A 72,089-nucleotide genomic window follows, 5' to 3' on the forward strand; every position below is an offset into this window, starting at 1 on the left:
TTCCTAGTTAATGTTTGCAAGCTGAAGCATACATGTGTCACAAATCCTGACAGTAAATAATTAAAGTATTTAAATAAACGTGTGTCTGTATGGTAGTTTTGTGGTTGTACAGATTTGTAGAGCAAGATCTTATACTGATCTATAATTATAACTGCCACTGACTAGCATGATCCTTACTGAGTCAGATTAATTTACACATTAAGCAGCCATCTGTAGAAATTTTCCTAGTACCTTGTTTGCAATGCCAGGGCCCACATGGGGATTCAGAAACTCACTTGGCCTCTAGGGATTTTTTTTAGCACTGCTATTGGATATATTTGCTGGGAACAAATTATTCTAGACACTGACACTTTGTACCCTTTGTCACAGTTTTATATTACGATCAGCAGAGGCTTTTTACTATTTTGCATATATAATGACATAGCAATTGGTAAGCTAAGAACATTATTATATAGAGAGAGATTTTTTAAGTCCTTGACTCTGTGTTAAATATTTTAGCAATGCTTATGAACCAGAACAGATTTGCCATCATCTGCAGTCATAAAAGATAAAAATCCAACATATTTTGGCTACAGTGAGAAACATATTGCAAGCCTGCTGATGCTAACTCTCTCAAAAAAAAGGATAACAACTGCAACGTACTGTGTAAGACTCTTCTTATGCACCAGTCTTCTGTAAGTAAGGACAACTTGTGTACTATAAAGGGGAGATAACAAAACCCACTTTACCTGATACAGAAGTAAATTGTAAGAACTGAGTATAAATATTTTTTTTACACCGAGTTTGCCAAGATGAAGAGTGTGTTTTTCAGTTATCTTGAATTAAATGGGTGAACAACAGAGCATCTGGGAGTTAGAAAATGAAGGTTATAGTCCCCATTTCTGTCACAGCCTGCCCTGTAACAGGGAGCAAGTCACTTCATTGCTCTGCTCTGTTTTTTCCTTTCTCTGCTTTTGTCTGTTTTACCTGTTCAGTCTATCAGTCTTTTCAGAGAGTAAAGAGCCTTCCAGTTCTGCTAAAGGGCCTAGCACCATGGGGCTTTAATCCACACGGGGGCTCTGAGCATTATTGTAATACTAGTAAAAATAACTGTAATGAAACAGCAAAAGCACAATCACTTGCCAAAGTCAGTCGCAAAAATGGTCTCTCTAATACGTAGAGAGTGCTCTAGTATGTAATAAAATATTCATGATACTGAGGCCAAGAAAGTCATGGATATTCATGGAATGAATCCAACAATAATATATTAAGTCATTTTCCATCTTAGAACAGAGCTTTTAAACAGAGGTAGAATGATTTAGGGTAAATCTATAATATTTAAGAGGTTCTAACTCAATGCAGAATAGAATTCAGTATGCCCACTTTCTGACACAACACTATATGAGAAATGGTAGCAGAAGTCCATGCAAGCTAAATAAATATGATTAACAAATACACCGGAAGAAATCAAGCTAATTTGTACACACACACACACACACACACACACAAAAGGGTGAAGTTTATTGTACAGCTTAATGCCAGTGAATAATTGGCTAGATCTTGCTAGTACTGCTCCAAAATACAGCTAATAGGAAACCCAAGAATGGTAAGAGAGATCCCAACTACTACATCAGAGGATCAGATTAAACCAGCCAGCATCTTGTTCCCAGCCACTGGAAGTCATACACAGATTTTTAGGAAAAGGATATTAAAAACAGGCCAAATGTACCTCACCACAGCGGAGCTTTCTACGTTGCAGTTCAGTGGTTCTGAGGCACTCTGCGCTGGAGTTCACATCTTAGCCAACATGTTTAATAGCAACCAGTAGGCATTTTTTTCAGAATTATTCAAATCTCTTTCTGAATGAATTTTACTCTTGCTGTTTACAACAGATTTTGTCAATGAGCTCCACAATGGCAAGTTGTGTGAAAAAGTGCTCTTTTTTGCTTTCTTATGTTTGTTTGAAATCTATTGTCTGATCATTTCATTAGAACCCTATAATTCTTGCCATGTTAGAAATACTGAGTAATATTATTTCCTGCTCATTTTCTCTCCATATATGTTTGTATGGGCATTGCTGTCACTTTTTCTAGAATGGAAATATGAAACTGATTTTTATTTAATATTCTGTTATACAGAGGCTATCCCATCTCCCCAGTAATTCTTTTCTCCTTCACCACACCAAACCCTTTTCCTTTCCCTCATGTTCTTTTCTCAGATAACATGACCAGAACTGCACATGGTATTTGAGAGGAGTGCTACAAACTCCTAAAATGGCATAATCTCATTTTCTGTTTTGTAGTCTATAATTTTCCACTAATTTCTAACATTATGTTTTTCTTTCAAATTTATGATGAGCACAGCTATAAAATTTGTGGAGGACTGTCCATAGTGACTCCTCAGTGATCTTTTTCCCAAGTGCTAATAGCCTGTTTAGAGCTGTCCACTTCAGACTGTTTTATTCCTATATGTGCTACTTTACATTTATTGGCATTGAATTTCATCACATTTATCAGTTGTTCAGTGAGTATTTTGTTATCCTGTGCTCTGGTGGCACTCAGTTTTCAATGTAAATTTTCTGAATGATACTGAATTATCAGAAAAACTTTTACATCGATATTCACCCACTTTCCCAGATCATATAGGAATATGCTGAATAACTCATGTTCCAGCATAGGCCCCGTGGGGATCTCCCTAGGAATGTCTCTCTATTATGAAAATTACTCCTGCACCTCGTCTCTCCACTTTGAACCTGCATTATTATAAAAACATTTCTTCTTATTCTGTAACAGCTTAGTTTCTTTAGAAGACTTTGGTGAGAGAACTATTATGAAGAGAATGACCAGGCCATTCTTACTCTTACCGACTCTCAGCTAATTCATAGAAGTATGAAGCAGGACTAGATCTACTAACTTTGTGTTTATCATGCTTTCAAGCAACAAAAACCAGACATGACTGATAAATCTGTAGTTGTACTTGTCACATCTGGAGCCCTCTCTAGATGCTGATGACGTTTGATATTTTGCATTTCTGTGACACCAGCATTGATTTAAGGCACAGGCTGGACACTGTTATTAAGCAGCTATTTCATGTTTGTACTCCTTTAAAACTCATGGGGAACACCTGGAAACTTGTTATCATTTGTTTTAATGAGTTATTCTTAAATCTCTTATGATGCTTCAATTTGAGGCAGCTCTTCAGGCTCAGTATCTCTTTACTATCCTTCCCACTTTCTGGCCCCATTTCCTTGGTCTCCCTTTGTACCTCAGTCATGTATCAGTGCTGTTAAACGTTCCATAAGTATTTTTTGTACGAATACTATTTACATTAAAATTTACCTTGTGTTCTTTATTACTTTCCCTATTTGGCCATGACTTCCATTTTTGATTTCCAAGAAATTTCCACTAAGAAGAAACTCCTTTACTGCTTAACCAAATTGATTTTATCATGTTGTCCTTCAGTCTTTTTTTTCTTTCCTTTCAGTGTTATATATGTTACCCTCAGCCACTTTACGTTTGATGCTGAAAAATATGAAATAAAGTTGGTGAACAGAAGAGGCCTCTTTCATTGTAACTTTTGCTGAGGATTATGGCCTGAGAGTACTATGAAACCTTCAGAAGTCTACTTCATATTCATAAAATGATACTACAGAGGTATTTATCAGAGAATGTGGAGGTGGCTAGTGGCACTGTAGTCCTTGTTTTGCATAGTCTGGGGGGCAGCATACTTTCTGTTCCCTGCAATGCTGAAGAGGCTTCCCTCCCCTCTCAGCATTGTGGCTGCAACCAAACGGTATTTTCTTTTTTGCTTAGACTAATCCTACTCATAAATCTCAGCATGATCTTTCTGAAAATTTCCATATAAGTTTGAACAGGATATTTGCGAGAATTCCCATCAGGCCTTACAGGAGCATATAATCCAGGGGGGTGCTACAATTTCATGCTTTTCTGGCAGTATTCAATTTGTTCCAAGGCAGTTAGCCACCTTACTCTTCTTTTTGCAAAAGGTAATAACTGTTCATGTTAAATGTGATGCTAATTTAGAAATAGACCAGGACTAGGACTAAACAAAGAAACTAAGGGTAATAGTTACAGTTTAGTAAGTGTAAAAATGATGATTATGAAAGTATATCTGCTTTAAAAATCAACTTCTTATTGAATATCTCCTTTGGAAATAATTTTTTAAAAGGTTTTCTCATTAAATATCATATGACACTCCTCTTCCAACAAAAACTTGGGGCTGGGCATGGGAAATGATAAATAGACATCAGATAAAAAATATGGTATGAAAGAAATTCTGTCCGTGATTACAAGAACAAACGGCTCACAGAGGAGAGCTGTATTTGAATTCACAGATGATTTGAGACAAAAAATTGTAGATGATTTAACAATCCTTATTAGAGCATTCTCTTCTGCCCAAGTTCATGAGTTAAGATATATAAAGGAAGGAGTAAAAAGTGACATATTTTTATGAGAAGGGCTGCAAGGCTAGGACTAAATTGTTACTTTGAGCAGGGAGTGTAGCACACTTTAACATCATGGTCTGAGGAAACAGGTTTCTTAACCATAAGGGTAGTAGCCCAGGTTTATGCAGTTTCAAATGATTTAGGGCAGGGGTTGAACATTCTTTTGCGATGTCTTGATGAATTGATTTGACACACAAAGCTGTACTTACTGCCATTACAAACTGACAATTACCATCACATTTACAGCACAATTTCCAAAAATTCTACGCTAATTCCAAGTACAGGAATAAGACAACTCCTGGGTATTCCTACTATTTGATAGTGCTGTTCTGCACTGCTAGTCTGCTTTTCCCTCTATGAGGATTTGAAAATATTCACGTATGTGCAGAAATCATGTACTTGTACACTTGAACAAAATAACGCTAATAAAAATGTGCACAGTAACATGAAAAGCTTAACAGTTGCCTGGAGAGTTAAAGAACACATTTCCAAATGTACATTACCCTTTGCTTCAGCTGTTTTCCTAAAATACAACTTGTACAGGTTGTAGAGGAACCATAACTTGCAAGACCTTCTTATAGGGTATGGAATAACTACTTACACAGTTCACAGTCCAAAGCTATCAATGTTTTAGTCTCGGATTTCTCAGAAGAAATAAGTTGTGACAGGATCAAGAAACTGAACTAGGAACTAAAAACAGGGCTTAAGTAAGCTGTTCATCCACAATTTCAGCCCCCAAAGCCTGTACTCCAACCTACCTCAGCTAAGAAATACCCAAAGTTTTGTATGTGCCTAGGGCATTGCCTCAAAGAATGCCTTCTAGATCAAACTACGTTACTTCAGGAATCACTGTCAGAGTTCAGTGCTTCACTCTTAGGTAGGCTAGAACTCAAGAGAGGCAAACCCGAAGGCATCTAGAAAATTTGCAGGACAAACGCAAAGTATTAGAGAGTTACAGGACTACATAGCTATTTTGCTGAAGTTCTTGCATTGCTATTTTGGATTTACATGTCCAAAACCCTGATTTTGGTGAGAATCTCCTTTTTTTCTTTTCAATTTGATCTAAAGGCAGTCTCTGGTTGCCAAAATCCACGTCCTTGAAAACTCAAAATCAGCTTTTCACAAGTATGACCTGAAACAGTTACTTAAACACTCATCAGTAGAGTTTTTAGTGTTATCTATGGTAAGTTTGGCCAAGAACAAGGAAATATTGCAGATACTGGTGAGTTACCCTCTGTCTGGAGGAAAATTAGCAAGATTTTAAAGGCCACTTCTGTGCTTCTTTGCCTGACAAATAATGCTGTGTGATAATATTTGAAACTATGGTTTCAGGATTATTAACCACCTCATATAGCAATAACCCTTACTTTTATTGGAAAGTTAAAATATAGGGAATGTTTGAAGACTAAAACTGAAAAAAGGTGGTCCTAATCTAGGTAAATTGGGAGGACAAGCTGAAATTTTAAAATCTATACAATCCGTAAACCAGATGGCTCAGAGGGGAATTTAATTGCAATACATAAAATCTAATAAGCTGCAGACACAGTCAATCCAGGTTACTATTTTTCCCCTAAAACAGATATTGCAGCAAGAGGGCATACTGTAAATTGAAATTACAGAAGAACTCTAAGACACAGGGAAGCAATTTTTTTCTTAACTAAAAAATATTCTGAAGGACAAATGTACAGAAAAAAACAGTCTTCCAGAAACAATCAAATGTTTTTATACAGGAAAGCTGGGATAGAAAAATATGCTTTAATTTGTCACCTGTTTTGCATTAAATCCAAATTTTTAGGCTAATTTTTTTTTCATATTGTGCATACATGTAAACAGAGAAGTTCATTTGTATGACAGTTTGAAATATGATAAATAATTGCAGTAAAAAAGAGAAAATATGAAAGATTGTGTGAGGGAGAGGATATTTATTTATTTTCTGGAATAAAAATTTTCTGAGGAAAACTGAGAGTATGGCTACATGGAAATGTGGAGACAGACACAAGCTTACTCAGTCTGTGCTCCAAGCTAGCTGGAAACATGCCAGACTTGGTCCAGTGCTCTATAGCCATATTAGAGAAATACTATATCTGAGGTTAAAAGTTCTGCTGAGAGATCTGTCTGCATCCATCTTTGCAGACATACCCTAAATGGAAAAAAAAAAATCTGTTTGCATATACTCTGTAAAAAATTCCTTCGAACTTGGCAGCTAAACTCTCCAAGGATTCCTGTGCATTGAACAAGCTCTATTCTGGGGCTGAGCAGGGTACGTTGCAATTTTTTTTGCTGCGGTGGGACGGGCCCTGGCCAAGAGACCCTGCCCTGCCGCCACGGGGAGCCCCGGCGCTACCGGCCACAGGGAGCCACCGGCCTCACGGTGTCCTGGCAGTTCTGTGCATCTAAAGGTTTTGAATGTAAAACTCTGCATATTGACCCTATAAAAGGTAGTATCATTCTTCACTGGGGAATTTCAATTTTCTTTTGGAAAGAGAATCCTAGCGTTGTTACAGTCCTCACAACTCTCTCGTTAATCCAAGCTGAAACTTTTCAGCACTTTCAGTTATGTCTGATACACACTGCCAGTTAAGCATGTATCCAAGATCGTACTTGCCCATGAGCCATCTTGTAAATCCTTCAGCCATTTCTAAGTAGTGACCTCAGCTGAGTCCAGAGCTTCCACTAAAAACAGCATAGATACTGTGAGCTTAAACTTGTAACCAGGCTACAGCCAGCAATATGGTGAAGTGCACAGCTCATGGGTTGTAGCACTTAAATCTGCTTTTGGTTTGCACTGTATGAGAAACATATAATGCAGATAAATGCCTCAGTTGCCTCTATTCTGCTCTATTAATGTAATTTCTAGGTACCATAATCATTACCCTGAAAAAAAAAGAAAAAGAAAAAAAAAGAAAGCACAAAAGCACACTAGCATGAGGGACGCAAGCCCTTTGTAGCATTATCCATCCACTACTGTTTATGAAGATCAGGTTCCTTTGAAGTCACAAACTTATTTCAAGAAGAGTAGTTGAGGTCAGATGGCTCTGTTCTTCTTCAAAACTCTATAGGAAGAAAGTGTTTTCTCAGTCCTTTAACTGATGGAAATTTATTGTTATCATTTACTAAATAGAAATTTAAAAGAATTTTCCATCTAATTATTTGTCTTAAATGTCTCATTGACTTCTTCTGCCTGAGGAATAACATGCATGGAAAAACACTTAAGAAGCACCTGGAAGAAAAGAGCAAAGACCTGAACTTTTACTCATATGGCTCAGGAAAAAGGGATTGAAAAACACTATTTCAAAGTCCATTAGTGGACACCCAAAGCAAATAAAAAAGGACTATTCAAGAAATAGTCTGGCATAATAAAACAAATATTTTTATGATAGTTCCTGGGGAGTTCCAAGCTAAAACAAGGGCACATCTAAGGTTCAAAGGTATTCAGATGAATCCTGTCAGACCTTTGGAGAAACAGAATCTTTTTTCTCGCCCTTTCTATTGAAAATAACAAGTGTCAAATCACCACTCTTTATCAGCGATAGAGAATTTGGGTTTTTGAATCCAAATGCACAGATGTCTAATTTTTGACTTTGATGACTATCCTTACTGTCTAATAGTGGGATGGATCTTAGAAAGTACAGATCTCGGCTCTTTGGCTTGTACACACCAGAGTTGTGATCTGCGTATGGACACACACAACAGTCCCAAGGTAGCTAGCCTAGATTCCTCTACCTGTTTTCCTGTTAGCTGCTCATAGGCCTTCAGGGGCACCTAGCCAGTGGGAAACATTAGATTAAGGAAGTTTTGTGGAATTGAGGCCATCTGAATCTGGGCCAATGTCTCATCACTACTGTATCTATGTAGAAGTGCCTCTCAGGAAATTCATTAGACCTATTCATTTTAGTCAGCTCTTTTTGTCATTTATGTGCACTAGTTCATTCCCAAATTTGCCCATAATATGTAACAGTGACAAAGGCAACATGGTGAATCACAGCAATATAGCACAGCTCAAGTCTTCAGAACAAATCCCCCATATTTGTAAAAAAAACAAGACAGTATGTTCTGTGAAGCCGGTAAAGCCAGTAAGGTGGTTCTGTTTATAGCAGCATGGATAATCAATGCAAACACATCTTTTCCTTCAAGGTTGCTCAAAGTAATTAGTAACAGGGATACAGGGAATTAGAAAGCAAACTGAAAAATAGTGGGTATCAGCTACAAACCACTCAAACATAAGGACAGCAGGGTGCAGAAAATTCTTGGCTACAGGATACTTTCCTCATGGGGGATTTTAGCTGCTCATAAATCTGTTGGGAAACAGAAACATCCAAGCATGCTGTGTCAAAGAGAAAATTTCATAATCTGTAAAAAAAGGCAAAACTGCCCTAGATCTACTTCTCACTGAGAGGATGGAACTGCCTGAGGATATGAAAATAGAGGAATATCCTGGAGCCATGGATCATGAGCTATTTGAATTTAGTATAGCAAAGGATGGATCTATGTCAGAGTACAAGACAAATGAGAAAACTTATATTAAGACATCTAAGCTAAATTCTTGGCCATTTCAAAGTCAATATTAATGTTGTCATTTTCTTCAGGGGGTCTGGTATTTCATTTTTGATTAATAAATTGCATGGAAGATGACTGAGGAAGGATGTTAAGATCTTCCTGTTTTCTGCTGCTCTGAAACAAAGAACTAAGAAGCAGCTAATGCTGCTTCCCCAGAAAAGAGCCTGAAATTTGGTAAAATAAATACAAAATTCACTGAAATTGGAAGATAACCAAAGAAAGGTAGTTTATAGCTAGCACTATGTCACTATGTTCTACTGCGTCACTGTAGAACAAAAGTTGTAAAAGAAAAGAATAAAAAAGCAATGTTTATGGGCTAAGAGAACACAGAAGATTTTAACTGTTCCTAAAATTCCTAATGAGAAAGAAGGTCCTTTCATTAAAAAGGAAGATATTAATAACAATTCAGAATTATAAAGATGATGAACTACTTTTTTAAAATATGCCTTTAACAATAATAAAAATGAAAGGGAATGGAAGACAGTAAAGATAAATGCGAACAATTAACGAAGAGGACTTTGTATGAATTGACTATTACTAAAGAGCAGATAAGACAATGTTTCACAGATTTGATCACAGCTGATTCAGGCCGCCTTAATGTTATTGTCCTGTGATGTTAAGAGCTTCTACAAACATGTTTTGTACCATTGACAAATATTTGTTGAAAAGCTACTAGGAGAAGGGAGGAAGTTTGTCTACAAGAAAATCGCAGGAAGCCTAGCAATTACTTTCCACTTATATTAATCACTAAGTCCCTGTCCTGTAAGTTGTGGCTCAGTTTAGGTATCCAGAGGCACATATATGTCTTTCTGAGAATCAAACCTACTAAAAGAATAGAACAAATAATAAATAAACCTCTGATCCAGGCAGGAACAGTTAAGAGAATGTCTGTAAAGAATCAAATTTGCCGAAACACTTTATGTAAATTAGAATTGCTAGGTACCTGAATGTGTTAAATTTAGGATCAAATAGAGGATCAAGAGAATCGCACTTTGGAAAAAAAAAAAAACAAATTCACAAAGGGGTGTAATCACTTCCTGGAAACTGAAACTTCCTGCAGAATCCTTAATAAAGTTCAGTAAGAAACCAAGATTTCCTCTTTTACGTGATGATGGTGATGGAAGCTTCTTTCTCTGCTGTCTTTATATCTGTAGATAGATTTGGTTCCAGCATTTTAACAACAGGAACTGCTGCTTGCCTTGTTTTCTGACAGGCTCTCTCTTCTTATCACTTTAGGCATTAACAGTCAGGAATCTGTTAATCTGCAGAGCATGATTTAGCTTGATTAACATTAACAATGTATCACTTCTTCACTGGTTAACTTACTGAGAGGGAAATTTAATGAACTCTTTACTTGGCTTTGTTATCCACCTTTTGTCTCAGTTTAAAATGTAACCAAGAGCATGCAAAATGCTCTGCTGCTTTTATGAATGAGGAGGTTCCTAAACTCCGTGTGATCAGATACCACTGTCACAAAAGCTGCCTTGAACTGAAAAGGCAGGGACAGCAGCAGCTCCCAACCCCACGAAAAGCCACCATGGGCACCAAAGAGGATATTTCCCACCCCTAGCTCATCCCCTTCCCCAGAGGCCGAAGCGCGCTGTGGCTGCGTGCCCGCTGTACGCAGACGTGGGGAGAGACGGGTATCTGTGTGGATGGCATGTACTATGGAAACACCTATTCCCTCGCTCTTTCAGTGAACTGCATCCCCCCACCCCAGCGCCTTCCGGTACCGCTGCCACCTGTGTGTGCGCTTTCATTTGGGAACCCCTGCTCTAATTTCACTGCAGGGGGAGCAGAGAACCCCTTCAGCCTGAATCTTTGTGAATACTGTATTCTGAAAACACAGCAAACAGTTCTGACAAATTCATTGTCCACTTCAAACCAAGTTCATCCAATCCCAATAGTAATTACACGTAGGAAGGAAAGTCAAGCTGTACCTGTATTAACCTGGGCTAATCTTGCCATACGGTTCTCACAGAAACAAAAATGCTCAGTGTGCTGTTTTATACTCAGATGTGCACGAGAATTGCTGATAAATAACACTGGGACTCAAGCAAAGCTTCTCCAGAAATAATCTACAATACGACAAAATGAAGGCTACCAAGTCATTGAGATATTAAATATGAAAGACCTTTCCGATTTACTTACAGCCTTCAGTATAACGAATTTATTAGCACTCCCTATCTTTATGGTAAATGGTGCATAAATGATGGCAAAGGTGTACAAGAGAACTATATGAAGACTCTCGCAGAGTGAATAAATTGGTTGAGTGCCAGCTTTTCTAAGGGTGAATGGTTCCACTGACTTGTTTAGGGTACATCATGCAATGATGGATGTAAAATTACAACATTTTAGAATGCCAGCAGTTCAAGGGAAGAATCCAAATTTATGAGGGACAACATTCTTATTCTAATAAACCAAACGCGTGGTTTCAGGCTCTGCCTGCAGAAGAGAATCATTTTTCTATTCCAAGGCAGGAGAGATGGAACAAAGCACCTTGTATGCACAACAAGAGCTCGATTTTACTGTACACAGCTGAAGCTCAGCAAGACCAGACAAAGACTTATTTTTTGTTTTGTTTTCATGGCTGTGCCTGTGTATTTTTAAGGCAATCATTTCCATGTGAAATAATGTCATTTTGTAATGAGACCAATGTTCCAGTGAGCTTTCTGTAAAATTCCCAGCTTATTTTGCACCATAGTCCATTGCCATTTCCACAGGGCTTTTGTAATATACATAGGGAAAATGTCAATTCAGATTCAAAGAGAGAGAATACCTTTTTGATGAAGCATCCTGTATATCATGTACTAGCTGGAGGTGTTCTCTGCTGCTTGACAGGGAACAATGATATGACAAGCGGGGACAGAAGGAGCTTTTAACCAGCTTAATGTGCATAGAGTTGGCACTCACCGAAAAGTCATTTGCCTGTTTGCTATTTTTTAACTATGTCTCTTTCCTTTGACTTGTCATTACTCCTGTAATATACAATTTTGTCTTCTGTTTATAATTTTCTGCTGCAGTGGTTCCAAAGGTTCAAAATAATCTCTTTCTTTCTTACTAGGAATAAGATAAGGGAATGTGTATCTTAATAGTTTGCTTATTTTTAAACATAAATGAGGTCCCATTTAGTATACCTTTTTTCCTATTGCTGTAAAACCCTTACGTGTGTATTACAGTGCTTCTGCTTTATACTTCTTGTACTGCCTAGGAGTGATTTGGGCCAAAAGCATTTTTCATACAAGAAAATGGTCAAGGTTTGCTGTAAATTACATTCTGTTGGGCACTGTTCTGTGGACAAGAAAAGTCAACAAGTCGTTGCCCTTCTGGGAAAGAGAATTAGTCTATTAAATCATGGCAACACAGAATTCTACTTTGAGCTAAATAAGATATTTTGAGCTGTAATCAGACACATTACATGACATTAAAGATAAAATTTAAGCATCTGCAGAATTTCTACCATTCTTGCATGCAGTTTATTTTTCAAGTTAAGCTTTCAAATATTGAAAGTTCACATTCAGTGCCTTGATCAAAAATGATAAATGAACTACTGAATTAGAAGAAGATGCTGCTATTATTTTAACCAGTAAACTAACTCAGGGTTAATCTGGGTGTTATTTAGCCTATTGAAAGTGTTTTGAGTGAACATATGGTTTCTATTGTGAAATCAAGGCACAGTTTTAACTATGAATATAGATAATTACCCTTTGGACTTTAAACATTTATATGTGTCACGTTATGTTGGAGCATTTTTCATGGTCAATAGGTTGAAAGGTTATAGAGTCGAAAATGTAAATTGAGTGTGTTTGAGTAAAACTATTCACTGTAATGATAGTACAATTCACTACTGCTCTCTCTTGGAAAGAGCTAGTAATAACACTCACTGAGCATGAGCAATATAACAGGCTATTTACTTAAATACAGATTGTTATGGTAAAAGATTTTAATATGAGAATTGCAGGAATTCAACCATAGTATATTTAGCTACAGAATCCCCGGTTACCGGAGCTTAATTTGATATATATGCACAGTATATCTGGGGGTCTAATTATAAAGCTAACAATAAAACCTCTACATAAACTGTGTATGTGTGTGCATGCATGTGTGCCCTCGCGCTGGGAGCGTTGCTCTATCCCCACCAGTACATTCTGCTCTTGATTTAGGCTTGAAAGTGTGTTTAGCCTTACTTCCCGCGTGTAGCCCTTGGCAACGTCCCCTTCCAAGGAGCCAGACATTGTGTCTGTACCGAGGATGGCTGAAGGACCCAGCGAGTATGTGCGGAGGGTACTAATGCTCTCGCGGAGCCTGGGCTGCCGCAGCCGCCCACGCCGGCCGTCAGCCGGGGAGCGACCTGCGAGGCCTCGATCGCCCGCGGCGGTGGCTCTAGCGGGCTCTTAATAACGGTGGCGTCGGTGTCTCCTGCCTGGAGACTTACTGCCGTCGCGGAGGAAGTGACCTGCTGAACTACTGGGAGTAAAATACATTGCTCCCGCTTGTGTTGCTCTATACTTTATGGCCGTTTCTGTGTCAGGAGAAATACAGGTACAGGTGTGATCCTAATCCTCCTTCTTCCTGGGCATAAGCAAATTCATCATAAAGTCTGTAGCAGGCAAATGCACACCCATGACTTTTTTTTTTTAACTAGCGGTTGATGAAAGGGCTAAGTGGACCTAAATGCAGTTTGTGGTGAGAGAACGCTGAAGGCAACAGATCATGTCTGGTTCCCTGGCCTGAGAAGGCACATTTTCACCCTGCCTGCCCTACTCAAAGTATTCAGAGTGAGGTGAGCAGCTTCCCACATCGTGCTGTTGGGTGACTGAGATGCTGAGCACTAGGGATATATTTCCCAGCTATGCACTTCACGAACTCAAGCACATTTTTTCAGGGCTAGCGTGCATTTCTCTGAACAGTGTTCCCCAGCATAGATGTATCCTAATGTGAACTGTGTATTTTGAGTTAACGAATGACCGTGTTATCTCTGTTGAACTTCCAGCCATTCATAACCTGAGAAATAGATGATCCAAACCAGCTTTAATCAAAATAATAACAATAATTATTATTATATCTTTTTCAAGTATTTAATACATATTAGCAGGCACAGCATAAGCTATTAGAGCACAAACAGTTGCTACAAGAAAACCAACCACCTCAAAAACAAATAAAATGTTTATTTTTGTGATTAATAGTCTATATATGTTAGTTTTCCTTAGTTATATTTTAAATATATATTTTGCATTTTAAATATAGATTTCGCATGAGAATACAGTTTTTGTCAACACACACTGAGGAAGAATAAAATCCCTTTTTCCCTACCCACACATGTGCTTTTTATAACGGGAGACATTTTAATTACAACAAACCTCTATTCCTGCTATTTCCCTTTTTGCAGAAACACAACAAAAATGTATTTTTAGTCATTTCTAGCACTGTGCATATTCAAAACATCCTTTGATTACTCTTTACACCACTGAGCCTCATCCAAACTGCTTCACTTATTTATTCCTTTCCATGGCAATCTGATTTTTAGCATTTTTGTTTTCTAACTTCTGAAGAGTTACTTCCTCCCTCCCTCTGTTTCCACTGGGGTCATCATCCTCTGTTACTGCCTGTCTGGGAACCATACTATGAGGCTATTTCCAATATCTAATAACTGTTCCTCAGTAATAACAATTAACAAAAATTCACTGCTCCATGAAGAATTCCAAATACTCAAATTTGGGGGGTTTGTCCTGAATCAGGATCACACTGAACTATGAAACTTTTTTTATAGCTTTCTAAAGCTTGGGAGAATTTTTATTTGTAAATCTGATACTTTGTTTCAGGATTTTCACTTAAATATGTAATTTCATTTCAGGTCAGCTCAATCTTAAACTGTATGGCCCTATAGTAGTTGTTGCTTTGGTGTCTAACAGACTTCTTAGCTAGACTTCAACTTGCGGTACGCCCCAGCTACTGAGTGACCACACATCCTCCAGTGGATCATGCTATTTAAGAGAGGAACTCCCAAAAAAGAGATGTGCAGTTTATGCATCTGAAATGTTTTGTATCCGTTCAAGAAGCAAAAGGGTTTTTTTTCAGATGAACTGAAATGAAACACTATATTTTCTTTCAGTTTTCATGATAGATAATTTGAATTTCATTGGCCAAATTGAACAGCATCAGCATCACAGAAATGACATTTGCTGTTAAAAATCTTAAGGTAAAAAATTACTGAACAGCTTTCCCAGCTATTATTACTAATGCTCTTTACTATTTGTGCTGCAGTAATATTAAGAGGCACAAGTTATGACTGAGGCGCTATTTTGTTAGGCAATGTAAAAATATACAGTAGGAGATCCTTCCCAGAAGACTTTACAACATATGTAGAGAAGATAAAGATTGAAACAGGGGAGCAGAAGAAAGTGAAGACTGCAGCAGACCGATGGCAGAACCAGAAATAGGAAACAAATCTTCTTAAAAAAACAGATTTTTCTTTTCAAACCTCACTTTGTTATTCCCTCGAAATCAGTCATTTTTGCCTCTCTTTAAAAATACATTGTTTATTCTCTGTGTCTCTCTTATTCTTTTCTGTATCCCTTCTTTTCCTCATTTCCTGTCTCCCTCCCTTCCTCTCCGTTATTTATTCTGAAAACCTCTTTCCTTGAACTTTCAGTTGTATCATCTCATTTAATCTGTTCTGCTTAGGTTTTTGTATCAGCCCTTGGACCAGTACATAGACCTCCTCTCTAAGGAAGTCTGTCTTTGTTACTCAACTCCTATAAAAAGTTTTCAGTTTTGCCTAGTGTTTTTATCTTTATTGTTTGTGTTCAGATAGGACTTTCAGATACCTTGATTAGAGATGTGCAAACTCTTCGGGGAAAAAAATAAAAAATAAAATAAAATAAAAAAGAAGAAGAAGAAGATCCCCAAGGACTTTATAAGCCAGTAGTGGAGAGAACAAATTTCCATGCTTTTCTTCTAAATGGTAGAGGGAAGAAAGGAGCCACCAGCATTCTCCAGCACTTGCTCATTCCCACCAACTGGCTTTGGAGGTGAGCCTGGAAGGAGGTGACAATTGCATTGTGTGTCAGCATTTTGAATGGGTTTTCTGATGAATACCTCATTTACATAAAAACAACCATTGCATTGAAATATCCTTTCAAATACACAGGAAAACTTTTTTGCTTGTGAATCTTTGAGGTATTTAAGTGACTACCGAAATTTAAATCATGTCAGAATAGAAAGTCTCCTAGGAGTTGGCTTTGATCTGCCTGGTGTTGTTACGTTTGTGTCTCTCTGTAAGCAGCCACATGCTGCAGCTGACAAAATACTAAAAATGGGGCCGCTTCATGTTTTCAGTCTTCCCCCAAAAGATCCGTTTTTTTACCGTGCTAATATTCATTCCTATTCCTCTACTAATAAGCTTATCTTGCTGATAGTTTGACTAAGCTCATGTTGCATTCAAAACCCAAAGTTTCCTAATTAAAGTCCAATTCCCGTATTCCTCCTCAGATATTCATTGCTTCTGCACACTGTGAAGAGAGATATTTTTAGAAAATATGGGCCACTTAATTCCCGTTAAGTTTTCTATAACAGATGGTATAGTTATTTGATTTATGCATTCACCTTCACATGGCCCTGCTGACTGCCAGGTTTTTTTAAACCTCTGAAATTCTTTTTTGTTATGCACTGAAACTTCACCCTTTCCACTGCATGAAATATTAGTTTTACTTAGAAAATCTAACTGCGTGCAATTTTCATGTTACTGAAATCGTGCACGGTCTGGTGATTAATTGTATTGTCTTGATCACAGTCTCAGCCTGATGTTCAGGGCTCATTACAGCAGGAAGAACTCAGCAGAACAGGAACCTTAACCAGGTGTGGCTTATTAAAGTGGCAGCACCCAATTTAAAGACTTTAAAGGATTTGTATCAAAATTGATGCTTTTAGCTACTTTCCCCTCCCAGGATCGTAGAGATGTAATATAAAAAGGACAATGTAGCTTGCTCACAAAAATCACTCACATCCATCATGAGAAAAAGTAGCTCAGATCTGTTCCTCCCTTGAGTGGGAAGAGTTGCAATATACCTACAGTACAGTACATTCATACCAACCATCTTCAAAACTTTTCTTAGCTTGACATAGATTACAGTTCCTAAAGCACAATTTGCATTATTTACTGAATCAGGTATTTCTCATCTCTCAGGAAAATATTTTTCTTTCCCCTGAAGATGCCTTACAGTATTGGTACAAATACCAATGAGAGATATATCTTGTAGGAAGCTATCAACAGCATTCATTTTGAACTCAGCCCAGACTTTAAATTTACATTCCATATTTTATACAAACTAGTCTGGTATGGGGACAAACAGCATACAAAAAAATCAAAAACTTTTCAATATCAAGTGAACCTACCTTCATTCCTCTGTCAGTGCTGGGTTCCTCACAGCTGATGCTAATACGCTGGTGGTAAGCTGTCAGGTGGCCAGCAAGGCTCATTATCTATGAGAGAAGCAATAGAGTTTGCTACTTGTGCTAATTTTAGGGAGCTTTTAGAAGAGAGAAGACTGAAGTGGGAGTGTTTTCTTATTGATAGTCTTTAAACTTTGGGTGAGTCATACAACTTGAGTGTATTTTTCATTGTTATCATTGTGAGGAACTACAGTCTGATACATCTCTATCTCATAAATGTGAGCGCAAGTTTACACCTTTTCACAGCTTTAGAAAACAAAGTCAAGGTGAGGGGAATAACCTTGAAATTGTATTTTGCTGTCATTTTTATCTCTGCTCTGCTGGAGTTAGGTGAAACTGTCAAATACAGCTATGCATTGATTGGTTATAGTGCATGAAGAAGTTGCTCCTTACAGGTCACTGCTTTGTTATGCTTCCCTGAGAGAAGACCTGAGAAATACTTTCTTATCATTAAAAATGGGATGGGGTGTACTGTAAATCTTCCCAAAAGAGACTTCTGTGGTGTTGTCTGTGAGTGTAAAGATTTGATTTGGGGATTTGACATCCATTTTCTCATAGTATGTGCCTCTGAAGTGCCTCCAAGCAAAAAACAGTATGGGAACTCCAACACCTTAAGGTAAATATTGGCTAGTTGAAGATAACTAGTGACCAGTATGAATCTAGTACTTTTCATCAAGAAAACAAGCCAAATGTCTTTGAAAAAATGGAGAAACTTAATCCTAATAAACTCAGAACTCTAGGCAGGTGCGTACTCTCCTCTTTTTCATTCTCCCAAATGAAAAACAGACAAGGAAATGGGACTACCCTGTTCCATGCCCTCAGCAAGGGTAATCTGAAATACTTTCAGTAGTTATTAAAAAGGAGGAAGATGATAGTGCGAAGTAATTAATGGCAAGAGAGCCACTGGAAACATAGCTTATCATTTCAATGACCCTTTATATTTTCTTTTGTAAGCATTTTATTTAAGTTCTCCTTAATACTTAGAAATCATGGATGGAATGGTATGTAATTGTTGAAGGAGGTTCTTTCTTCAGATCATGTGTATGACAAGTACTTTGATCCATTAATTAAATACAGCTGATCCAGAAGTTTGGTATGGTGAGATTTATCTGGGAAGGAATAAGCCAATGAGTGGACAATCAGCCTTGCCAGAAGTTGATGTTAAGGGAAGCTCAGATAGAGATGAGGGAGAAACTTGCTCCTTTCAGCAGGGTCTGACAGGGGGCTGGTGTGAGAGGCAATTCCAAGGCAGCAAAGGGTGAGTGTCTCTCCTGCTAGGCTTTAAATAAAGGAGAACATACTTGAATGCTTATCCAGATTCACTGGAAGTAGAGCCTGAGGAATTAGGGAGCCAGTCTTGGTGTAATACTACAAATAAAATAGATCCCAGAGGAAAAGCAGCATTGTTTTGAAGTGCAAGAGTATTATCTCAGTAGATGAGAGGGGAAACATAGGGGGAACACTGGCAAGAGAGTCCCTAGATATGGTGAGCTGCCCCAAGGGGCAGCACAGGCACTGCACCGTGTGGATGAATTATACTGTTGGATTCCCAGAGAGCAGTTCCACGTTACACTAATGTTACCTGCCCCACTCCCAAGCCTATCATTCCTTTTTCTTGTATGGGCTCTTGCTTTTACTGCCTCTTAGTGACTGAATACCTAAAGATTGTGACTGGTGTTGTGGTATATGTTTCTTTAAGAAGGTGCTCTGTAGAGATATCTTAGAATTAGCATGGGTATCATGAGACATAGAGGTTGCCATGGTAAGTACACAATTTTTTAATTGAATAGCAGACTAATAGGCACATAAAACCTCCATAACTTGTTGGCCCGTAAATTACCTCTCCTGGGGCTGTAGGCAATTAAACATACTTCTTTTCTGAAATATTTTCCAAGTTTTTTTCTCTGATTTTGTTTAGATGGAAGCCACTCATTTCTTTCTTTTTTCCCCCCTCAGCGATGCTACTTGGCTTTCTTTTGTCCCCTTTAGCTAACTTTCTCTCTTCCTTTCCTCCCCCTCTCCTCCTTCTTCCTCTTCTGCCCTTCTCTTGAATGTCATACACTTGACAGAGCAGGCTAGTCAAGAGGGCATCCAGCTGTAAAAAGGGTCTGGATTTTTTTTAAGTAATTGTATAACTTTTTTTTAGTTTTGTTATTTATGGAATTCTCTAGGCTCATAATAGCATGAGGCTTTTGCAACGTTACCCTCCTATTCAGACAAATCAAAATTGCTATTAAATAACAAAAATGTATGTTAAAATCAAGTATATGCCTTAATCAAATATACTGTGATCTAGGTAAATGTTCTGATAATAGTCTTTATGCAGCTCCTCTAAGGCCATGTGTTCTGTACAGAACCAAAGTTTATGCCATTTTGTATCTTTAGAAGCCAGAATAATTCTGGTGTAAACTTGGGTTATTTCTTTTGCTTCATTGGACCTATTCTGATTTGAACTGGCCTGGCCCTTTGATATTACTCTCTTTCCTGACAGTACATTTCTAATTGGGCATGGCTTTTTGCATTTTACAATGATGTAATGACCACATCATTTGTCTATGCACATTATGTTTCAAAAGTGGACATCTTCTCACTGAAGAGATGAGACAATGAATTACAAGCTGAGGCACTGCTGTCTCATTCCAGCGTTTAAAGTGGTTTTTTTCCCCCTCCTCTCTCTGGTTGCACAGTTGTTATACAGAAGCAAACAGAGGGAAGGTTATTTGTACTTGCTCATACCTCAGCTATTTTTAGAACCCATATTGACAAATTTTCAAGTAGACATTGTATTTCGTAAAGAACACTGCCCTGAAATCACTGTGGCTTGAACAATAAGAAAATTCAAGACTACAGGAGGCCAGCACAACAGGATATCCATAAGTAACAACGCCTACTTATCAACAAGGGGTGAGCTTAACAGTCTTGTTCCTGGCTGTGACAAACAGCGAGAGGAATTCTTAGTGAGCTGGAGAGCAGAGAATAAATGCACAAGATAACTCTGAGAAAAGATCAGGCACAGCTGACTTGGTGTCTGTTCCTTTGCAAAAAATCAAGAGCAATTTAAAACAATAATGACTGATAGTTTTCCACAGCCATCCTGACTTTTATCCTATTGCAGTGCAGAGTTCAGTCACCTTTGTTTTTTTGCTTTGATTTTGGTGTTCATTTTTTATGTTCATTTTTTTTATGATGAAAGTGGTCCTGTCTTGAAGGAACAGATGAATAGAGGGATTTTTGAGTAGTTCAAAGGCGCCTTTAACGGCTTGGAATAAAAGGAAATTATTGTACAGATCAAGGGATTACAAAGCAATGTTTTTACAGATTTAAAATAAAATATAAACAGCTGTTGAGAGATGTATGGCACAGAAACAGTTGTTGCCAATTCATTAATAATACCAACACAAATCCACTCTGTTTGTTATGTTTTTAACCCATGTTTGTCAGCAGGGACAACAGTCATAATCTGAACTTGTAAAATAATGAATGTATACCAGACAGGTTCAGTGCAGAGACTTGAGAATACCAGCATGACTAGTGTTTGCCATCTGTGTCTGTGTAATCAATATTTTCTCTCGGTGTAATGAGAAATAGCTCATTTATATCTTTGCCCCTTTGGCCCAAACAATTAGTATTTGTAGTCTTGTAGGCTTGCCTGCATTAGAAGGGGAATTGCGAATGCAGTCAGTAACATGTATTAGTGCAACCCTTTTCTATTTAGAAAGAATTTACACAAAGTCTGCTTCCTTGAATGCAACAGCAATAAACACATTGCCAGGCCTCTCTTGGGCATGGAAAGCTTTGAGATGGAGCTCTGTTTCTCTGCTCTCTCTCAGGACTATTCGCTCGATTTCTGTCTCTGACACTTTCTCTTCCGTGTGCATTCAGCCCACCCTTTCGGCTAAGGAATCCTTCTTGCCACCTACTCAGCACCTGCAGCCTGTTGCCTGGGGTGGTCACCTCAGCTGCCTCCTTGCCCCATGAAGGCAGTGAGGTGCTCCTCCCGGCCCTCTGAAAGAGGGCTGTTTAACAATCCCGGGGTGTAACCACATCTGCGTTGTTCAGTGGGAAGTTTGATAGCTTTTAATAAGACTTTACCGTAGCACAGTTTCTTTGATGTAGTCTAACCAATATACTAGAAATATTGCTTTCTAATGGAACAATAACGGACAACAGTGATGGTAACCAGGCTTGTTCTTGGAGCCATATGCCAAACACAAACTTGAGACAAGTGGGTGTAATCCCTCCTAGTCTCTTGCTAAGGGTGCCATAATTGCATAAAGACTTCTAGCTAAGTGGAAGTTCCTATAGGGCTTTGAATATAGGCCACAACACTTTGATGTTGTTTACCACTTCACTACAGGCCCTAATCTCACAGCTGTGTAACAGTGCTTTCCTATAGAAAACACTTAATTTCTGTATGGTTATAGTAGTTTTCAGGCTATAAACTGCAGGAATTAGGCTCTCAAATAGATGTGATTTTTTTTTTTTCTTCCCCTGAAGATCTTGCTATCTCTCTGTACCTGTAAGGCATATAACAAATTGATAAGAAGCTACAGAGAATGGTAGGTACAATAGATAACAGTGCACTCTGGAATGAGTATTTTCTCTTTGGAAAAAGCTTTCTATAATTGAATGGACTTGTATGAAGCTTTCTATAGAATTTCTGAACTGTCTGTCCCTATATACTAGAAAATTATAGTTTTCACTTTTGGATAATCATTTTTGAAATATTTTCTGGCTTTTACTGGCTTAAGTTTGAATCTACTGAAATCATACAGGTCTCTAGATCTTAGTAGGAGCACAATTAAGCTGATGTTAATTGTGCTTCCCACTCACTTTCTAGGATTCCAATATATATGCTCATAAACTGTCTAAAACTCCCCCAAATGTCCATTCCTGTGTTCTTTAAAATGGGCACTTACCAGATAAAAAGATATTTAAGGAAGGGATACTAGAACACAAGACAGACACATAGTGGTTTTATGGACTTTTTTTTTTTAAATGTCTTGTCAATATTAAGCCTATCTCCTTGTGGGAGCCTGACTCTGGGTTTTGAACACTTGACGTTGGGTATAGTCAGCATGTGCTCAGATCTCTTCGTTGCTGGCAGCAACCAGCACAAAGACAGTACAGTCTACTCTATTTCCAGCAGGTTTACATGCTGGAGATGAAAGTTATTTCCCCATATGCCTCTGAGGGCATTACACTGGCCCTTGAAAGGCTTTGGTTTAATGTCACTTGCATGGTGCATCATCCTGCCTCCTTCCCGCGCTCCACTGTCAGGACTCCTCGAGATGTAGAGCCTTTATTGTAGGCGATTACACAAGGCTGTTTGCTTTGGATGCTCCTTCTCTATCCACTGCTGTTCGTCAGCTTTCAGATTAGAGGTAAAACTTAGGCATCATTACAGTTACTGCTTTTGTCCTGGCCAAAATAAGGCTATTTACACTTTTTTCCTCCCTGTCTTTCAACTTAACTTTTTTTTCATGCTTTCCAGTCATAACGGTTTTCTTTTAAATATGCAGAGCCTTATCCTGATGCCTTTACTTGTGCTGAATTGGACCTAAATCAAATAGTTTCAATTACTAAATTTTTATCCAGAACAAGAATCTTGTTCCTATCACCTCTTGAGACAGATATATTAAATGGAAATTGGATATATTCCAGATGAGCTTTTGTTCAGAATGGGCAATAAGGTGGTACATGTGAGTATGGATGTGCATATGTGAGCATATGGAGTGAACTGCAGGGTACCATCAGCAAAACTCTTAAGTCAGTGCTGAACTTCCCAAAGAGACATAAGGAGGAACATCTTTCATTTTTCCAAAATACTCCAGGCCTGATATAGCTGCTACTCATACTCTTAATAGTTTCTTTCTGTGAGTAATTCTGTTCTCCCTAGTGAGAGGAGGACAGTAAATAGATCTTGAGAGCTTCGTCAAAATTCCCTTTCTATCACCACTCAGCACTTCACTTGGCTTAAATAAGCCAAATTAATGTGCCACAGGAGACTTGAAAAGCAGCTTCCCCCTGCCCCCAGGTGTTTCTTCACTATAAAATAATTTAGCCATGTTTTATCAGCAACATTAATAGTAAATGCTTACTCGGGAATTCTTCCTGGGAACATGCATTTAGTACATCTACTAGGGTGCAATTATGACTCTGATGGAAACGTAAGTTTTCACTGATAAGATATCTGAGAAAGCTGGAATGCTGCTTTTGCTTTTATGGTGGCCTAAACACTATCTATTAAAATAAGATGAATTTACAGTAAACTTCTGCTTGGACATGTGCTTAGTAGTTGCTCTCATTTTCAAGATTGATGTATTAAAATGCTTCTTTTCTTCCCATATTTTACCTAAAGCTTATTAAATGGAGCTGATTTATGGAAATCACAGAACACTTGCCTGCAGAAACCTAGATCCCTTTAAAAGGGTTTTTGGCGATACCAAAATAGTCTCTCCAAACTCCCCCTCTTTTGAAGCCTAAGGTATTTCTTTTATGGCATAATGACTGCTACTGGAGCCAGAGTTATGTGATTGCTTCTTTTCTGCCAGAAGTGGATGTTAGTAACCTACTGTTTCAGCCAGTGAGTAACAGCAGGACGGTTCTGAATAGTGTAGACATTTCTGGCTTTCCACGATGATGTTAGGACAGACTCAGATTAGTTTTATTTGGCTTGTATCTATAAGCTTTTCTTTGTACGTTGAACTTCTACTCCTGTTTCAGATACCAAAACATAACCATCAAAACAAAAACCTAATAATGTATGTGTGCTCTCAATCTGGGGGGGTATTTTCCCAGGTCCAATATTTACATGTTGCATTTTGGATGTTAAATTTCTCCAGGTAATTTTTGTACATTTCTTTTAAAAATTGTGAAATGTCCTTTGGTAAAACTATGTAACAAAGACATGTTTGTGTCATCTGGTACACTTAGCCCGATTCATTCTGAGGTGTGTGAATGAAAGTTCCTGCTCCTGAATGCAGGAAATCTTAACGCTGGATTTAAGATGGTGTTAGTGAGGATAATTTGGGGAGGGATTTTCCCTGGTAAGCCTGGCCCACTGTATGATTTCTGTGGAGTCTGATCTCTTCTGAGTCCAGACATGCCACTGTGCCAGGATTGCTACAGCAGAAGCCAAAGCCATCAATCTTTAGTATAGATGGGCAGTTTTGTGTGTCTCCATCACAGGAAGATCATGATGACAGAAAATGCTCTTTGGGTGGTATAAAACTTGATGTATGACTGATTCTCAGAGAGCAGAATGATCCTGTTGGGCCCTGTGCATCAAGGTCATGCTACAAGGGCAGTCAGGACGCTCCTTCCCAACTCCTGAGCACAGCTAGGGGTTAAGCAAAAACACAAACTGGTACACATTGAAAGCAGAACTTCTTTAGAAAAGCAGTTGTTTAATTCACACACAGTTTTCGGATTCACCAGAACATGAAAACTTAACTTTCTATTAAATATTGAGTTGAACAGTAGCAGGATATTCTTTGACATAATCTTCATTTTGTTATGATATGACTATTTTTATGTACCATCACTGTACTGCTTAAATTAAAAAGATCAAAACTACCTAGTGGAACAAAATGTTTCAAAACATGTTCAGAATGCTAAAAGCTGGTGTTAAGACTTTTCTTTGCAACTTTTGCAGGGTGAGGCTAGTGGTTGCAGCCTTTTGTTTTTGTCTAAAACTGATAATTCAGCAGAACTGATGGATGTCAATTAATAGACCATACTGGTTTAACCAGCTCTGTGTGGTTTTGGGAGAATGGGGGGAAGCAAACCTCCCCTGTCTCTATTGATAACTCTAACAACTTTTATTTTTGACAATCATGCTCAACTTCCACGATTACAATGAACAGTGTCTTTATGAAATATGACACCTCGTCTGTCAGTTTGTCATAAAGTGACAATATTAACTAATATAAATATTAAATAATTTGAACGTGGTAAGATAAATGAGGTTTATGAAATCATATTATACCAAGTGAAAATCTATATCATTTGATGGAAAGTGACAAGTCTTGTCAGATAGCCACTGATTAATATTTGTCAACAAGGTTTATGTTGTTTGACATACTCGCTGCTCAAATAGAATATATAATTTTCTGACATTGATAGTTTGCCTGTCTTAAAGTAACTTTTATTCCAGTGTAACAGAAGTGTAGCTTAATCAGTGTTGCTGATGCACCAAACAGCCCCATTCTGTAATGATCTCTTTGCCGTCCTATTTAAGACATTGCATATTCAGCTATGCTAATGCAGTATTTGTGAGTACATGTCTTTATGGGAGGGGGAGAAGCACTTGCATTGTTTTTTTTGTCCTTTCTCCGCATATATGAATAGCACCTAATACAATATAGGAACTCACATAATCCACAGGGGAATGTGAAATGCAGTGTAATTGCCAAGTCCAGGGGCAAAACTGCCCAGAGGAAGCTGTGGGTGGCAGCCACACATGTTGTGGTGATCCCAGGTGTCCACTCTGCTGCCTCTCCGAAAAGGAAAGGAACCCACCATCTGCTTGCTCCTAAAGGAGCACATTCTCTCTCTGATATGTTGTAAGAGAATGTAATTAAGTCCCAGTACCTCTGAGGGTTACTTTCCTGAGGCTATTTAACCAAGCTGACTGTTTTGACCTGGTATTATCCCAGTGATTTTTAAGGCCCACTATGCAACATCAAGCACATCATACGTTTAGTGCCACACTCCTAGAAGTACAAGGCCAGTTACAGGTTGTGATGTGTAAGACAAATCAAATATTGGGAATTAGTCAACAGCTGCTTTAAAGACTCTTGATTGTACACCTGGGTCTGAGTGTTTGAACTTCTCAGAAGCTTCCAGGATGAAGACAGACCCTTGTTCTGATGTCTCTTATGGGCACGAGTCTAGGCAACGTCTCTGGCTACAGTGTTTGCACGTATGGGGTGCTTAACTCTCTCGGGCTCCAATCCCTCTCAAGCACAAAAGAATTCTTTTCTTTGTGACAGGTTTCTCATTTCAGGTGCTTGCAGCATAACAACCCAGAATTTCTCCCTTGCCATCCTTTGAATCAATAACTTTAAAATAATATTGCTGTTCCTGTCTGAAAGTGGGTCTGAAACACTGCAGTCCAATGGAAGATGAATATCCAGAAGGAAAAAGGGGATAAGAGGGACATAACCATTGCTGAAATTGTAACCTGGGCTGCTTTGTTGCAATTTAAACATGCAGGCAGATATAGGGTACAACTGTTACTACACATGAAGTATTTAGTTTTAAAAAAAAAGAAAGAAAGAAAAAAGGGAAAATGTTTCTTAAACTGCTAGTCAACCTTCTCTTTCTGGGTGATACCTTCATTTTAGGGTACTTTGTACAGATTCATTTAATTCACAGTTTAGTATAGGAAGCATTCCCCAAATGGCACAATATTCCAAGAGAAATTTGTCTCAATTCATGCTCTGCTTGGGACAAAACATGTAGCTGAGGTGAGTTATAATTTCATGGTAGTACACTGCATTTTAGTCATAAGCTGGGTGTTACAATTACTGGGAACTGTGCAGGCAGATACCCTTGCTATATGTGCACCCAATAGGATTACCAGCAATACTGAACCACTTAGATATCTATTGGGCTGTTTTCCATTCTCTACCATCCCTCCTGACTGTTCACTGTACAAGACTGCCCCTTCTGGTCAGGCAGAAGACAAAATGGGGTGAGGAATAACAAACGGGAACAGTTTTGCTTAGAATGATGAAGGACAGTGTTACTGAAAAAACCTTACTCTGAAAGAAGCAGTAACTTCTGTGCCAGTCAAAACTTTTCTAATACCCTCTCTTTACTTCATCTCTTTTTATACTCCAAAAGTAGCTGTAAAACCACTGTTGGTTTTGCATGGTTGTGTTTGTTTTTTCTCCCTGTACTTGTAATTGCATTTTTTTTCAATTGTACTTGTTCATCACTTATGTAAATTCAATTGGCATGCAGATACCAGCACAGGTTAGGGCATTCCTCACATCAGCAGTAACAAGGACCCTTGAGGTATTTTAAAAGCAGTGCTTGTAAATACAGCCATGTTGGATGCTGCTGAGGTTTGGGAAAATGTTTTAGTGAAATGAAAACTGATTCTCCCTTTTAGAGGTTGTAGGGCAGGAGTGAAAGCAGCAAGGAGGGGAGACTCTCTCCTTTCTTGAATGTGTGAAAATGATTTTTTGTTTTATTTGATGTTCTATTACATATTCTTGTTTTCCACCTTTAAAATTTATCTAGATCCCTCTTAAGCAATAAAAATGAGAATTGCTATTTTTAAACTAATAAAAATGAAAATCATTAGTATTTGAAATTAAATTTTAAATATTTAGTTTTATCAAATAGTCTGACAGCTGAATGACTTGACCCTCTAACTTTTCTTCCAAGGAACTTTTGTTAAAGCTCTTCACAAATTTGATATGTATCCTTCAGTACCTCCAGTCTGAAATTTTCCTTGCTTAAAATGAATGATCAAGCTAAAGTTATAAAATATAGTTGAAGTGAATCTTGAAACATTTCAAAATAGAGAACTTTCTTATGATGGTGCCTAAGAAGAAAAAACTTTTGGTTGATAATTTGATTTCTGTAGATACAGCAGAAGTATTTGTGAAACCCACAACATGACCTGAGAAGATGGAAAACCCCATGATGTCCTTTTTCCTCTAGTGAATGATTAAAGGCACATTATGCCCCTTGTATCAAGGGGAAAAAAGAAATGGGCACAGTACAAGTACCTGCTGTGGTGAAATGAAGGCTGGAGGGAAGATATAATATTTTCTCCCAAAATGTCTTCCATTTGTGCATGAAAGTTTAGTAATGGTATATATAGATGGGCAGCAATGCTGACACTTAAAGTCATATGAAAAATATGACCAGTTCTAGTAAGTGTAGCTGTGACCACGATGTCCTCTCTTGAAAACTCTTCCAATTGGGGTGGGTGGGGAGGTTTGTTTTTTGTTTTGGCTTTTCCCTCTCCACCCCCCCCCACCCCACCCCAAAAGAAAAAGAAAGCCTAGATTCTCCACTGATGCTGAGTATCATCCAGCTGAAGTCAATGGAGCTTGCTTACATTAAATCAACAATTGGCCCTTATTCTATAATCTGAAGGTTTAGCTGTGATATTTGTACAGTTATCTTGTGTGTGTGTATGTATACATATATAGAGAGAGATGGGAGAGATTAGGAGAGACAGCGTGGTAAAAATCTCTGTATTATGTGGCCTGTCTGTACTGAGATATCTATGAGAAAACTGTCTTGCGATGAAGGATGGAGGTAGCCACAGCAATGAATCAAACTGCTTTGAAGCATCATGTCTAGGCTTCATTCCCGCAGTATCTATGTTCTGCTCTGTCCTGGCTGGCAGCTCTGTATTACCATTACTGGGATCTGAGGCAAAGCCACAGTGCCTAAACCTGGATAGTGTTACAGGTGACAGGAAACCAACCAGAAGTTCAGCTACTGTGGCTTTCATTTAGTGTAGAAAACATGCTCAAATAATGGGTATAGACCAATGGGTGGAGGATAAGTGTTTTGTCTCTTCTGAAAGTTTTGTCCCTTTTTAACATTACGGCTATGAAGAGCTTATGGCTGTTTCTGGTCCTGCTGCTTTTGGGCAGAGGGGCCTGTACTTGGCACACATGTGCACTGAGCAGTGTCTGGGATAAGCAGGACTGGTACCGATGCGGGCACAGTGAGGGTAGCCGGTAACAGCTGTAATGTAGTAATACTCCAGACACACCCTTAGTCTGTTCCAGTAGTAGCTCTGCATACGAGGCATCTGGGGGCAGGAGGGATGGCACAGAGGCACTTCTGTCAGTGGTGTTCCCACTAGGGATTTTCCTGTTTCAGAGTTTCCCAGCTGCTCTGGTACAACAGGTTTACACCCCTCTGCATCACCAAAGAGGTCAGCATCTGTCCTAAAATGTACCCTTATTATAAAAAGCAAACAAGTTATTGCAAAGTGATGTTGCATTAGTTAAAAGGATATAATCACCTGTTCCTAAAAATGTAGCTTTCAGTTTTATCTCATTTCAGATTAATTGACTTAGCTTTGTAGTTTACAGGCCATTTAGAAGAGAGCAGCAGTTTACAGCAATAGAGTAAAACCGAACACAATTTGAGTTATCCTTATTACACACAGTTGGCCCACAGGTTAGTGGAGAGAGATGAGTTTACAGCTGGCAAAACTTACAGAAATTGTGGAACCCTGTATGTGTACAAGAAAGTGAGACATATGCTTTTAATTAAAATCTTCAAGAAAGTAAATTATAGTAAGATGTGACATCTAAGGAAAAAAGAGCTGATGGCTACTACAGCTGAAATACAGGCCATGCTCATTACAGGAGATATAATTTGATATAACCATATCCCAGAATCCTGTAACTGATTATATTTGGTCATGTTTTCCCTTAAATGAAAGGGGGCAAGATTAGCAATGGGTGAACGTCCAATAGTTTAGAGGTTTGGATCAGCGAAGCTTAATCTTAAAATGTCTTACTGCTTACTTGAACTCTTTGATGTATTTTGTCCTCTGTCTGGTTCTGTGCAATGCTCTTAACAAATCAGAGGTTTTGCCTCTCCCTTCTGCTCATCCAGTCTAATCCTCCCATCCATCAGTTTCATTATTTCCAGCTTCTTCTAGCAACTATTATCTGCCCACCCAGATTCCCAAGCCAGGTCTTTCCTCAGGAGTGAGCTCTGTTTGCTGCTCCCTTCTACACTGCTTTTCTTCCTCTTGGTCTTTTCTGTTGTGGTTTCAAATGCTCTGGTCTTCTCATCTGTCTCATTGGCAGTTTCTGCTCAGAGAGGTACTAGGGTTAGTTGAGAATATAGTGCATAGAAAGGAACAAGCATTGGGAGGTAAATATTTTGGGTGGAAAACACTGGCTGTGAAATGATATCAAGGACACTCCACTAATTGTGTGCGTGGTGGAGGGGAAAGTGGATAGAGTTGTAAAGAAGAGGAAATTCCGAGTTGGTCAGAAGAGAGACAAAAGGATGGACATCTGAGCAGAATGAGGAGGAGAACATTGGCAAGGCAGAGGCAATGCAACAGAGTGCCCTTAAGTGACAACAGGAGTAGGCACTCACTCTGTGTGAACTAGAAATAGATTAATACAGCGTAATGTGCATAGTGTAATATGCAGGCCATGTTGGACACTTATCTCTGTCTTTCTGACTTAAATACCTTGATTTAGATTAATAGAAATGTCAGTTCTGGTAAAAACAGGCAACTTATCTTGTAGCAGATTCTACAGGGAGAATGCTCTGTTGTTAGAGCAGAGGATAGATCTGATGTTCTCAAACTAAAAATTTTCTGATTGACACCATGAGCACAGTTCTTTACACAGGGTACAATTAGTCAGTTATTACTTGTATAAAATTTAGTTTGGTCAGCCTTGATGCCAGCTGATTACAGTCAGTCTGTAATGTTGACACTGCAGCACTGAGTGCCCTGTACTACAGCATGGTACAACTAGACCTGCAATTCAGGAAGGATCCCTTTGGGTGTGGGGAATTTTGTTCTCTTGTTTGCTTTTGTTTTGCTTTAGTAACAAATAAACTGAGACTTTGACCTCTGTGTGAGAAATGTTTGACGTTGCATTTCACTGCTCTGTGATGACTGCTCAGTTAAGTCTGAGCTGGACTGCTTAGCTCGTGCAGGTGGGACACTTCACTCTGCAGTGTCCTTCCACTGTGGTTGCAGTGCAACGTCCTGGGAGAGTTGTAGTGCCTACGTGAGAAGAGCCAGGGTTTTGAAAGTGACTGCCAACTAAGGACATCTGACATCCCCAAAAATGGCCAGTCTGAGTCCACTACCGCACCATGGCATACCTCTATTCAAAGCCAAGCACAAGTATACTTTGTTAAATCTAAGCACTTGAGATGGGTATCCAAGTTCTTTTGTGTTGTTTTATTTCTCTGTCACGAGCAGAGGATGATTGCTACATGACAGGTAGTCTCACTAGGAGAAACACAATAAGAAATATTAAAGAAAAGTTTTGATTGTTTGTCAGCATGTCCCCTTAGGAAAAACTGCCACATAACAGCTGACACTGGTCCTGGTTCCACACACTTATGCCATTTGATTTGATATGAAGCACAGTGAGTTGCAACTGGCAGATATTACTGCAATATTGAAGTATTTTACAGAGTAATGGTACATACAGACAGCATGGCATATTCCTAATAGTTTCTGTGTACTTTCAGTTCAGCAGTACAATTGTATGTATACTGAAGTGCTCTCTGCATTTAATTGACAAGATCTCTACAGTGATATAGTACATTACTTTCCTTACTGCTACTCAAGTATACTAGCAGCAGAAATACAATGAGTGTAAATTAGTTATAGGCCATATCAAAATCATCAGAAGTGTGTGAAGTAAGATTAAAAGCCTGAAATTACATGAAAAGATGTGCCATGTACATTTTCTGATCAGGCTGTGGAGGTATTTCTGCACATAACTGAGGCCATACATGGTTCAGTATTTCTGCTTTCAGTTTTGGAAGAAAGCAGAGATTACAAAGCCAAAGAACAATTAAGTACAAAGCCAAAGAACAATGAATTTTAAAAACTTGTATTGATTTAAGAAATGGTTCTTAGTACACCTTAATCCTTACTGTAAATTGTTCATCTTGGACTTGTGTGTATATATATATTTTTTGAAATCGGGAGCACAACTGAGTTGCTCCCTAATGATCAGGAGTATAGGTCTTGGCTCTCTTATTGGGTGTTTTAATAGAGTATTTGGCATCCACCAACCCAGTTTAAGACTTTCAATTACAGAGAATAATTTTGAAAAGTTGACTAGCTGAAGTCATTTGGAATATTTGAGAAAGTTAATTCAAAATGTGACTAATCATTGTAGAGTTTAAGATACTTTTTTGCTGAATTATACTTAAAGCCCCAGGCAATGTATTTCACCACTCAGAGCAGACAGCATGACACCAGCAAGCAGGCCTTGCTATGGAGGAAGTGTTCTCTCATGATAAGTCAAGTATTGTGCCTTTCAAAGGTCACACTTTTAATGGAGCCTATTTTGCTCTGCTGTTTGAAAACAGAAATAAAATACAGTCTCAATTACTATCCAGCATTTAATCAGACTCTTTTCTCTCAGCATTCATGCAGTGTTTGTTTTGGTAAGCTACTTGCCAACTCTGAAACCAGCAAAACCTGTGAGAAGGGAAAAAGCAGGAGGAACCCAGAGATTGTAGAAAGGTCAATAATACTTCTTTTTATCTTAAGAGGCAGTGGGAGCTGCACAGCTTTGGCATCTGTGGAGGAGTAGATGAGGAAAAATTAAAGGAAAACAATCTACTTGTATGATTCCTGAGGCCTTGCAGTTCTAAACCTTTCACAGACTCAGAGGAATATTTGAGGAATGGTGTAGCCAGGTATAAGTACATGTTGCTAGCTTGGATAGGATGAAATAATATCTGTAGCTTCTCTCCTTCATCAGGGTGTTTCTGAGCCCCACCCCACCCCCATGTCCTGATCTAATGTGGAGTGAGGGTTGTTAAACACCAGTGACAAGTAATTGGGAGCTACTGAGGAAACTCTCCTGTTAGTAGGTGACTAGAGCTGCAGTAAGCCTTGGGTTTTGGGATGGCCCTCCCACAGGAGACTCAGGTGCTAGAAAAGGTTTCCCTTGACCCCAAGAGAGGAGGAATGCTGAAGTTCTGCAGTGAACTTGCATGTGTACACACACACACACACACACACACACACACACACACACACACACACACCAGTTTGAAACATTTCACTTTGTATCACATCATTTTTATTACATTAAAATAAGTTGAAATGCTGCTTCAACAAATTGCCTTAATAATGGTCCATCAAAACTTTAGGTGGAAACAATGTATAGCTATGGAAAGCTTCAATTTAATCAAATCATCATTTTCTGATGGAAAACTGTTCCACTGGAAAAATTTCTGCAAGCTTTAGAAAAATCCTTGGACAATTGTGCAGTCCAATAGCTCAGCAAGAGCCTCTATCCTGCCATTTTATATTCTTTTGATGAAAGTTTCCAGCTCCTATGGTTTTCAGTTTATTCTTCTACTTCTGTCATGTATCTGCTCAATAGAGGAACTGTTCTTTCCAAACACAAGAGAATACTCCAAAAAGGGAAATCTCTGGGTATCTATTTCAATTGTGCGTGAAGTCTCTTTGGGCTAACACCTTGCTTTGTGTTATCCTCTGGGAAAGCAAGTTCTAAGGGGCCTAACATTCATCGAAAGGAAGCTTACAAATCGCATGGGAAAGTATTTGTAGGGAGAGTATAGATTCACTCCCTTCCTCATTGAACAGAACCAGATTCCCCTGGCACTGCTGAACAATCACAGCTAACCAGTATTGTTGAGCTTCAGTATACAGGATCACGCTTTTGAAATAAATAGTTTTTCTCCTTTTTATGGTCTAATAAAAACTTGAATAAATAAGGAAAACTGATTTGGTCTCAGAATGTGAGCAAGAAAAAGAACTATAAATTGGTCAGGTAAATAAATCATTATGAACTATTTACTCACCTCTGAAGCTTTTATAAATGTGAACAGTGTTATTCCAGAATGTTCACACCTTCTACAGAGTCTAGTTACAGCTGATCCTATATAGAAAATAGTTTAATCAGAATTTTACTTGTAGATCTTATATATATAAATGTTCACCAAGTGCCTTCATGCCACCTTTCTCAAGTGGAAAAATGATTCTTTGACCTGCTTACTATGAAACAAATCCAGCTAAAGTTCTGGTTGTTAATTGTTAGTCCAATTGATTCAGTTGTATGTGTGTAGGGGAAGGGTATATTTTAATGCAGCACTTCTGTTGGATTATCTCCTCTAAACATTCTTTAATGAAAGAGTATCAATTTATCTGATGTTTTTCAACAAAAGTGAATAATCTGCTGAATGTGAAAATAGAACTGATTTGAAAGTGGCTTTTTACTGCTGAAAAACTGGTAGAAAGTTTAAATATCAGAGGTTCTTTTCCTATGACTAGCAGAGTCAAACACCATTAAGAGGATACCTTTCTCATGTGAATGTCACAAGTTTTAGTCTTGGGTCTGCATAATTCTGAATGGGGGCTTCAGTCTCATTCTCTGTACCTCAGAGAACTGCTCATTTGCTCCATTTCAGTTTCTGTGGATAATCAGCTGTTGGGGAAAGAGGGGAAGAAAGTGAGAACTCATCTCTACAGCCATGTTTAGGTACTCTTCTGTGATGTGTAAAAGCTAGCGCAAGCCTTCAGGTGCAGTGAATGTTCATACTGAGAAGATGGTTCCTCCCAGCAAGGCAAGCCTGATCAGTTACAAGGCTCAATTGCTTTAGGAAAGGCAGAAGTGTCAGGTTCACAAATGGAGATTTTGTGATTTGTAACTTTTTTAAACATTTGAGCTGCAAAGTAAGGTTGCCAAGGCACCAGTGTTGTACAGCCCAAACAGGAGAGTCAACTTGGGGCATCATTTTGTTATCTTAAGGGAGCAGGAGCAGCTGGAAAGCTTTGAGACCAGTGGGTGATGTCATGTAAGATCAAGCCTCACCAGCCTCTGAGTATGCTGAAGAGAGAAAATTAAATCCTTACCAGTAAATGTAGCCCACCAAAGGAGAGATCACAGTTTGGCCTTGGGCTATGGGGTGTATAACAAGGGAGTAGGGACAATGTGAATCTCTCAGGGGCTTCCTCCTCCCGCTGCTCACCCTCCCATGCTGTAGGATGGAGGGAGCTTTAGCTACCGAGCGTGCATCACTAGATCTTTGAGACCATTTTCTATGTAATGGCACTCTTTATTAAGAAGAAAGATGGCAAGTACTCTGGGACTGGGGGGAAAATCAGGGAGCTGATACGTGTTCAGGATGTCAAGTCTTGTGAAGGTGAACACCAGCACAGAGAGAGCAGCCCAGCACCTCAAAGCTGTTGCTGTTGGCAGTGACAAGCACAGGAAAGTCGAGCAGAAGGGTAGCCACTAGTGCCACCACCAGCACCAAGGTGAAGGCTTGAGCAGCAACAATTACAGGGAAATAACCTTTCAGAGGTTTTGTACTGTACCTGCAAATTGTCCGAAGTCCACAGGGATGAGAAGCCTGGATGTAGTTGAAGAGAACTACATTTTCTCAAATTAATTATTCACCCTGGGTTACTGATTTGACTAAACTCAAGGGTAATGATTGCCTTTTTAAAGCTGTATGTGCTCCTGATCTGCTCAAAAGGAAGCAAAAGCTTGAATAAGCAGGAAAAAAGTTAAAATATTGTCTTCAGTCTTCACAGGAGCATATAAAGTTCTTTCCCTGACTCCCAGATACATAAAGCACTTGCTACATGCACATCTTATGATTTGCAGTTTGGTTTGACAATTCACAACAAGCATTTTCATACCAGTCTTGCTGTACTGCTAACCATCATAAAATTACAGAGAGCATATAAGTTTAGTATACTTGAACTGAAAAATATAGTGAATAATGCAATATGCAGTAGCTTATCTTTTTGGTGGAGAATGATTATAGCAGAAATCTACTTATGCTTGGCTTCATGACAGCTGCACATACATGCACTGCTGCCTACATAAATACTAGCCTGGCTTGTACTTTAGTGATATGAACTATAAAGCAGTCACCACTTTAAAGTTGCATTGACAATAATGCAAAACATTTTTGTAGAATGAGTTGAAGGCTATTTGGCCATCACAGCTGGTTCCATGTATCTGCTTCACTTCCCTCTGTCCTTCCTGGGTATTGTCTAATTATTCTTGAATTATCATGTTTAACCTCAACAAGCTGCCATTGTGGATTCTGCAGGTTCCCTGTGCTGTGTAGTTCAGCTGCAGCGCTTATGATAGGAAAGGGGGAAAAAAAACCTCCCTTTCTTTCTTTCCTTTATGAAGTGATGGTTTGCATCCTGATGATAGGAACTCGCACAACACATGGTTTCTCTTCTTTTGCACTCAAATATCTAATGACACTAGATCCCTGACAGCAATGTGACGAAACTGTGGACAAAAGATTCAGGGAACTGTAACCAGCTGCTTAATTTCTACCCACACACCCCAAACATCTCCAAATTGCCACAGTCCTCAAGTAGATGGATCTACTGGGCAATGAATTTCCACAGTTATTTGTACTTCTTACCCCTCTACTCCTGGGAGATTTGCTCCAGCTTGCCATATACTTCATAGCTAGGTAGGAAGAGACAGGCCTTGCCTTGAAGAAAAAATTAAATACTTGAAATTTCCTTTCAAGTGTCCTTTTGACTATAGCTATAGTAATAATAAGCTCAGAGAACTAAATCTTATTGATATGAGAAACTGCTATTAATAGACATTTCATTCAGTATGTTATATGCAGCTGGTATTGATATTTCCCCTTGGGTTTTTGGGGGTGAATTGCTGTGTAGGTTTTACTTCTGGTTTGGTTTCTCTTGGATGCACTTGCGTAATAATGTCTTGTAGCAGAAGCCTGTGCCTTGTGTCTGAAGCCCCCGTAACGCTCTGGCTGTGCCTGCTGTCTAGGAGATGCTGGGCATTGCCAGACTCTCCCAGTGATCTGTGAGGCAAATACTGCCGTCTACCTCATACATCTAGTGAAATGAACACGTAAGAACAGAGAAATCATTCCCAATTTCCTCATTTTCACACCAGCCTATGGCCATCAATCTTCGCCTCCAGCCTGCTTATTCCTGTTATTCCTTCATACGTGCCAGCCTGGGGACAGAGGAAGCCAAATTCTATTTTAAAAACAGATGGCCAAAACTGTATATTTAATGAAATTTTAAGTAGAAATCAATATGAATCTACCATCCCAACAGCTTTACCTTTTGACTCTCACTGGAACTCTATCTCCTGGGTATATTGTTTTACATATATTTTATTGTGTGCTCTCTGGCTGGGCCTAGCTGTCTCTCCCACTTCCCTGTTTGAAACACCTCAAGGAGTGAAGTCTGTGACCTCGAGCTGTCCTCTTCCAAAGAAATCATCTTGTCTGGTTTTCAGTTTTGAAATGCTGACATCTCCATTTGAGTTCATTAACCAGGCTCTACTTACAGCTAGGATAAATAAGCACTTCTAAGGTAAAATTTAGTTTTTCTTAAAGTTCATCCTAACATGAGCTCGAGACTGCCATCAAAGTGTTAATTTCTATCCTTTGACTATAACAGAGTCCAGGTAACTAGTTCGGATGAGGTGGCTGTGCTTTACAGGAAAATACCATCTAGCAATTGTAGTAAGTTATAACTCTTAGGGAAGAACTGTTTAAACATTATTTGTGATCAGTTGTATGGCCAAATTCTATAGATTCAGAGTCTCTGTAGAAAAGCTAGCACCATCCTACCAGTCTTTATCTACTATGGTTTCTTGTCTAGCCACTTCTTTTTTGAACTTTTTTGCTTTTGGACATTTTCACATTTTATGGCTGTCAGACAGAAGGAAGAAGCATGTGTGTATATATGTATGTATCGCGGCAGAGGGGGGAAATAAGGACAGTGGTCTAGAGGAAACCTAAGAGTGAAAAGTTTGCTAACAGGCAGAGCCTTGGCAGCTTTGGAGTCAGAAACATCTGTCTGGAAGCGAGCAAAACAGCATGTCTGCCAGTACAGAAAGCGAGAAGCTGAAAAAAAGAAAAGAGGGATGCAGTCATGACAGCAAAGAGAGAAGAACTGAGAACAACAGAGCTAATTTAATATTTTTTTCTCTTGCATTTAAAAAGCTTGTTTTGAGCTAGAAAATGCAATTTCTTCCTTACCGCTTCTGTCCTTCATTCAGCAAATATTTTGTCTGGCTGCCTTGTTTGCTTCTCTCTCTTGAGCAAGCAGAAGCTATGCCATCAGTTCTGGAAACAGTATCAGACAGATTGCGCTAGCGCATCAGTTGACATTTAAGCTGCAAGCCCTGGTTTGGGGGTGCTCGTGCCCAAAGGGTAGTTCTTGCAACAAAGGCAAGTAACACGTGTTCCCTTTCCAGCTCTAACACTTCCTTTTGTAGGTAGGCACTTGAGCAGTTAGCCTTTGTGCTGAGAAGAAGGCCTTTCATGGTGAAAAGGGACTAATGAAAATGTGTCCGTTTCCTGCCAACAGTTGGTGTGATATTTCCCCTTGCATGCTAATTGAACTCTGGTGAGAGTGTCCTGGGTTTCTGTAACAACACGGTGAGAAAAACAACCATCAGAACTATGTAAAGGCCTGGGTGGTTGAAAGGGATATGCTTGCCTTGATTTATCATGCAATTGTCTAAACTTCCTATAATGCTACCGCCCAGCTCAAATCTCTCTTGAAAACTAACCTGTTATCAAAGCGAGTCTATTCTAAGCAGTGTGTGTTGCCCATCCAGGCTTACTCCTTGGGCCTAGTGCATGGCTTCAAGAGCTGGAAAAGCCTTTGTGCACTGAACAGAAGGAAAGCCCTCTCTAGGAAAGAGCTCTGGAGGGCTGAAACAGGTTTTTTAAAGAAAAAAACAAAACCCCCCACAATATCACGTAGTTCAGAAGGTATAGTTAGCAACTAGAAAGGACAAAAATGTGCTTTAGATGTGGGTGGTACCAAGAGAAGAAAAGTCTTGAATATTGCTAGCATCTGAAAATGAAATTAGGGCAGGTAGCATTTTAACAATTTAAAGTTTGTGTCACACTCAGAAATAAGGGCTGCAAGATTTAATTTCTCTGCTAGCATGTCATGGCAAATACAATTAAAGCAGAGAGAGAAAAATTAGGACTGTAGTGTACTGAATGATAAGAAGTGGTAAGGGTTTTTTAACTGAAATTATTTTTCTCTGTAATTCATTGAAGTTATTTTTCTGAGAAAACCGGGCTTCCACTGAAACTTTCATTTCCATTAGAAAAACTGATAAATAATGTTTCAAGCAAATAATTCCAATTTGTCAAAGTCAGTTAAAACACTGGTTTTGGTCAGGTGGACACAGATGTGTCAGCCAGAGCTGCCATAGTGCCTTGTGTGAGTAGAAGTGCAAGATTTTAATGTTCCTTTTTTGTGTACTGGTATTTGGTGCATCATCCTGAGACTGGAAAATGGAGTCATAAAGCAGTAGTTTGTTAACGATGTCATAGCACTTCAGACTGACACAGACTTGCACTGCAATGACCTCATTTCACTTAGCTTAATTAAATCATAACACTTCAGTGCTGGAATGTCACTTTTTAAAGGAACAAAGAAGATTAAATAAAATGCTTTTTGTGATTTTTACCCCCGCAAAACAAATATATTTTTTTTAAGGTAACTTTTCATTAATTCAGGGAGAAAAGCCAGAGTATGGGGCGGACATTCCAATTTGTATTATTTTCTTTGAGCAGCTTGAGTCAAGATCCGCTTCTTTCCAAATAATACAGAGAATAAATATTGCCATTTCTTGTATATTATGGAGTTGCAGGGTAAAGTGACTTTGGATTTTTGCTTTTTGTTGTTGTCTGGAGGAGGAGGTTTATTAGTTATTTATTTTAGTATGAATGGTAGTACTTGAAGCTTCTAGCTATATTAACTGTGAATATTGCATGGACTGGATCAAACCTTACAGGGATATTACTCTAGAGGTGCTAAGGCTGTTGTATGCCTGTTCTTTAGACCACCTGTCAATATATCCTCTAAAGTACACATCATAGAATACCTCCTTATCGCTCCACCCCAAACCTAATTGCTGTATTCATCCTGAAGCCCTTTTTACCCCTAAAAAAGCCAGGAAATTTGAAGAAGAGGAGCTGATAAAAATCTCAAATGTTGTTAAAAGTGAACATCTATTAATATTTTAAATAACCGAATATATCACAAGTTCTGAAGAATTAAAATTAGGTTTAAAGGCTCTATAGATCAAATTAATTTCTTGAGTAGAGTGAGAAGCGTCCCTTTCAGGATAAGAAGCCACTGGAAAATCTCCTTGATACTTTCCTAATTCACCTCAATACTTTTCTTATTCTTCTCTTCACTAAAGGAGATTTATCTTTTATTTAAATAGTTTTCTATGTGAAATGTATCTAGTGCTAACTTCAAAAGTATCCAGCTTCCTTCTTTCCATCAATTATTAGAGTCCTCCAGGTGTTTAGTCTTCTACTTTCTTACAAAGAACACTTACTCAGATTTTTGACAGATTCAGGAGAGGTTATATAGCCAAGAAATTCACCTTCCACCTCACAAGTCCTATCTGCTTGTGGCAGGCTGATTTCTAACTGTCCTCCTCCTCTCAAGTCTATAATTACTATATGTTCTTGTTATAAACTAGATTTATTCAAGGCACTGTGAAGATCTCAACAAGGAGCATTCCCGAGTTGTTTGCCTGAAGTTATGCCACAATGTACAGCTCCTTCGGTGGTAAGGATAAAGGTTTTAGCAGCAATCACTAAACTGATGAGCAAAGAGGGTGTGGGATCGGCTGCCCTCATTACGCCCCGCATGAGGCATGGCTCGCCCGTGCAGCCAGCTCAAACGCGCGCTTTGCCCAAGAGCAGCCCAAGAAAATGCTGGGGAAACAAATCCGGGTGGTTTCCGAGAGATGAGCGCTCTCAACAGCGCTGCAGACACTCAACACCTCCAAAAATCAATTTGGACTCTCATTCTTTTCTATTCTGTTTTTTTTTTCTAAGATTTATTTCAGTTGAATGGCTGCCAGTGCTCTCCTTATTACCGTATCTTGGCGCCTACAGCCACTTTAGCCAACCAACCCTGTCTAACTCTGTCTTTAGTGTATGTTGAAGTTGTTTTGGCTCAAGGAGGAACCAGCGATTACAGAAAAAGCCTCTTTTTCTCCAAACTATTGCCAGCTTTTAAATTTTCTAACGCTGGATCCTGATCAGAAAAGAGAAGGAAAAAAATTAACATGCAAAACCCCCAAAAGTCTTTCTCTAGGATTGCTCTGCTTCCACCCTCATGACAGGCTATCTGTGAAGATCAGATTATCTCTGAGATACAGCAGCTTCTCAACATGTGCCAGCAGAAGCCGCAGAGCCCTGGCAGAAGCATGCTAATGTCTTTGGGGTAGTTACTTTATGTTCATTTAAAATGCAATTAAACAGAACAAATACTGTGAGGAAATGGACAAGATTTTGCATTTGCATACAAAAATGAGGGGGAAGATCTTTCCATCACATTATAAATTTTATATAAACACTTTGTAAGGGAAGTAATATGTGGCAATAATACAGACTGATATAATGAAAAAATCACTATGATTGTACTGTTGTCCATAGGGTCGAAACTTGTTCCCAGAAAAGGATGAATATTTTATGGAAGTGTTTATCCCTGTAATTAAATACTGGAATTGGGACCTATTTCCTGCATGGTTGTTTTGTTCTACAAAAATCAGTCCTAAACTCTGGAAACGAACTTGTGTGAAAAGGAACAGAGAGAGGGTTGAAATTCTGATTCCCCAAGGAGGTAGCTCCATTTCCAGCCTTCTACCACGCACGTTACTCATGAAATCCTTCAACTGTTACTTGGTTTTCGCTGGCAGCCAGCGCTGGCGGTCCAGCGGCGTGCGTGAGTGTGCGTGCCGCTCGCGCACTCGGGCGTGCGGTCCCAGTGACAGTCTCTGAGTCCGGCTCTTTCTTACAGCTGAGATGACTGAAGGACTGAGCAGATTTTGAGAAAGTTACTGTATTCTCTACCTAAAAGAGAGGCTGTTTTTCTGTGACTTGTACTGGGATGAGCCCTATTTTCAAGCAAAAAAAATGTCTGGATGCAGGCAAAGTAAGCTGTAGGACTTCTCATGGAGGCGGAATCAGAAATGAGGAACAAATCTATGCTTTTGTACTTCTGGAGCTCTTGTATTTAAGGGTAACAACATATTTCTTGACATGTTTAAGGGCTATAATGCTAGACACTTCGTCAGCTCTGTAGCCATTGAAACAAATGACAAAGCTCCCAATTAGGTCCTCCATGAGCTTGAATTAGGCATTTTCTGCATAAGGTCACACAACTAAAGTTGTAATAGAAGGGAGTAATATTAAATATTACTTTCCTAGGAGCATCTTCTGTGCCAGTATCCCTTATATAGCTCTTTAAGTAAGCCAAGAGTTTAATTCTAATCCAGAGTACAGGGATGAATTCCCATTTCAATGAACTTTACTGGATGAATGCAAACGCAAAGGCTTAGCTTTTGGCAGGCTACCTCCCATATTTTTTCTGCCTAACATTAATGAGTTTGATATTAGCATAATGTAACCACTACATTTCATTTCTAACCTGAATAATTAAAAAAAAAAAAAAAATCTGGAGGCAGAGGGAGAATGGGGGAAGGGAAAAATGGCCTGAAATACAATCTGCCCTGATTTCAGCTCTTAGGTACTAATCTTTCTTGGCAAGCTGAGTACACTGAATTTATTCATGCTTCTGGATGTATAGCAGAGAGCACAGGTAAGATTGCGGGGGGACACATGAATTCCTGCCTGCTTTTGAGCAATAGGCCAGACGGGTCAGCCCTGCAGGTCCTTATGCCCCACAAATCCACATAAAGGTAGGCACAGGGGAGGGCTTCTTTGCCTAATAGCCAAGAAATATTAATAGCAAGAGGGCTTGAAAACACTATGTACCTATAGGAGCAATGAAGAAAAATTAAATGACTGAATCACTCACACTGTGTCTGGTTTTGGAAGGCCATGGGGCTGAATATGATACTCTGGGAACCACAGTTACTCAGATATGATCTGCATAGATCACTGATGCTCAGGTGTTTAGCATGGCTGAAATAAGTCTGGTAGCAAGTCAGGTCCTTCTTCATTAACACCTCAGAAACAAATAATCGTCACAACCGGGCACTATTAGGATTCTATTCTTGTCCAGTGAGCAGAGACTAAGGTACAGTTATGGGGTCATCATGGAAAAGCAATCCATTATTTTGAGCAGTGTAACACTTTAAAGGCCAGCTTGCACATTAACTATTTTAATTGTCAACGACAACAGCACTGTGGCGTAACATTAAAGGTGCTCTAAAGTTAGCCATTTGCTGACACTGCATGACAGTTTTGCAGACCATAACACTTTCAGAAATGTTCTTAGGCAGGCTATATATATACATATACACACACACACACACACACACACACACACACACACACACACACACACACACACACACACACACACTTTTTTCTGTGTAGTTTGCATTAACATGCGTTTGTCTGGGAGAAGTCCAGGCTGAATTATTAGTCTACATGCACATACTGCTTTTCATGTAGGAAGAATAAAAATTTAAGTTCTGAAAACTATGGATGAGGGGGTTTTTTAAATCTAATTTTACTAATTATTTGAGGAAAATGTTGTCTTTGTTAGAGATGGATGAGCTAGCATGAATAAAATCCAATGGGACCTGCTATGTCTTTATGTTATAATTGACCAGGCCCCTGCCCCATAAGCAATCATATTTTTGGTGTCACTCTCCTCAAATGCCTTTGGTCTTTATCCTGAATAAATTTTGTGGGATTTTTTATCTCCCCTTCACCCTTAAAGGTTGGAGGAATTTGTCAAGGTGCTTCTTGCTTGTTTTCCTGCCCTCAGGCAATGGTCTGCCTCTGACTCCAGTGTCTTCCTGCGTCACCAGCTGGGGCAGCAGTAAGTTATCTTGTTTTCTTAAAGCACAGAGTGAATGGATTTTTCCCTCTGTGACTCCTAACAATGTCATCCTCCAACATAACCCTTGTCCTTCCTATAGGTTTCTTTCAATCCCTTTTCTCTTGCAAATCTATAGTTATATTTCCTGAGCTTTAAACATCTCTACAAGGTCAAAGAGGCCAGTCAGTATCTGTTGGGGCTGCTGGCTGCTTCTGCAGTCAAGTCTGGCACTCTGTCACCACACAGCCTATAACCCCCTTCCATTTTTTTTTTTTTTAAATTGGTGATAGCATTTGAATTCCAAGTTAGTTCTGTAGTTCTCTAGTCTTGATGAGACTATGGAAGAGATTTTTCAAAGGCATAAACAAGGCTTATGTGTCTAAATCCCTTTGGCTTTCAGTGGGAATAGTGGGTGCCAGCAGCATTTTGTGCCCTTGACAATCTTCCCCTATTTCTTAAACAAAGATGGCACAAATAAAAGATTCTTTCATTTTAGAGGCATTTGTAGAGATCATAAATTAAAGCTTAGAGAGATAAACAATTTAAATCCCGTATGCTTTGCAGTAGAACTATGCCCTAGAGTGCACTATGTACTAAGACCTGGAGCATGCTTAATGCAACAGTAGTCAGGGCCTTTGCTGATTTACTGCCACATGTGCCAGACCCCTAAGAATATCCTAATGCGGGGAGAGGGGGCAGAGCGAGGAGGTGCTGAGGTAGGACAGAGAGAACTGACAAGGGACTCAGGGGTGGCAGGTGTCCAGTGTCAGAAGATGGAATATTTATTGAGAAACCAGATGGAGCAAGGATCTCTATTCCTATCTTACTTCTCTCTTAATTTGGGGAAGTCTCTCTCTATATTACTGCATGACATGAAATTTGGCAGTTGTGGTGACTACTGTGTGATGAGACTGCTAAAAATATCAAACTTCCAGCATATGAAAAAGCAATAGGATATGAGCTACCTAATCAGTTCTCTACGCGTCTCACCTACACAGATCGAAGTACTTAACTCTATACTATTCATTAAGCAAAAATCCCACTGCTGAATTCTGTTTACCAGGTAAAGAGATTTTTTTTTTTTTTTTGTCACTGTTCCAATTAATTGGTGTTTCCTGTGCACATGGAAAGAATTGCTAAGCTCTGATTCATCTGTGAGTCCCCCACTGTTACAGATAATAGCAGCAGAGTGGGGGTGGGTACGGCTGACTAATATTCCTTAAAATTCCATTTGGGTTATAGGCTCTTGAGGCTTAAGGATTTTTAGGTAGTCTGTCATCTGTCATAATGTCACATCACATAAGGTAAGCATGACTCATGTAATCCAGTTTGATACATCACCGTTAGAATACGCTGAAGTTTTTTTGCACAGTAAAATACCCCATGTGAAGTGTTTTTCCCCTGCTTTTTAGTGTCTCTGGTGGGAATATTTGCAGGAGTGCTACCATTCTTGTCATCTAACCTCAAACAGAAGAATCTCAAGGGCCTCTTCAGAATTCCTTGACATGGCTGAGTATGGCATGGTTAAAATGTCTACTGAAAGCAATGTGCAAGTGACAAGTTTTGACCCTCAGGAAGACAAAAATATGGCTATTTTAAAAGAGACAGAACCTCTTAAATCCCTCTGGTAAACCACAGGAGTTGCAGTCTGTCAGCGTCTCAAAGTCTCTAAAATCTGCTCAACCATTTGGCACTGCCTCCGAGTTGGAAATGTTTTTCTTCACATGATAACACAGAAAGGGAGATTTTGTTGGGTTTGTCTTTTCTTTTTCTTATGTTGTTGTTTTCTTTAACATGCAGGAGACACCTCACAGCAGTAGGAAAATGTCCTGTACAGATATTTTCCAGTTTTCTTGCCAGGTAAACAGTGTTCTGGCTCACAGGGGATAAATAGGGAGATAAGGAAGCATTTTGGAGACCAGGTCACTGCCACCTCTTAAGAGTGGTGGCTTAAATTTAAAAAATAACAACAATAATAATAATAATGTCCTGCATAAACTTTGGGAACAATAGAGAGATTGCTATTTCCTTACCCCTTTTGGTGGGAGCAGAGTCCCTGAGATTGACTTGATATTACTGGCTGCACAGCAGTGTTGTATAATATAAATAACCAGCTAGTACAGATTGTTCATTCCAAGGAGAGGCATTTAATTGTTGGGAGTCTACCAGGAAGTCAACTCTGCCCTGATTTCCGCCGTGATTCAATAGGCTATTTTCCAGAGACGTCTGGAGCCAGAATGCAGCCACTCTGATAGGACTGTTGAGAATATTCCCATGATTATAAAACCACAGAGGGACAATTTGTTTTGGGAGGTGCACTGACAACTAATGACAAAACAGTGTATGCATTATCAAGCTGATATTGTGTTCTTGAATAAAGAACTGATAATGCTTGGGCACACAGGGCTACTTTCTACTCACGGCTGTAAAGGAATTACTCCTACTGACTTCAAATAGCTGCATGCGTGCAGCTCACTCAGGAGAAACTCAACATTTTTCTCTGAGCTGTACTTTATTACTAATTCTCTCTGCACCCTCCACATTTCAAAACTCACTTCTGTAAAACATTAACTACTTCAAGCTGGCCTGTAGCCTTGTCACATACCTCAAAGGAGGGGTATGACGTGAAGAGCTTTGGTTTCTGGACTATTAACTGATCTACCTCCAGGAGAAAGAAGGGCTGTACCTGTACTTTTCCCAACACATGACTTCCTCGTGCGGCATACTCCTCCCGTTGCTGCTCCAGAGGCAATTAAGCTAAGAGTGCTCTTTTGTGCCCGTTCTCACAAACACCTCTGTTACGCAGGGTATACATGGGCTCCCACTGTCACTTGCTCTCCAGCCTGGGAGATTCTTACTGACCTATAAATACCTGGGATAGTCATGACTTCTCTTTCCCTCAGCGTTTATTTCTTTGGTCTATAGTGCTTCCAGCAGATATTCATTATTCCTGTCAAAGGCATTTTAGCTATGAATACCAAGCCCAGAGTGATTTTTTACAACAGTCATTGCTATGGAGGCATCTGGATATGAATAGGTCTGACTCAAGTGCAACAGGCTCAACTTTTATGTTGTTTGTCTAAGTAGCTCTACTAACTACTCATAAAATGCTCCTCCTTTGTACTGATGGTAACAGAATAAAGTTCAGTAGGTAATATATTTTCCTTGGAAAAGTATTAATATATAGTGAAATCGTACTCCTTTCCTCTTGGGGCACAAAGGGACTTAAACACAGCAAAAGTATTGTAGTTCTGCTGTACGTCGTGGCTCAGAGGGCCTGTGAATAGGGACATTTCATCTAGAGAATTGCAATCCATAATTTTTGCAATAATGCAGAACAGGAAGAACTAGAATATTGAGCTGATTATTTTGGAGAGAAACTTTCTTGCAGTAGGACAGCTCAGCGTTACTTAGGTCGCTGGAATATGAATTACTGCTACTAAAATAACTTGAACTATTGGGAACAAATGGATTTATACCAAATTTCAAGTCCTGTTCAGGACATATGCACAATTCCCACTCTGTGAGCAGTGGTTGTTGAAAGAAAATGAAGATTTGGGCCAGTGATGGTGGGGGGGGTTGGGGGGGGGGGAAGGGTTGGGGGGGTTGGGGGGGGGAGTTGTATTACACTGAACAAAGAGCAAAGAAAAAACTCCTGGGGCAGCTAAAACAAATGACAATTCTAATTGACTTACTGGTGATGATATTTCATCCACCAGGTTTAATAGTTCCTTGTCTTCTATACCTTTCAGAAAATCACTTTGCAGGAAAATGTTAGACTGCTTCACACTGTCAGATTTTAATTGGGAGAATTTGATCAGCACTAGTATTAGTTCCAAGAACTGTTGATAGGAGTTTAAAAGCCTGCCTGCTGCCTCTGCCAAGTACCTCTTACAGGAGAGAGAACCTGATTCTGCTCTCACTGCAACCAGTAGAAACTGGAGCAATTTTAGTGAAATCAACTTGCTGTCTCTTGCAAAGAAGATCAGCAGCAGAGCAACAGTGGCTTTTAAAAAGACTGCTGGCATACGGGCAACACAAAGCTGCACGTTGTGACATTCCTAAAGAAAAAGAGGCAAGTGATTCGATGGTTGCTCTCCAGATCTCACAGCTGGACTGCTAAGGTAGGAAACATAAGCTATCGAGCCACTCTTACAGGAGTGGAGAAAAGTTGCTGCTCCCTCTGTATAGGGAAGCCGCGATGCTGAAGCAGTTTTTCTAATACGTGCACATAACATGTAGTGCTTGTAAGCTTCAGTTTAAAAACACACGTTCAATAACAAAAGAATTTTAGATGCATATTCTCTGCCAGCACACAACCTTGCTGCTGTGCAGCTTGACTGCCTTCCCGGTACATAAAGGGGGAAGAAACAAAAAATTAAGCATGGCAAAATCTTCCAAAACTAGGCAACAATTCCAGGCCTTGGTGCTCCCATGTCTCTTCTGATTCTTTTCCATAATTTCATTTTACTGCAGATAGGTTGAGGGTGGAACAACAGCGAAAGATGTCAGGACAGAGATGAGTAGAAATTAGTCAAATTTTCAGTGTTCTCATAAAGTAACCATTTCCATGCTCCAAAAGAAGAGTCCTTCACTGTTACTTGAATGGCATGATCATGAGCAATCTGAGCTGCCCTGTTCTGAGTGATAGGGATATGCAAGCTTTAACATTGCAATATTGCTGTCTCTCTGAGGAAGTTGCAGGATAATCAATGTGCTCTAATTAATATCACAGCTTTTTCTTCTTGTGTGATCTGTAAATAGAAAGGATGTCACATTCTCTCCTATCAGTTGTACATATAGGTACACACAGACACACAAGCACATATATTCCTCTTTCTCTCACTCACGGAGAGTTGTCACGTATTCTACAATTATAATGCTTCACTTCTAAATTACTGGATGTCACTTCAACAAAGTCTTTCAGTGTATGTCTGTTTTCATTCAGAAGAGCCATAAAGTCTTAGAAGTGTCAAAAACAAACAAGTTGGCATTTATGATTTTTTGTTTTAAGAAAAGAAAACTATTTGTTAGTTGAGACATGTTTTTGATCTTTTTTTCATGAAAATACAAAATTCGTAAAGGGAAAAATTATTTTAAACATTGCCTCAAACCATCCCTCATGGCATGTCTTTCAGATTCTTATATTTAAAAGGTTCATTTTCACTAAACAAACACAAAAAGCCACATTAAAGAGATATAAAGTAAGTACTGGGATAACGTCCCTGAAAGCGAAAATTAATTCTGTTCAGGATTTAACAAACATCCATCTAGAAAGCTATCAGTGTGAACCCAATTTAATCTACAGTAAATGTACAGGGTTAATGCATATTTACACTCAAGGAAATGGCAACACTTCTACAGATCTGAAGGGTGTAACATCAGAAAGCTCAGTAGCTTCTGCATGGACCAAGTTTTTGAAATATTCAGATGCCAATCAAAAATGTCAGAATTTCTGTCCTAGTAAGAACTAAGTCTTCTTTTATTATTGTAGTCAATCCAAATCAAGATACTGAAGGGGAGGCATAATCACAGAGTAATTTCTAGATCTAGCCAGCGTAGGTATATGTTCATATTGGAAATACGTCCACTAAAATACTCTAAAAAGCAAGAAGAGTCAAAATGTGTCTTAAGTCAAACAAAATGCAATGGTATTTATTTCTTTCAGATTGACCTTAACAGCTTATGAGAAGCAGAACAGTTACTTTAAGGACAGATATAGTTTTGTAGATTTTTCTCTTGATTCTCCCTGTAGATGAATGTATTTGCTACATCAATGCAAATGGATCTGTTTTACCAAAGAGGTATTACTTTGATAGAAATATGTTTGTCATCAAGATGATTAACTTAAATGATAAAGTAATCGATCCTGACTGGTGTAGTTCTACATGGGTCGGGCACATATTATAGTATTTGGGCATATGTTATGATGAATTTCCTCTTTTGATTGGGAAACATGTGGCATAGCCACTGGAAGCTGTTGCAAGAGTGGGGAAAGAGCCCTGATTTTGAGAGGAAGGTGGGGATAAAGGCTGAAGGCAGAAGTGTGAAAAGAACTCTCTTGTGAGAATTGCCCACAGGAGCAGGTGGGGCAGGGTGCAGGATGCTTCCCAGATGTGGACCATGGTACAGAAGCATGTTTGGTTTGGAAGTCTCTGCCAAAATCCCCATTGTTTCTGGTGGAAGTGGAAAGGGGACTCCATTTTAGCCCAAGAAACTTGCAACCTCCTCTGCTATCCTTTCCTTTTAACTTGAGCCTGTTGTACATAGGGATTTTTAACCAGCTCTTCTCATACAACTTACATACCTATTAGATTAAGTTCAAGTTTCCCTTGCATCCCTACCATATCCAGATGGCATGGATAAACTGTTCAAGCCTACATCCTGTTCGGCACGTTAATTAGGATCTGTAGCAGCTTAGCTTAGCATGCTGGTTGCCTGACTCCTGGTTCCTGTCACTTGCCTAGCATCATGATTGAGCCACAAAGGGAGAACAGCTCTGTTAAAAGGTACCTCTTCCTAATTGAGGGTGAAGTGTCCCAGCCACAAAGGAAGGATGCTACTGTGCAGATACACTGTCTCCAGAGCTAGATTATTCAGTAAAGAATTGGTCCCCAGATTTTTTTTTTTTTAACTTTGAAATCCCACACTTATTCAAGAAGCTCAAAGTATTAGGAAAATGCTTCATGTTTCAGCAAATGTACAAGAGGTTCGGGGAACTGGCTACCACATTAAACAGTTACCCTGTGGCCTGCACTGTAAATGAAGAGGAATAACAGTGGTTATTGAAACTTGTTCTACTTTGTCACAGAGCTACTGGAGCTGCCTGAGCTGCATTGCTTGCTTTTTGGAAACCCTGGAGGAGAATATGACCTGGGAACAATCATACATTTGTAGTCCAATTGTTCCCACACTTGCCAAAAAAAAAAAAAAGAAAAAAAAAAGCAAAGGAAAAAGTGATCAGAGTAGCAATACTGTACAATGTGGCTATGTTTTCAAGTTACTCAGTCTATATACTGTTACATTGCTTTCAGATACAATAAAAGGCCAATTATTAATCCTGCAATTATCCAGCCTTATCACTGCTATCCACACAGGCTGACTAGGGCTGGACTTCTAGATGATATTGTTTTCATTAGTGTGACCAAAGGGAAATTTAATTAGAGATCCATCTCTCAAATGGACAAGTGAAAAATACAAGGATTAAGAAATTAATCCTAATACTTAATTACATTAAGATATCTTGCCATTATGGATAGGGGATTTTTGATACTCTGGGCAAGTCTCTTCTATCAAATCCCCCTTTTGTGACTGCAAAGCGTGATTGTGGGTGGAGGAGGAGGGAAATGCCCGTGACATTAAAAAGCAGCATATCCTTCCTGTCAGCTTTAAGCATGGAACAGGAATATCTAATCAAAAGGGGTTGTTCTGGATCATATCAGTTCCTGACCACAGACTCTAAATCCACATTATAGGAGTAAAGCAAAATGATCTACAGGTAACAGAAATGGAAAAAATGAATTGATAGGGAGGTCAGACTGTGACTAAATGGAAGCAGGTAGGCTGAAAGGCAGCATTTTGATAAGGAAGATTTTTGTATGGTTTTCAGGTACAATTGGGCAGATTTGTATAAAACAAGATTTCATCCAGGAGACTAGTTAAATTTCATTGATAAGAATGCACTTCATTGCCTCATTTAGAACTTCCACTGTGGCTTTTTTTTCCATTTGTATAAAAATAAGAACCATCTGTAAGAAAAAAGAAAAACAAAAACCCACAACTTGTTTGTGTGACTGCTTTGCTGTTGTTGTTTAGATTTCTAGGAAACAGATGCATGTTTTTCATTTGGGGAAAGCGTACATCTGTTCTGCCGAATTCTCTCCAGAAATCCTTAATTTTCCAGTAAGAGCTTATTCAATTACATTTGAAAATAAGAAATTTTCCCTCCATCATCTGTGTACACACAAGCATGCATTACAAGAAAAATGGTCATTCTGACATAGTGAGGAAGTTTTCTCAGCAAATCCATAAGAGGTAGCAAAATGCTATATAATACTTTAGGTTAGAGAAAGAAAAGAGAAAGTGGCAACAAATTTACTTCTCTAATCTCTGAAAGCATATCTGCACAGTTGGAGCTGTTAGAGTCTTGTATTGAAGAGTGGCATACAATTTAACAGGGATGAAAACAATAAGATTGTATAGAAATTCCTGTGTAAGGTTTAATAAAGATTGAATTCCTGTCTACAAATTGCTTAAACCATTCAATAGAATTCTATAACAGGAATATTATTCTCTGTTTTATTCTGTGGGATGGTTTAAATATTTTATAGAGAGGTTATCACTCTCTGTTAAATTTACAGGTCTTCTCCATGAGGGGAAAAGGGTAACTCATTTTATGTGTTCAGAATGTTAGTCAAATTTGGGATCCACTTCAAAAATTACATGGTACCTTTTCCATTGCTTCTTGTTTTTAAAAAACATAAGAGCTACAACATAAATTGTAATAGCACGTGATTCATGTTCACATGTGCCCATTTCAGGGTTTGAATTAAGGTATATTCCATTAAGGTATCTTTCTTTAGCTAGGGGATTTTTATCTTCAGTTTAGAAATAGAAAATGGAAAAACTTGCATAGTCAGTAGTCAAATCTCAGTGCAGAAGGGATCTAAGAGTACATCAAGAAGGGTAAACCTATTAACTTGTTCCCCTTCAGGGGGAAGGTCCTACAGTAGAGATGCATTTTGGAAATAAATCTGAAGCAGGTGGACAGAGCAGCGGGAGGGCAGTATCAGGCTAATACAGCAGGAGGGCAACACCAGCCAGTTAGAAAAAATGAATCGCGTGGACTGTAGGGGACTGCATATCAGAATTGCCAACCTGACTATTTCCTGCTGCATATCCTAAATAAATTGGACCTGCACAGATATATGGGCAGTGATAGCTCCCCACATGGCACAAATAGCAATGGAAATGAAAGCTGCCCGCGTGGGCTGGAGTATAGCTCTGAAAGTTCAGGTGGGGTGTCACTTCAGTCCCATTTAAACCTGTCGCCTTGATGCCAGGCCTGTGGAAAGGTGTAAAAGTCTCCGTCAGTATTTTTTAATGATATTGCTGGTACTGTCTATGCAGCAGTGAATTTCTTTCGCTGTGTCTAACACAGCTCCCCCTCCGTTGCATTCCTATCGAAAGGCTGTTTTAGGGCTGTTGGTGGCCGTGGTTGTGAACCTGGCAGGAGATCAGAACCAGGCAGGGAGTTTGGGGTGCTGAAGGGGCAGCTGAGCTACTGGTAAGGAGAGAAAGTCCCAGGTCCAAGTGGTGCCCGGGAGAGTCTTTCCACACGCCTGCCGCCGTGCTAACTAGCTTCCCGGCGGCGAAGGGCAGGCTCCACGGCCTTTGCCTAGATGGCCACAGAGACTCCATGTTTCTGCCTGAGCTGTGAGTTCAAACTGATGTCTGTTGTTTCCCAAACTGCTGTAAAATGAGCACCTAGGTGAGGATACAGGGCTGGGAATTTTTGTGCCCAGCCCTGATCTAACAGCTAATGTTTCGGAAAGGGGTAGGAGAGACAGTTTTGTTAAGTCATCCTGCTATTGATTTAAAATTCACTGGCCTTCAGCATACTCATCAGGATGCCAGCTGGAGCAGGACAGGTCCAGGTACCCTCAACCTTTATTTTATCAGAATAGACTTCTTCCTAGCTCCCCTGATTTGTCACACTGCAGCTAGTTTGTGGCTGCTTGCAGTTTTAAAGCACAGTAATTCAAGTGCTCTACTTCTGGATGTCTGTGATGTTGGCTACTGTTCCTTGGCCAGCCATGGGCAATAACTCTGCCTGAATGTTGCCCACCTGCTTCGCTGTCCGTAGATGTCTGATATTTTGCCTGCTGCCACTCGGGCTATATTGTTTCTCTCTCCTATAGCAGCTGGCCCAGTCAGGAGTCAATTTGTTGCATGCAGTGCTTTTCCTCTTCTGACTACACACCTTAGGTTAAAAATTACACTCTGAATTTTCCATTCCACAAGGGTGCAATGCAAAGCCCATTGAATGCAGCGGAAATCTCCTGCTGACTTCAATGGGACATTGAATCATACCCTAAATCACTGATGCTACAGGGTTCACCGTAGAGTTTAGCACTGTGCTCAGAATATTGCACTTCTGGGAATAGTTTCCAACAAGTTATATTTTCCTAGAAAGGACTCTGTTCCCTGGAATGTTGTGGCTTCTTAAAGTTTCTGCTTTTAGGCCTGGCCTCCTCTTTTTTTAAGTACTGCTCTCGAGAATGTGTCTGTAATGATTTCAACCTGACAAATGTTCCTCCTCATAAAGTTTCTTGACTGTTCTTCCAGTGCAAAGTGTTTCCTGCTGCTGAAAGAAATGGTCTTTCAAGGAAGACGTTCTTCCTTTAGGCTCCTGGGAATGCATCTGAATTTCTAAAAGAGCATATTTCTTGCTTGGGCCTTTAAAGAAAGTCACTGGAGTTTCTGGAAGCCTCTGGGACTTCTCACTGTCCTCACAGTCTATTCCAACTGTTCAATACGGCTCAGCATTTTTTTACTCTCTCTCTCCTCGCTTCACTTCAATGCTTCACAGAGAAGCTTGAGATATTGGGAGAGTCTGCCCACAAACTGAGTCCCAAGGGGAGGGGGGGGGAAAAAAGTCCTTTTAAAGTCTTGTTTAAATAATGACAAGATTTTATTACAAGATCTTGTACCACATGTGTCTTTGCAGTGGCCTCCTTGTGAAATTCTTTCCACTTTAAGTAGTGGAGTGTCAACATTTGTCTTCTAACCATGCCTTTAGGAGAGGATTAAAACTAAGCTATAAAACATCTCTGAAAACTGACTGGCATTGTAGTCCAGAAACGTGTTTCTAAAACTTCAGTATAATCAGTTTGCTGAGATTAAATTAGAGGAGGACAGCAACAGAGACATTATACAGATTTAGGTATCTGTGTTCTATTTCAACAAGAAAAAGAACATGTGACAGAGGTTAATCCATCATAACACCAGCCTTAGAGCTGCTGGGACGTGTCCTGCCAAGGCATTAACTCTTTCATAACATCACAGAACATAATTGTAGCATGAGTAAATATAATGAAGCAGTTTTTCTACTCTGCTATATTGGTGTGATTCTCCTCCTCCCTGGTTCCCAAAAGCAGGTGCGTGATATTTTCTCTGCCCATCTGGAAGTGGATGGTTTTAACCCAGCAAAGTTCAGTCCCATCTCCTCCTGCCTCATGGGAGCTCCCCTGAGAGGGCTTCTTTGGGGTGTCCTTCTGCAGTAGCATGCCCTGCACGACACCCTGCTTCTTGCATATAAGTACAGGTAAAACAAACACCCTTAAAGGCAGAATTAACATCTGCACAGTGGATACAGAGTAATCCTAGGGGAGGAGGGAGGAAATGGGGATGTGGGGCTGGGGTCGCAGGGATGCATGTGGTGGGGATGATGCAGCCAAATAGGCAGGGCAGCGCAGCTCCTCGTAGCGGTGCTGGCAGGCCACAGCTCCAGCCCATTTCAGTGCTCCCCAGGCTGCTTTGACTGAAAAGAGCAACGCTTACAAAATAGAGGTTATTACATTCAGGTCTTGGTTGTGACGATGTTGTTTCCCAGCAGTCTCCATTCTCAGACCAGCTAAGCAATAAAAGAAGTTGCCTAACTTGAAACAAAACAAAACAAAAACCTCATTTGTAAGTAAATAATGAGGTTCAAGTCTTTTGGTTTCTTATGGGTAAGAAGATACATAGCAATTCAGCATACCAGAGGTGATCTAAGCTAAATCATTTTTCTATTCTTGAAAGCCATTTGCAGACACTCAGCATTAAACTCGTACCTATGTAATGATCATGAGCTTTTGGCCTGTGGTCCTCTATCTGTCTTGTGTCCTTTTGGGTACACAGCCTTTATCAAGGTCTTCATTCTTAAAGATTTTCAAGGGAGTGGTGCTGTCTCTGTCATTCATTAGGACTGATTGCCAAAGTTTCCTGAATTTGTCAACACTTGTTTAATAATTATAATGGTAATATAGATGAGCAGGTTTTTCTTTTTCATTGAGATGTTTTGTTAAAATCATGTTATGTATACTAATTTAGAAAAAGTCTGAATAACACGGTGGTGAATATAGTGGCAGATAATGGCCTATACAACAATATTCAACTGATATCCTCTCATGAAGATAGGAAGCATTTCATAAACAAAGTTTCCACAATTGGCCGTATTTAGTGTGGAACTAGTCTAGTGAGTGAAGTACCTACACATTGGATTCAGCAAATCAACTTGCATGTTTCACTCCTTTAGGAGGTTCTGCAGGGTGTGTGTCTTCCTTCGTAGCTGAAATGATTTCCACATCTATTAATATTATATCTTAGTTTTGCAGGCTCACAATGCTGAGTAAATTGCAGTAAATGGTTTATTCATCAGTTTATTGTGCTCTGTTGAAACTAACTCCATTACTGTGCAGGCTTGGGTGTATTTTCTCGGGAACAAAGGGTCAGCTCTACCAGTTTTGCAAAAGACAGTTGCTGGGAATCATGAAAACACAAGCTTTAGCTCATCTACTCCTGTCAAAAGAACAATTTTATATACTTCCAAGATTAGACTAAGGAAATAGGATGAAGACGAAAGAATTAGAAAATGGAACTTACAGAGTTAAAAGCAACAACGTAAAAACCCAAATAGATTAAGGCCTCTTTTTCTCTTTCATGGAGCTCCTAAAATGTAATGGCAGATTTGGGTTCAGAAATCCAAAGTCCTTTTCTTTAGCCACAGGTTGACTTTATCTTTTGAAATATATGCAAAGTTTAATGCAATTGAGGTCAGATTAAAAATAATTTATATATGTATGTTAAAATTTAAATCAAACTTTTTGAATGGATCCTTTTTAAAAAGCAAAACTCCTCCAAGAGTAATGATTCAATACATTGGGAAAAATAAAGAATTTTCAAAGGTAAACAACTTCAAGGGCTATTTTAACCAATGAGGTTAAAACTTGTTTTCTAGATATTCCCACAATGATATGAGAAGAATACAGAGCTGCAGTATGATCACTGATGAATGAAAAAGAAAATCAAAAGTAGGGCAACAAGTCTTATACACAATTGATGAAAAATTTACCTGCTTCACCTGACACTTTGCTATTGACTTTATATAATGTGGAAAACAATCATAACAGAAATAGTAATATACAGTATCAGTAACTGAAAGCAGCACAAATTGAGTGCAAACAACATGAAAAGAGAAAGTCACCAGTCCAGTTAGTCAATAAAGATCACAGTTTTCAGGAACATGCTTGAATCACTGTTATTAATCAGGCTCCCAATTTACAACAGATGATATTGTGCAGTCGATGATTGATAATCCTTTCGGGCATAATGTCGGTTCTTCCTTGAACCATGAAGACACAGTTTGCGTGTGTTTGAGAACTCATAGATTGCTGAGCTCCACAGTTCACCAGCTGCCCAAATTACTTTCTATTGAAAAAAAGATGCTTTTATTGGGGGGGGGGGGGCTTAGAGAAAGACTCAATTGTAATATTTCTCTGTTTTCTCTTTTTTTCTTTTTTGGTATGGAGGTGAATTTGCAAAACATTGAACGTAAACGTAAAAGCTATTAGAAGCAATTGTTCTATAATAAAACATAATGTTGCTGGAGCACAAACATCTGTCACTCATGCAGACATCATCCTGTAAACCCATCTAACTAACTCCATTTTCCCTTCTGATTGTATCAGGGTAGCTTGCAGCATGACAGTGATCTGAGTGACAGACATCCAACCCGGAACAGTGCTATGCATACTTATGTTTGTTTACAGGGCCTCATCATTCCTGAAAGATGTAAATTTTTAAATTTGCTTTTATCAAGGAAAGCAACTCTGAGGAGAAAGGTTGTTACCTTGGAATGCAAAGTCAAAGATATTGTAGGGCTCTGGCTTTCATAAAAATTTTACCAAGTTTTTAAATTGACTTTTTGATTTTCTAATGAAAAAGAGTATGAATAATTTAAATGTAGAAGGCATTTTTTTATTAGAACCATACTATACCAATACAACAGAAGAGACAACACTCAAGACACAGCTTAACTTAATCCTCCTCCTCCCAGGCTTTGATTGCAATCATCAAAACAGCTATAGAACCTCTATATTAAAGGCAGATTTTCCCTATCTTTCTATTAAATTATTGTTAGATTTCTGGAATGCAACCTTAATAAGTTTAATCAATGAGATTTTAATTTTTACATGTGTGCTCAGAACCATAATGAAAATTGGCTAGTTATTTAAAACTTCTAGATGTAGAGCACCAGAGACTTCTGCATTGCAGGATATTAAAAACCTTTTCCATGCAAATGTTTTTCAGTTTTTCTGTTAGGCATCTATTATAACAAATCAATTCCCAATTCTGACATGCCTGTGAAGAATCAGACAGTTTTGTTTGTGGTATACGTATGACAGTCTGAATGCTTACACTTTTATTTCAGTCCTATTTGACCGTATCTTTAGTTTCTTTGTAGTGCACCAGATGTAATGGGTCATATATCCTGTATAAACAAAGCTTTCTACCACCAGATCTGCAATGTAGGCGAAATATGGTCCCTTGCCAATAAAACCATGTTCTCTTTAATGATACCAATCTGTAAGTTGGCATTTTGCATTATGTGCTTATTTGTCAAGCAGTAAATTGATTTGCTCGAGTCAGAAAGAGAATAATGTGCAACCTAATAATCTTGAACTACTGTAGTGTACTGCAGAAAGGTTTTGGTGCTTATTTTCCAAAGGCCATGCTCTCATTTCAAATCCATGCTCTTTGAGCAGAAATAAAAAAGAAAGGGAAAGAAAGGGAATTTCTACCTGATCACTGTTTCCCCATCCTGGTTCCTCTAATCTGATGTCCGCCAGGGAATTGGCATGGTCAGCTGAATTCTTTCAAAACTGCATCCATTTTCTGTTTCTTGGTTGCAACTTTCTTTAGCAGTATGCCGTGAAGACCAGAGAATGGTACGTGAAGTGCCAGTGAAAACCATGGGACTGATCTCTGGATGGGATTTTTTAAAGGGCAGGAGAGAAAGCTGTCTTGTTTAAATTTTAACTGAGTTCAATCAAGTTCTCTTTGGGAACCAGAGTTCCCAAGCTAGTTGGGAGACTGAGGAGAAAGTTAACAGAACACTAGCAATGTTTTAGCCATTTTAACTATTAGCTTAAAATTAAAGATGCAGTCTTTACATGGTGGGCCAGAATATTTTATCTTAAACATTTCTCCAAGATACTGGACCAACCAACATTCATACCTATATCTGACTATGCTTTCTCATGGTAACCACTGGTAACCAGTGCTCCTTTTCTCAGAAATGAAAAGCTTCTGTCTTAAAGATTTCATTTTGGAGCCTATTTTACCTTAAATATGTACAAAATGACTAGTGCATAGAGATATTCCCATTGTAATATTAAAGCAGCCTTCCCCACTGTTGTCCTCTTTCCCAAATCTCACTGATTTGTGGAAGGTTCTAGAGTAAAGATTTCTTTCATGTCATTTTACTTCTTTTATATTATTGTTACTGTTTCAAAAGAGCACAAAACGAATTGGTTAAAAAAAAAAAAAAAAAAAAAAAAAAAGACAACTGTCCTGTCCTTGGCAAGTTTAAAATGTCTCCATCTGAAGATAGAAACTGTGTAAGGAAAACCGAAATCATTGTGAGTAATGACAAGGTAATAGTGAAATGATTATGCTTCCCGTCAGAGGTGCAGCCCAAAATGTGAAGATGTCCTCAAGCATCTTGGGAAAGGCTTTTCTGAAATTGCAGCCAGATCTGCACTTCAGCCAACAGAGCTAGCAAAATGAGAGGCACTCTGACTCTTTGTACAGAGAAAACAAAGGTCTTTAAATATCTTACTTCTGGTCTGAGGGGAAACTCTGGAATTGCACTTGTGCGATTGAATTAAACTGTTCCATTTCCTAATTTTATTACAGGCTTTGTCAAAGGAATGGCTAAATGTCTGCTTATTAGTCCTCATCTCAATCTTTATCTCACGAGACTTTTATCATAATGAGTGTTAATTCTGTGAAATTAATTGAGAGGTTGTTATTTTCACCTCTAAATGGTGTACATTTTTGATTGACTGGTCAATGACAAGTCTCTTCTCATTTTCCCCTATAATAAGTCTGTGAAAAGGAAAAGAAGTGGAATGGTTGGCCAATTAAGTTATACAATAATGACAAGGTCAGGCCAAAGAGAGTACATTGTGGTAGTTTACAAATTACTAAGACATTTGGATTTTTCATGTTCCTGACAGAAATTGTAATGAAAATAGAAAGTGACACATGAATCCATTAACATGACAGCACAATAAAAGGGAGGAGAAATAATTTTAAGCATAGAAGAATACATCAAAATAATTTGAAGGGATCAGAGACAAACCCACAAGAGAATTCTGACTGTCTTTCCGAAATAAGATGATACGCTCCAGAAAATATTATACATTTCCCATTTCCTCCTAAATCCAAGTCTTTCACAATTACAGTTTCCTGTATTTCAGGAAAGTTTTTCCTTGTTTTATCTCCTCCACCTGCCCTATCTCTGAGTAAGAGCTTTGAGTCATGCAAAGACAGCTCAATTCCTTGAAATCTTGTGATGTTGGTTCCTCCTCCTGCTGTAATGAATTTGTGTAGCTTTGCCAAGGAAAGAGCAGCTCTCATGGTCAAAAATGTGTGAAGCTGTGCCAGTAAAAAGTGACATGCTTATAAATAAGGGAACAATGTAGTCATATTGAACCTATGCCTGCAAACATCCTGCATATTAGATCATTCTGGTTGAACTGCTTTGTCCAATAGTCCTGTGGGACTCATTTGTTAAAAAAGGAAGAGCCAGGGCTACTGTCTCAAAGTTTAGTAGAAATAAAGAAGCTTAAAGAAGGTAATTTTTACCAGTTGTTGTTTCCAGTGTTTCCTATGGCTCAGGTACAATCAGCACTGTGTTAAACCATAACTGTGAAAGATTCATTCTGTTTTACCTTTATAAAATAAGAAAAAAATATTACTTCATCTGAACATGTGATCAAAGTGTGTATACAACTTCTTCAAACATTTGGGGTACTCTAGGTTTTCTAATAACAGTTGTATTGACCACTAATTATTTTGTACAGCACCCATATAGAAAGTTTGTGTAAAGAGATGACAATGATCTAGCCATACCGCATAAAGTGCACGGTATAAGACAGGAAGAAAAAGTGGACTTTGTGCTGGCTTCCCCTGTGATCCTTGCTTCAAAAGAAGATGATACCTAAAACACGTAGGGGAGGTAAGGTATCTTTTGAATTATGCTGCATGGGAGATCCCTCCAAGGCTGCTCTGCTATATCAGTGCAGTTCACGCTATGCCAACCTACAGCCTTTTTTCTGGGCCCACCCTGCAATGTTTCCAATGACTGTGGGAAAAGTGGGCAGCATAGCGCTATCTACATCAAAGAAATCTCCAGCTGTCCTCTTAAAATAGCTCTTCGTTCTCTTGGCACTGATGGCACTGTACAAAGGAGACAGCCAGGGTCAAACTTCAATGCCATGTATTTTCACATTAATGCACATCTCATGCAAGTATAGTAGCTTTTATCCTAGGACCTTAGATGATTTTGCAAAAACAGAGCATAACAAACTGTTTTATTTGCAGATTTTGGCTCGATCTGATGCAACTAGAAACTGCCCAAGGTCAAGTTTCCAGAGAAGGGATCTCTTATGTCTTTCCTTGCCGGGGAATCTATACGGTCTAGCACACAGTACAGCCAGTGCCCCAACAATCAGTTGTTTTCTGAATACTCCAGACTAGTATAGTCACTTTCCCAGCACCGTTGCTCTCCTTTGGTGCCTTATGTAAATGCCAGCCACCCAAATAATGAATTAGCCTTGCTGCTACAGCTTGCAGTGTTTTAAAATAATAGCATGCACAACTTTCTGCAAGCTGATTTTGTAACACGTCCTGTAGAAGCTGACACATTAGGGTTCAGGCTTCAGACTGTTCAGTTATCTCCTGTTCTTGTGATAGCAAATTTTGTGGGATTTTGACACCTTGTCTTTTAGTCTCTCTACTCCCTTCCTTTCTTGCCTTGTGGGAATGAAGAAAAAATTTTCCATCCTAATCCTACATCTCTGTGCAGATCACAGCAGATCTCTGAGTGGCTCCTTCAAGCAAGCTGGTAAGAGTTCTCTGGCAAAGGAAAAGCAAATTAATATGGAAATTTTTCTGATTTAATATTAAAAAGACAATACATCTATTTATGTCTCATCAGTAAAATCTATCTTCTTCACCCAGGTTGTGTGTGTGTTCTCACTAAACTCACTCAGTAAGCCCAAATATTATTTGATAATCTGTTCTCCTAAGAGGTGCTATTATCTCTTCCAAAAATGTTAATATGTTTTCTTCATCTGTCATGAGACTGAGGACCTACAACTTGAGGGTAAAGATCATCAAGTATCAGCAAATTTTGCAGCTGCAACAAATCTCTTTTTTCCATCTAGTAGACTTCTGTGAAGTTTTCAAAAATACACAGTAGACTCTGGGCTCCTGGTCACAGAGTCACACAGTTGTTGAGGTTGGAAGGGACCTGGAGATCATCTAGTCCAATCCTCCTGCTCAAAGCAGGATCAACTAGACCAGGCTGCTCCTGAGTGGACAAGGTCCTCTTTTGAATATCTCTAAGGATGGAGATGCCACAACCTCTCTGGACAGCTTGCTCTTGTGTTCAGTTGCCCTTACCTTAAAAGGGTTTTTTTCTTACGTTTAAACAGAATTCTCCTGTTTTTCAGTTTGTGCCCATTGCCTCTTGCCCTTCTACTGGACACCACTGAGAAGAGTTCAGCTCTGTTTTCTTTATTCCCTCCCATCGCATGTTTATGCACATTAGTAAGATCCCCCCTGAACCCTCTCTTCCCTAGGGTAAACAATCTCAGCTTTCTCTCCTCATATGACAGATAGTCCAGTCCCTTAAACATCTTCCTGGTCTTTTGCTGATATTTATAAACATTAAGGTTCTCTGTGTTACCAAATTAGAGGTCAGGTAAGATCATGTCCCAGACAACAAGTTTATTTTTGTTTCCTTCAAGAGAAGGGGACATCCCTGGAGCTTTTTAGATTGCAGAGGACAGAATTTTTACACTGGAGTGGGGAAGCTTTTCCCCCTAACAATTTCCATGTAAATGCTGTTCTCAGAAAGCCGTGATCTATACTCTGTTAAGTGAATTCACCCATGCTTTCCCCAGAGTAATGACACAGAGATTAGGTAATATTTTTACCAATACCTTATCTGATTATATTTTAGATGTAAGAAAGTACTTTCCCCTCCAAACAGTAACAGAATGAAGAGCCAGATCACTAAGTCAACATGCAGGGGTAAAATACGCTTTGGCTGATGAAAGAGTTTGTTTGCAATGCTCCTACCCAAGTCATGTACTGATGGCAATAATGATCTGTCACAACACACGTCTTCAGAGTAATTTCCCCCTATACTCATCCAGATGTCAGGAACCTAATATAGAAAGAGAAGGTATGAGCAGAAACAGTAGATGGCAGAATCACTTATACAACCCAAGCTTTCTGACCCTCGGTTTTCCTGCTGAACACTGTCCTCTTGTAGGCATTCCTTGAATTATTTTTTCCATAAATAATGTTAGTTAGATGCCTACTGAATACTCAGTTGTGTTTTCACAGCTACTGGACTACCATAAAGAATATTCTTTCTCCCAGGCAAAGCTGATAAAGAATGCAAAAAGGCAGTGCATCTCAATTCTCTGTCACTGCTGGCTTCTTGAGCATGAGCTGACACACACCACAGACTTTGAAGATACAATGATTGAATCTGTATAGAGTGGAGGGGAAAAAAATGTTGGAATTCTATAATCTAACATTATCTTTAACACTGACTAATATAGGACATTAAAATTCACCATGAGTAAGAACTCATGGTTCAATGTGTTAATGTTATTACTCTAAAATGTGTTTTACAGGATTTTGTTTATAAGTGATAGCAGAATAGTGCATAAAACAATGTCACAAGCCAGTGTCACTGTACAGTGTGAAGTATAATTGATGCACTGTGACAGAGAAGGCAAAAAGTATGCCCAAGGATAAATTTCTCACTAAATTGACTAACAGGACAGTAAAAGCCATGGAAAAAAATGGAAACACTGCTTACGACAGATATTTTATTTATATTCAAATATGCTGTCACTTTTGTACTCTCAATAAGGCTAATACACACAATATTTTCAAAAACATCTGTTTCTCCCATCCTTCAGCTCAGTATTCTTCATTGCTATTTTCTTACCATCCACACAATCAGTAATTTTAATTATTTCCATTATCCTGTACTCAGCTAAGAGTTTAGTTTCAGTAGATTAGATTGAATCCAGTTTGCTTTCATTATTTTCTATTTGTTCCACTTATTGCAAATTGTTCTTTTTGGTTGTTATTATTTTCCATTAAGCTCTTTGAATTCTGTGAATCCTTTCTTGAAATACTCAGCAATGCACATATTTAAACTTAGCCTGTTTTGACCAGTTGTTCTGTGCCTTTAGTTTTCACTACAAAAAACACAATCTAATGACAACATGGTTTAATTCCTCTATTTTATAGACTAATAACCAGTAACTATTTTCCTTAAACATCACTCTGGGACTGGAGGGCAGTTGCCTACCTTCCTCAGGCAATCGGTCCAGCATCATTTTTTCCTTCTCCTCTGCTGCAGGGTGACATCCTAATATTGGAGATGATACCTTCTTTATTAACTTCCTCATGCAAAGTTTTAAGTGTGCATTACCTATCTGTTGCGTACAATGTGGCTTCAGTCCAAAGCAATTTTTCTGGTTCCCTTAGCAGGAAAATGTAGACATAGGGCTCAAACATGAACCCTGCTCCAAAAGGCAATAGAAGACCCTCAAACAGAGTAATATCAGCTATGAGCCCACCACGTGGCATGCCCAGCAAACAGTGTAGAAATAGCCGTAGTTCTTCCACTTTTCCCTAGGCATGTGAAATATATAGACCTTTGTAGCCATCTATGCTCTTTTTGGTAAATGTTTCCTAAGTGCTTGTAACTAAACAGCAGTGTCTATACAGCCTCCTTCATCTGCTTTTGAACTCTAGTGGGCCTTTACGTGCCTGGTACGTACCTGCAAACATCTCTGTCTCAATTAAAAGTTGATTTCCAGAGCTTGATGTCCACCCTTCTTGAACTAGTGCAAGACTAGAGCCTGGGCAGTCCACCTGCATCATAAAATGTAGCCAGAGCTAAGCAAAAGTCTCCCCTATTCAGGCTGCGTTCACATGAGAGTCAGTCCTTGAAATCAGATGTTAATAAACAAATTACTCCACTAACTATTGTATTTCCTTTGCCAATCTTATAAAAGATCCAAATTTGCAGCTTAGCTGCCAGGGTTTTTCTCAGCATTACTGTTCTGTTTCAGTCTGTTTATCACAAGCTTTACATCTACTATTTAAAACAGAATTTAAAATACACAGGTTATTTGCTTCAAAAATGTGCTCTGCGCAGATGAATCCAGATGGGCTTTGGTGGTAAGTACTGGGTCACTGCTCATTCTCGTTTCCCAAACACTGAAACTTCCTGAGAGGTACAGTGCCCATTGCCATAGCTGTTATGAATTTTAACATAATTTAGTATCTGCAACAAGGAATAAGAGGCATAGAGACATTGTATATGCATTTAGTCAAAAAGTCTTCAGAAATAATTGCTTAAAGTGATTAAAGAAGTCAAAAGAGTATAATAGCAATGCATAGCTTTGTTTTGCTTCAGAACAGAGACAGCTTTGACTGGCTGGGGTTAGCATAGCACAAGTCATCTCAGGTAGATAAATAATGAATGTCACCATTAAAACATTATCTTCTGTGTGACAGTCAACAAAGAATGGATGGAAATTTAGTGTAATAAAAATGGAAGAGAGCAGATTCAAGAGCAGAATGGCATTTTCATGCAGATACTGCTAATATTTTTGATGTGGGATAATTTCAAATAACAAGTGCTAGGTGGGCCACTAATGATTCAGCTCAGTCGTTTTCCCATCACACTGCAAAATAAGGTCATTGAAAGCGGGGAACAGATGAATTACAAAACCTCCCTGCATATACCAGTAATCTTGATTATACTTTTGGCTCAAGGCACATTCCGATTTGTGAATGCGCTGATCACTGAGTCCTTGATGACAGCCTGGCTGCTCCTGATACATGCAGAACTGTGGCTGCTGTGACCACCTGTTAATTATTTTGAGGTATACAAGTGAAAGCACTGAAATCCATGCATCAGCATCTTTATTTTGTTAATGCATGTACAGAATAAATATATATAATTTTATACCAGTCTGAGATGTCTTAGCATTGTATTGATATTCTGTAGCTAATATTAGGGAGAATCTGTAAAGCTAGGAAGCATAGGAACATTTTTTCCTGAATATAATACTGTGCTTGTTCAAAAGTATTAGACTGTCATTTTTTCTGATCCTACCCTTTCTCCTTGAAGGCCTGTTGTTAATGTTTTGTTGTCTTTTTCATCATCTGTATCTAATGGCTTAAAAGCTGAGTTTGTGAAACAGGGGTCTTTAATTGTACAATATCTAATATCAAAATTCATAATAATTTCAACAGAACAATAACAGTAATCATAATATAGCAAGAACCAGCAAATTTTTGTTAATCAGATAAAGTAACTGCTATATAGCTGTAAGCAAAACTGTCTGTTAAACTCACCTCACTTCTCCCAAGAATTACAACTTTGTTGGCAGCAGCTTACACACAACAAAATCGGATCAGTACATGCTTGTTTTTTCAAAGCTTGCCATCACACTGCAATAACGTGTGCTGCTGGAGAGAAGTAGATGGGTCAGTGTTGTCTGCAGGACCAGACACGAATGCTAACCTGCAAATTTTCAAAGTGAGTCAAAACAGCTTGTGATGGGCTAATTTACAAGTGTGAGTTTCTGAAAAGACTTTCAATTTATGTCCCATAAACTGTGCCATTTGGCAAGGAGAGAAATAAATCAGAAAGGGCAGGAGGGAATGTTTAAGTTTCCATGTCTCTTTAAAGGGGAGGAAAGGGCAATTTAACTTTGAGAGTGCACTAAGAGGGTTAATTCAGGAGAAGTTCTGCAATTTATTCTTGTTCTCCTTAATGTTGGACCTTAGGGCTTAATGTAATGGAATGTGATTTAGAGTTCTGAATGTGCTAATTTTGTAATTCAGGTGTCCTGTGGAGAGGCTGTGTTCATGCCAGCTGTCTGGGGAATTAAATGCAGCTGATTTGTGTTGGGGAAATGTGTGGCTTGCTTCAGGCCAAAATTGTTGTAAAATTTAAACCAATGTATTTTTCTCTTTCTTTGATTTAAAGTAGGAGATACAGGTGGGCCTGAGGGGAATTACTAAGGGCTCCTGTGTACTTCTTGGTGTTTGGTATAAAAAATTCTCATATTGTTAAAATGTAGCACATGGTAACCAGCATAAACTTCCTGCTTATTTTAGTCGTAACACTGCCCTTCTACTTTTTCCTTTGGTTTTGCCCTGCTTTGGGTGTACTGTCTTCATCAAAGCCTAATTACACTAGCATTGTGACTCTCATGTGCTTTGTAATGTGAGCTGTTGTGCAGTTCTATGCCTTCTTCAGAAGAAACTCTTGTGTAAGTATTCATTTGATTTTCTTCTATGAGAGAGTTCTGGGGTGGGGAAATGGTTTCCATAATATTCTTGAGTCAAACTGAAGACTTGTTATTGCTGTGAAATTGTGAGCTGGGAGCGCCTGTCTAGTTTAACCGCTGTGTTCAAGTGTTAGCTCAACAAAGAAGGCTTAGTTTGCTAGGTGAGTAACACAGCACTGAATTATTTATTTATTTCAAATTGTATCCTCAGGATATTACGAAATGTGGTTCTAAGAAATAAAGGACCATGTCTTTCTTCAGCTTATGTAAATCAGAGTTGCTCCATTTGCTTCAGTGAAACTGCGCTGATTTATGCCAGCTAAAGAGCTGGACCACTGTTCCTTAGGCTATAAAATGCTTGTTGCTTTACAAATGACTGTGCATCTAAATGGCATTATCACACCATAACACCTGACCTGAGTGGTGAAATTGGTTACTTTTATTGAAATCAAAACAATTATATTTCTATCTTTACTGGTTTCCTTTAGCTGCCTTGGGAAAACATTTTAAGACAGAAGGAATGTGAAGGTGTCTTTTTAAACATGCTTGCAAGAGTACTGCCTTTTCGAAATACCGTAGAAGCCCCTTAAATAGAAATGCTGGTGAATAGCAAAAGAAAGGTGCCTGGTTTGTTTTTTTCTCCATCTCCGTCTTAATCCCCTTACCATGTTTTTATGGAGATAAGTCTAGGTAATTTATTTCAGGTCTGTTAATACTAAAAAACAAAATGCTAGGAGGACAGAAAACTGAAGCATGTTAATAGCATAGCACAAGGAATAAAAGGATTCACCAAAACCAGTATAGAAGTATGACAATTCAGCCATTCAGCACATGAAACCGAAGTGCATCAGACGTGACATTTTACTACCCATGGGCTTTTGGGCAGCAATATTCTGTACTTGTCGATTTTGCTAGAGGGGAGATGGAGTTTGCAGGAAGTCCAAAGGAAGCACTGTAGGGAAGCAATGGATTGATCTATGTGTTTCAGAGTAACACTGGAATGAGCTGCTTCCGTTATATGCAGAATAGCTACAAGACTGTTTTATTTTGTTCCTGTTAAACATGACTTAAATTATCTTCTTCACAAAAGCATTTAGAGAAGGCCAGGATGTATGCGATGTGAAAATGTGGGTACATACTAATACTCCACTAATATCTGACAGATAAAAGTTCACTTCTGAAAGGACAATGCGTGACACAGCGATACAAACAGCTCATTTCAGAATGGATAAAATAGAAGATGAAAGTTTCCCTTAATGGAAATCAGAATTGTTTAAAATTGTAAAATGATCACTCTCCAACTGGACCATACTTCAAAGCTGTGCATGTTGACACATTAAGTTCCTGCCTTTATTTTTATTCAAAGTTCAAGAACCTTGTGATAATTTGCCCACTTCCTTCCATATCACGGATGATTGTGGAGCTCAGTATTAATTTAAAGTAATCTGAATGTAATCCTTATATTGGTGCTTCCTATTTCTGTTAAATTGTCCAGTTAATAGATAAAGCAGGTAACTGGTGCAAGGCTTGGTCATGTATGTGGACACATCTCGCACAACCTGGAGCTACTCACTTTTGGTTTTGGCTTAAACTGTTTTAATCCAAAATTATAGATTCAACCCAAATGTTTGGCAAACTCATTTTGTGTGTTGAGAGAAAAGGAGAATTCTAAGAAAGCTTTCACTCTGACTTTAAAAATAAAATATCAGTGTTTTGGAGGAAAAAAGAATTCTTCCTCTAAAAACATTTTCAAAATGAAATAAGAAATGCCATTTCAATAGAAACAAAATGCTTTGTTTACCCTGTAACAATTTATTTCATTTTCTTAACATATAAATATAGCTTTTGGCCAGTCGAATAGGAATATCTGTTCTGGGGTTTTTTTAGTTGCTGTTAACAAAAATCAGTTCTTTCCAAAGCTGTACCATAAACAGAACACTTTCTTCATGTCACATGTATAATGAACACCTTTCCCTGTTTCTAAATTGTCATCGAAACCTTTGCCTAGAAGTGAGATGACTATCAATCAACCACTAACGGATAAGAGCTTATCTACGTGATTACCAGAAAATTAATCTGAATTAGCCATTAAAATAGTGGAGCTAAATTACGTTAAAAACCTATTGTGGATACTTCTATTCAAAATTAAATTGGCATTAATTTGATTTGATTTCCTTCACTTCACAATATGATAACACTTTGTTATGCCACTTTCTAGTGTAATCCTATCAGACCTTTTAAATGGACATAGAAATTTGCTGCAGGAAGTGGTACTGGTTATTCAATGAGCATCATTTTGGTATTTGGTTATCATTAAATTAAAGATACAGGAAAGTATTCAGGGTAATAAGCTATTGAACGTGAATCTTAATGTAAAATGTGAAATTGAGGTCTTGACCACATTGCACAAAAGTATGTCCAGACTAAATCTCCTAAATGCCATTGCTGTATCCAGTAGAGAATAATCTTCCTACCTGTTTACAGTGGGCTGTTTCTGAGGGAACCAGGGACAGTTTTATTTCAGTTTGTAATTATCCATTCTTCATCTGTTTGAATAAATAAGGTAATATCTGTGAACCATTATAGTGTCCTCAGAAGAAAGCAGCTACAAGTGCAAACTCTAATTTATCTTCATCCAAGAAGGACACAGGGTGTCATGACAAAACAGTCTGGTAACTGAAAAGATTGCCTGTTCCTGACATGTGAGTTCATCACAATATAATTGTGTTAGATGCTTCATCTGCAAATCAGATCATAGACTTAATCCCAGCCTTTTTATAAGAGCTAATACATTTTGCCTTGAGTCAGAAATTTACTGTTGCTACCATTGGTTATGCCCAAAGATTATTAATATTTGGCATCAAGTTCAATTTTATTCAGTGACTGTAACGGAGATCAACCTTGTTTGATCCTTTGCTTTTTCTTTGGGGAAATTAATTCCAAATGATACAGCTAGTTTGAAGAACTGAGAATTTAAATTTATATTCTCTGTCGGGTGAAAGAGGATGCATATTTATAACATGAATAGCAAACTCTACACCCTGGCTTCCCACATTTTATTGCTACCCGTAGCAAAACTTCATGCTCTCAGCAACAGCATTTCTAGAATTTTTTTTAACCATGATATCCCAGAGTTAATACTCCAGTCATACGGTTTTATAAAGGAATATTCCCCTGTTTTTAAATTGAATGCAATCATTTTTTGGAATCATGTCACAAATGGGTGAAATAGAAGTGTGCATTCTACTTTGTAATATTTCTGTCTCTTCCTCCTAGCTTGTTCAAAGAGAGTCCAGGCTTTTCAAGTGTAATGCATGTTCTGTTTCTTTGTGTATATGTCAGATATTGATACTGATCTCCTTTGTAAATCTCTTCGAGAGCTACTAATGAAAAATGACAATAATGAAAATTTGGTGGCAATATTAATATCGCCTCATTTGGCCTGCAATATCAAGGTTAATTTGTTCAAAGCTTTGTACCTCCCCCATCGGAGAACTCTTTCTTCTTGTAAACTGCATTAATTTCCTTCAGCTCAGCCTGATGGACTCCTTCCACTCATAGCCTTCAAACCCAGAGTATCATCACCTTAGCTTAGATGTTATTATAAGTATATATTTTCATCCTCCTATTTCAAGCTAACTAGCTACAGTATTTGCTTTTGTTTGCTTCTCTTTTATAGAAGTTCTTTCATGCTTTCAACCCTCAGTCACTGTCTGGCCCACCTCTCCTCCAGACAGAGCTTCTTGGCTGTCCCTGTACATGGGCAGAGCATACCATGTTGTCCTGGAAATGTGGCTCGTCAAGGGGAACTCGGGAGACAACTGTCCTCTGACTCCTTGTAGCAGCAGAGTAGGAACACAGTGATTATCCCAAAGGGTGCAAGAGCTCATGAACTCCCCTTCTTCTGAGGTTACCTGATCCATCTAGACTGGTATCTTCCTTCAACGACTCACGCATTCAAAGTAGGGATAGCCATAAAATTATGTAGCCAAAAGCAAAGTTCTCTAGCCCAATGGGACAGGGGGAGCCTTGAGCTCCTTCTGGGGTATGATGATCCTGCACAGGTCCCCTACCCCTGCGGGCATTAGTGTAGCTAGCAGAGAGATGATATAATTCCATAAGAAATTTCAGCCACCTAGAAACAGAGAGAAGAGAGCCATCATCCTCGTGTGTGCTAGAAGCTGATGAAAAGATTGTGTGTTTAGTAGCTCCCTTAGCACGCTCTTTTTGCCTTTCTCCTAAATTCAGAAAATGTAATGTTCTGTTCTATCCTGAAATACCATAATTAGGCCAACAATCAATAAAAATAATGATTTTAAGAACAAGTTGTTACTATTGATTAGAATACTTTCTGCCACCTTCCCTTTCTTGGCAGGATCATGGGGAGAAATGTGTGGTTGTTTTAGGGGCCTTT

The 72,089-nt window shown here is 38.8% G+C and overlaps 1 long non-coding RNA gene across 1 annotated transcript; it reads right to left on the reverse strand.

The window, feature by feature from the left end:
* Nucleotides 1-14,031: 14,031 nt before the first annotated feature.
* On the reverse strand, nt 14,032-59,010 carry LOC112986931 (uncharacterized). The gene is made up of 3 exons (XR_003260141.2): nt 58,844-59,010; nt 17,396-17,482; nt 14,032-16,038 (listed from the first exon to the last, which is right to left on the reverse strand). It is a non-coding gene; the product is annotated as an uncharacterized LOC112986931 (long non-coding RNA).
* Nucleotides 59,011-72,089: the final 13,079 nt, after the last annotated feature.

The sequence above is a fragment of the Dromaius novaehollandiae genome, chromosome 8, assembly GCF_036370855.1.
Source record: "Dromaius novaehollandiae isolate bDroNov1 chromosome 8, bDroNov1.hap1, whole genome shotgun sequence".
Classification (NCBI taxonomy): Eukaryota; Metazoa; Chordata; class Aves; order Casuariiformes; family Dromaiidae; genus Dromaius; species Dromaius novaehollandiae.